The sequence below is a fragment of the Malus domestica genome, chromosome 04, assembly GCF_042453785.1.
Source record: "Malus domestica chromosome 04, GDT2T_hap1".
NCBI lineage: Eukaryota > Viridiplantae > Streptophyta > Magnoliopsida > Rosales > Rosaceae > Malus > Malus domestica.
Window position 1 is genome coordinate 9165381 of NC_091664.1, and position 72089 is coordinate 9237469.

General features: G+C 37.3%; 3 protein-coding genes and 1 pseudogene across 5 annotated transcripts in view; 3 read left to right on the forward strand and 1 right to left on the reverse strand.

Annotated features, from left to right (window-relative positions):
• Positions 1 to 3181, forward strand: part of LOC103422064 (DNA-directed RNA polymerase IV subunit 1) — a 12020-nt gene extending 8839 nt beyond the window's left edge. For both annotated transcript variants that reach the window (XM_029101026.2, XM_029101027.2), the window contains exons 14-19: positions 1 to 91; positions 175 to 348; positions 454 to 591; positions 1087 to 1349; positions 2028 to 2139; positions 2444 to 3181. The exon at positions 1 to 91 is cut by the window's left edge and continues 169 nt beyond it. In XM_029101026.2, coding sequence (XP_028956859.1) covers positions 1 to 91; positions 175 to 348; positions 454 to 591; positions 1087 to 1349; positions 2028 to 2139; positions 2444 to 2614 — 949 coding nt within the window. In that variant the 3' untranslated portion in view covers positions 2615 to 3181. The remainder of the gene's footprint in view (positions 92 to 174; positions 349 to 453; positions 592 to 1086; positions 1350 to 2027; positions 2140 to 2443) is intronic.
• Positions 3182 to 12626: 9445 nt separating this feature from the next.
• On the reverse strand, positions 12627 to 19101 carry LOC114824484 (serine/arginine-rich splicing factor SC35-like; annotated as a pseudogene).
• A 12344-nt stretch (positions 19102 to 31445) lies between these two features.
• On the forward strand, positions 31446 to 37688 carry LOC103411965 (SPX domain-containing membrane protein At4g22990). The gene is made up of 11 exons (XM_029101029.2): positions 31446 to 31836; positions 32802 to 32861; positions 33074 to 33194; positions 33816 to 34127; positions 34364 to 34468; positions 34602 to 35059; positions 35407 to 35708; positions 36397 to 36581; positions 36705 to 36895; positions 37011 to 37144; positions 37281 to 37688. The coding sequence occupies exons 2-11, from the start codon at positions 32809 to 32811 to the stop codon at positions 37517 to 37519; spliced, it is 2100 nt and encodes a 699-aa protein (XP_028956862.1). The 5' UTR covers positions 31446 to 31836; positions 32802 to 32808; the 3' UTR covers positions 37520 to 37688.
• Positions 37689 to 48599: 10911 nt separating this feature from the next.
• Positions 48600 to 53959, forward strand: LOC103422065 (protein HOTHEAD). 2 transcript variants are annotated; one of them, XM_070820476.1, is made up of 6 exons: positions 48600 to 49279; positions 49967 to 50306; positions 50706 to 51007; positions 51703 to 52091; positions 52744 to 53309; positions 53719 to 53959. In XM_070820476.1, the coding sequence occupies exons 1-6, from the start codon at positions 49198 to 49200 to the stop codon at positions 53771 to 53773; spliced, it is 1734 nt and encodes a 577-aa protein (XP_070676577.1). In that variant the 5' UTR covers positions 48600 to 49197; the 3' UTR covers positions 53774 to 53959. The 2 variants fall into 2 exon arrangements, with proteins under 2 accessions (XP_070676577.1, XP_070676579.1); XM_070820478.1 differs by having other exon boundaries at positions 48904 to 49480.
• The last annotated feature ends 18130 nt before the right edge of the window (positions 53960 to 72089 follow it).

The following is a 72089-nucleotide window of genomic DNA, read 5'->3' on the forward strand; positions in this document are numbered from 1 at the left end:
TGTGATTGATTGGTCACGAAGTCATCCCGATAATGTTCATGAGTATTGCCTTGCCTATGGAATTGATGTTGGGTGGAACTATTTCCTCAATGTGAGATTCCTCTGTTTTTTTATTCCTTCACAAAATGAGATATGTTTCATATGCTAACTAATTCAATGCATTTTTAATTGCAGAGTTTAGAGAGCACATGCAATGACATTGGAAAGAACATACTCCCTGAACATTTGATCCTTGTAGCAGATTGCCTCACATGCACAGGAGAATTTGTGGGCTTAAATGCCAAGGGCATTGCCCAACAACAAGAACACGCATCTGTATCATCTCCATTCATGCAAGCGTGTTTCTCTGTAAGTGCCGTACTTAGTTTTTGGTTTATTTACTTTATCGCATTTTACCTTTAAATAAGGTTATTTTAGTCATAATTCACGTAATCATTCTAAAACTTCGTGTAGACTCCCGGGGCTTGCTTTGTAAAAGCAGCCAAGGCTGGAGCCATGGATGAACTTCCGGGGAGTTTGGAAGCCTTGGCATGGGGAAAGCTTCCTCCTTCTGGGACTGGCAGGCAATTTGAGGTTTTATTTTCTCAAAAGGTAGAGTTTAGACTGTTCTTGCTAATTTTATGCTATAATTAGTTGCAGAAAATTAAGTTAATCTACCAACTAAGGTGTTTTGAGGGATACAAGAGTAAGCTTTTGGTAAAAAGAGATTTAGTATTCCTCGCCTCGATTCAAGAAAAGCAGAGGATTATAGGGTTCCAATTTAAGGCATTTGCTACACAGTACAACCTATGCCTTGAGCTTCGCTTTGCTGAAATTATACTGGTTTTGAACGATGAGATTGTCTATAAATCTAATCAGAATCCTTAATGGTTTTTTAAAGTAACATGTAGCTTTATTATCAAGTCCCTTCGCATTTTAGTGATGACTTATAATTCTTATTGAATCTGTAAACTTATCAAAATCCTCCAGAGTTTGAACTATGGTATCTCAATTTTTTTTTTCTTTTTTTTTTTTCAAATATGTTTGGCATTTTATCACTTTCTTCAGTGGACACTTACAGGTCTCATCCTCTTCTTTTATCATCAGGGGCTCAACTTGTCTAAGCCACTTGATGTTTATGACATGCTTCGATGCCAAATTGGTTCCATTTGCATTAAGGAGAATGAAGTGAAAATGCCTGAAGTTTCGAACAATTCACTCGACAAATGTGGTTCTCCATATCTGCTCCAAAATGCAAAACACGTTGGGCTTGAGAAGTTTGAGAGTATATCCAAATCAGTCATTAAAAAGTATCTCAAGTTCAATGATATCCTCAAGTGGTCTCAGACGTGGAGGCACATACTGCGCAAGTAAGTTAACCCCCTAGGATGTTCCTGTCCATTTTGTCTCTTGCCTTGCATGATGCCACTTTGACTTATCTTCCGTCAAGGTTAATCACATCTTGAGCTTTTGTATGGTTGTCATTTTGCACTTTCTAATTAGTATTATCAAAATCCATCCCTTTCTTTGTTTGGTAGATAGAACTCAGAGAAAATATACTCAATCTGACTTCTATATCACTACCACACCTGTTGGTAGAGCTTGCACAGTTACACCTCCACTTGTACCAAATTGTACTTTTCTAGAGTAATGTTCTTCAAAAAAAGACACTTGTAAATTGTAGCATTACGTAATATCCTTGAAGTTCCATTTTGGCTACCTTTGTACATCGTATTTGATTATTCTTCAAAATTTTATTTTTTAGTACCCTTTTTTTGTACAAAGTTCAAACTGAATTGAAGGAGTTCTTGCATAATTATTCTATATTGAAAATGCTTGTTTTGTTTGAAAGTTGTAACGAGACATTAAGCACTCCATTGTGAAGACATTTGGGAATGCTGATATTCTCTTGCAAACAGTCTTTTTCCAACTTACAATGTTTAGGAGCATCCTCATACTAACACTGAATTACATTGAATCCAGCAGTTTCCAACGAAAACAGAAATAAAAAATTGTTTCTCACATGTACATAACTCGTGTAAATGCAGGTATCCAATCAATGAGACGTTAAATGATGAGGACAAGTCAAAATTGATGACGGCTTTATATTTTCATCCTCATAGAATGGATAAGATTGGACCTGGAGTTCAAGACATAAAGGTACATTATCTTGAAAGAATCTCTCGTAAATTGGTAAATGTTGCAAGGTACTTGGTAAAAGTATTTTTATAGCTGCTTTGCGCTTTCAACTTGATTTAGATGTACGTTCGTGTGTTCAGCCATCTTATGGATATTAACAACTTGATAATACAAAAATTGCTTGCTCAATGCATTTAGCTGTTGCTGGTTTAAGCGTAAAGATGCAGAGCATTGACATTTTCCAGGCAATGCATCTTGAAGTGCCAATGAACAAATACTTGAAAGAATGCAATTTCATGATGATTTTCTTTCCTATCTTTTATAGATCGGCGCTCACCCTAAACATGAGGAGGCACACTGCTTTATGGTGGTACGAACAGATGGAACTGTTGAAGATTTTTCGTACCACAAGTGTGTGATGGGTGCTCTTGAGATTGTAGCACCTCAGAGGGTTAAGAGCTACCAGGCAAAATGGTTTGGCCGCGGACCTGAGTAAACTGGTTCTTATCATGTGTATTCCCCGGTGTCCAAGCATGTACAGTAGGTGTAGACTGAAGAAATAATTTCCATCCAAAGTTAGCTTGTTGGGCAGCGCCGGTGGATAAAGTTAGTATTCATGAATTTTGCTCATCTAACCATAAAAAGGGCAGCGACTCATTTCAACGAGACTGTTTTGAAGTTCTCATACCTTTATCAAAGCTGTAATCCTTGTTCATACATAGGCTCTCGGGTACGAAATGAGCCATCATCGGCCCAGAGTAACTAGTAAGGAAACAGAATATTTTGAGCTTGAAGAGGGCTTGGCGAAGTCGGCCATTTTTCTTTCGTTTTTGCTTTTGTTTTCAATGAAAGTGTCTAAGCTTAGTCTGTGTGGCTCCAATGCTCTATGCTTCCTTTTGCTACTTCTACTGGAACTTGTTTGCCTTACATTTAGAAACAGGCAGAAGAGATCTAGTGGAAGTAGCAAGGGGAAGCTGGCATTGGATTGGGCCCCCCTTTATTCTTCTTGTAATATTTTGACAACTGAATCAATCGTATTTATTAATATTTGTTTTTGGAGACATTTTCGACATTCACTTAAGGCTAGCCGACATTCACTTCTCCCAGACCCTGCGTAAAGCGGGAGCCTTGTGCACTGGGTACGACCTTTTTAGACATTTTCGAATTACTGCATAATTTTGCCTCAGTTAAGGTGCCATGTCATGCATGCCGCATTTTCGTACCACATTTTGATACCGCATGATGTGGCATATGTTGTACGTAGTTATCATTAAGTGAGAAAATTATAAACTGGTGCGCAACATGTGATACATAATTGTGATACGAGCCACAACTAACATTATTGAGGCGCTTAGGCCACAACTAACATTATTGAGGCGCTTAGGGTCCCTAAATTTCAGGACTGGCCCTGCAGATCTGCTTTGTAGTTAAGAGTGCTATTATCATATCCGGCTCATTCGTGTAGATCCCCACCGTTATCCGCATCCGCGGATATTTTTGCCATTCCCACATGGAGCCATCAAATATTCCAAGTTGAATGTCAAACAATTAGACGACGACACATGATGAGCAAAGCTTCGGCACATGAGTCCATGACATGAACAGGTGTTGTGGGTGGCATGATTTGTGTGCAGTGTATGATTTGCCAACTGCTACCTGCGGGATCCATCATCCATATGGGTTCCTCATCAACTTGTCGACCAGAGGAAACCAAACAAATAATACCATTCACAAAGCATCAACATGTATCGAAATTTGTGAGCGGTAAATTGTCTCAGTGGTTACGTTATTTCTCTTCAATTCACTGCGCTTTCAGTTTAAATTCAACTATTTTCTGTTAATGTAAAAGAAAAACATGTATCAAAATCTCGTCTATTAAATTTCAAACATAAAAATTCTAAGAAAACAAAACCGAATGCCACTAGACCAAAATGTTATCTGCCAGCAAACGAGTAGCTATTCAATTGTTTGCTTTCCAACTCATTAAGAAAATTATTTCCAAATCAGCTACCACGAGCACCTTGAGCTGGAAGGCAATCCTTGTGTAAGAACATGTACAAGCCACCTTGCCCCATCAAGCAGACCCACATGCGGACCTTGTTCAAAATTTTCTTTTTTGAACTTGAATGCTCGAAACTCATCCACTAAGAGCTCGTTTGAAAGTGTTTTTAAAATGATTGAATTCATTTACAGTACAAGTATTTTTGGGTTCACCAGTTATGTGTATTTTACATAAAGCATTTTAAGTACTTTTTCAAAATTTACCTGCATTTTTACTAAAAATTTGTTCCGAAAAAACTTTCACTAAGAACGCTTTCAATCATCAAGCACTTCTAACACGCTCTAAAATATGGGACCCATCATAACCCAAAAATGAAAGAAAGGTTGAGCTATAGGTTCGCCGTGCCGCCTACAAGGTTATCGGCTGCTTACGGTCGCTTTCCTTGTAATTACGTAGGTGCATTTTTTGGACCGGACAGCGACGTCTCCGCATAGTGGATCAAAAATTTATGACATGACAGCGATGGCCCAGCTACAATGATAAGAACGATACCTCTCAAGTTTATTGTGATTATCTCTGGGATTAAACTTTATATATGAAGGACATACCTTTAGGCAGTATTTGAAAAGTTCTAGTCGTCTAGAACCATTGATCATGTAACAGGACAAGGATTGTCTGCCCTCCTAGTTGTGGTGCCCTTCCATGCCCTCCTATTTTGTGCGATCACGGTTAAGCCACGTCAATATTTTATATTAATTTTTTAATGAGATAATAAGACAAAAAACAATAAAAATATAAAATATTAACGTTGCTTAACCGTGGCCACATAAAATAAGAGGGCATGGAAGGGTACCACAACTAGGAGGGCAGACAATCCTTGTCCCATGTAATATGGTTGAAATATTGACGTGAGTACAAATTATAATAAAAATAATAAAAATATTATTTTTGTGTGCATTTCGTATTCTAAATTACAACTTTTATTGAATGATATCACTCGTCATTGCACTAATATCTTTTGTGATAAAATACAACTCAAGATGTGTATGTAGTTAAGTTAGTTGATAATATTTTTTTTTTTTTGGCTAAAGTTAGTTGATACTATCAATGTGATTAATAGTGAGCCGTTGACTCTTCATAACCTTTAACACAACTCTCACACAAAAGATGTAAAAGTTGAACTTATGGAATGGATTCCACGCACACATATATGATGCAATGCATCAAGGCGCACGATAAATTGAGATGGGTTGTATGATGTTGTAGTAACCTTCTCATTCATATCTTCTTGTTTTACCTCTCGATTCTTATTTTTGTCTTGCAATGTTGCATGATATTCGGAACTATATAATTTTAGGTCATAATCTGAAAATTAACTATGCAAAAAGTCAACCAAATTAAAAACTGTTTAACATTTTGATTAATGTTGTTAAAATCTCTAGACCAGGACAGACCACAAGCCTATTTGAGGACTCAGAGATGGGGTCTTAGCCCATATTTTGGTATTTACAAATTATCTTCTTTTTTTTTCTTTTTTTTTATACTGATTACCTAGATTTTGATTTAGTGAAGAAAACTATCATTACCAACTCAATCAACCATCATTGCCACAATTCCTTTTATTTTTTTGTTATATTTTTATAAAACAAGAAAATGGCAACGCATCCTTCGTATCTTTAAGATCTTTAATTTAATACTTAGTTGAAGCCATCTAATAATCCATTAATCTGAGTAAATTAATGGGTTAGCTTTTACGTCATACCTTTTTTCAGATGGCCACATTTCTGAAGTCCTTATTTTTTTTCTCTATTATGTCTCTTTGTTAATATTCTGATTCTTGTTCCCTCCTTTGTGTCTCTATTGTGTCCATCCGTCGATTGCAATTGTATGAATTGCAGGAACTCTGACTCTTCACCTCCGCCATAATATTCTTCCTTGCTCGGATAGGGTTTGAGAGATGATAACCGAGAAGGAGATTGGCTCCGATTAAGAATACGCTTGTAAATTTTAGTTTTTTATTTTAATTTTTAAATAATCAAAGAAAAAGGTTAATGTTGCAGTTCTATTTAGAATATGAATGTAATTGTGTAAATCCTAGAGAATATGGGAAATTATTATATATTCCTATTAGGATTAGATTACCTATTAAATGTTGTAATCATAGAGGGAAAGGTATTTACCCTTCCAACTACTATAAATAAAGGCACAATGGGGTGAATCAAATACACCTCACAATTAAATCAATCTCTCTTCTCTCTAAAGTGGCCGGCCTCCCTCTCTCTCTCTAAACCTTAGATCGCTCAATTAAATAGGCCTACAACACGTTATCAGCACGCTCTTGCCAGAAGCTGAGGAACTGAAGCATCATAGGAGGAGGCTATCATCCACCACATTCAAAGGCTTATTCGTTTTCTGCTGCTCAGGTACGCTTAAAATAAAGGAAGATATTTGAAACGACCCATGAAGCATGAAAACATTCCCATGATGCATGAACCCCCTATATTTATATTTTCCTTCCGATATATATATTGTATATGTTCATATATTTGTCACTATATATATTTGTTTCATGCATCGCACAATTGAATTGTTATGTGGAATTTGTGAGTCAATGTATAAAATTAAATTAGAAGCATATTAGGTTTTTCCTAAAACCTAAAGGGAATTGAAAAAAGAAAAGAAAAAGGGGGAATGGGATTTGGTGCATCGCACCATCCCTGTGCCAAAAAGGAAAACAGGCTTCGGCCTGATTTTGGTTTCTTTGCTGGGCCTGCAGCCCATGGCCTTTCTCGGCCTACATCAAAAACCTGCCAGCCCTCGGCTGGGCACCTTATGCACACAAGGCACACAAAGCCAGCCCTCGGGTTGGGCCTCTTGCGCCACAAAATCAAGGCCCCAGCTTCGCTGGGCTCCCTGCGTGACCAACTCACAAGCCTTGGGCTTGCCCCCGTGACCCCTTGGACCAAAACACCTAAACCAGCTACGGCTGGGGGTTTTGTCCCTCCCGTGGCCTGCAGCCATACCCTAGGCCCTATTAGGCCCTGCCGTTTTTACTCAAGGCACCCCGTGCCTTCCCTTACCCACGGCACCTATGCCCAAATTATTTTAGGGCATTTTTCCACCCACAAGCTATTATTTTAGCATTTTAAATAATTTAACCAGTATGATAATATTATTTGCTTCTACAATCAACCCTGTATTGCCCGATTGATTGAATTAATTAAAAGTGACTTGCAGTCCACTAATCTGATAATGAATCCAAAATTATTGACCTAAATATCACTTTTGGACATTAACGATTCAATAATTTATTTTTATACTTTGAATCGTCACATACTTTCGTAGTACCGAAGCTCTCACACTTAAGTTCCCGAAGCCAACTCAAATCCACTACACTTAGTTAGTATATTGCATTCTGTGTTTCTTGCAGGAACCTCTCATTATGAACTAATCATTCATAAAACTAATTTGAACCTGTAGTTTCAAAATTAGTGCCTTTGAAACCTGAAGTTTTCATTCAAAACATACCACATGAAACCTAAAGTTTTCATGCATAAATTAAACTAATACATGTCTATAGAACTAGTATGTTCTACGATATATGTCTATGGCTTACCACACGTTTTCCCCTTTGTTTTAGGGACATGTCGAACTTGAACAAGCTCGATTTCTCCGCTCTCGAAGTCTCTGGAAGAAACTATCTAAAGTGGGTTCAAGACGTGAAGCTCCATCTCACTGCAAAGGGTATTAGAGCCACCATTAAGACACCTATTCCCCGACAAACCTGTTGACGAAGCTCAGAAGGCTACTGCAATGATCTTCATTCGAAGACACATCCATGATGCATTGCAGACTGAGTACCTCACTGAGGAAGACCCACGCACCCTCTGGCTTGCTCTGGCTAACCGTTTCGATCACCAGAAAGACATATACTTGCCTGAAGCAAGACACGACTGGCAGCATCTTTGCTTCCAAGATTTTAAGTCCGTGAATGAATACAACTCTGAAGTTTGTAGAATTCGTTCTTTGTTGAAATTCTGCAAAGGGGAACTAACCGAATCATATCTCATTGAGAAGACCTATTTGACCTTCCATGCCACCAATATTGTCCTACAGCAACAATATAGGGCACATAAATTCACCAAGTTTTCGGATTTGATCTCTGTTTTACTTCTTGCTGAAAAGCAGAACCAGCTTTTGATGAGGAATCATCAAGCTCGACCCACTGGCTCAAACGCTGCGCCTGAAGCGTATGCGACCAATTTTAGCAGCCATAAATGATGAAAGAACCGTCGTGGCCCTGGAAATGGGCGGCAAGCCCAACCACGGGCCCAAGGTCAATAGAGTGCCACACCTAAAGGAAGAATTGCGACCCAGCAACGTCCACCACTCACACCTAAGGTCTCAAACTTCAAGAACAAGGGCAAAGCTCCCGTTCAGGCCGCTTTTATTGAACTGGATATGTGCTATCGCTGTGGATCAAATGATCATTGGTCACGCGTATACCGAGCTTCCCCTGAGGCTATTGCCAAGTATCATTCCCGTTGTGAGTCTAACTTTGCACATGTGGATCATCTGGACGATGCAACCACATCAATGGAGATATCAGACTTCCATGAAGCATCAGCACCTATGGAAGACTAAATTAGACATGTTTTAGGGCATTAGCCCCTAGTGGCTGAACCCACTAAGAGTGGCCGGCCCCTACCCCCTATTTTGCTAGGTTTATGGTTTAATTTTGAACAATTTTTCTATGTATTTGGAATCATTTGTTTGGTTTTGGTTTGTTTTGAATTATGGATTGTTATTGGAATGGATATTATTTTCTCAAATTGCTTAATTGAATGAATGTACTTATATTTATGCATGTGACCAATTCAATCAATTTATTTCTAGGTATGTCTAGTGGGGAAGTTAGTTGTCTGGCAGATAGTGCAACTACGCACACCATTTTGTGTGAACGACGTTATTTTACTAACTTCATACCCAAGAAAGCTCATTTGACAACTCTCTCAGGCTCATCTAACTTGTTTGAAGGATACGGAAAGGCACATATCATGTTGTCTAATGGTACAATCTTGACCATTAAGGAGGCACTCTATTCTCCACGTTCCGGAAGAACGTTGCTGAGTTTTAAAGATATTCGAGATAATAAATATCATCTTGAAACCACTGAAGATCATGGTTCTGAATTTCTTTATATCACTTCATACAAATATGGCTAGAAGCATATTCACGAGAAGTTGGAACGTATGTCGAGTGGGTTGTACATCACAACCATTCGCAACATAGAGGCCCACAGTGTGGCCGGCTCTATGCCTGAATTCCAGGACACTTTGTTGCTTTGGCATGACCGTTTGGGACATCCTGGACGTGACATGATGCGCCATATCCTCAAATCTTCACACGGGCATAAGTTACATCCACACGTTGCAGTCTCGCCATGCATAACGTGTTCTTTAGGGAAGTTGAATACTCAACCCTCCCATACAAAGATTAATCAAGACCCTCCTAAATTTCTTCAAAGGATTCAAGGGGACATTTTTGGACCTATCCAACCAACCTGCGGACCATTTAGATACTTTATGGTGTTGGTTGATGCATCGACAAGATGGTCACATGTTTGCTTGTTGTCCACACGCAATGCCGAGTTTGCTAAACTCCTAGCTCAAATCATTAAGCTAAGGGCTCACCACCCTGATTATCCGATTAAGTCGATTCGACTGGATAATGCTGGAGAGTTTACGTCACAGACTTTTGACGATTATTGCATGTCAGTAAGGATTAATGTAGAACATCATGTGCCCCATGTTCACACCCAAAACGGCCTGGCAGAAGCTTTCATAAAGCGCCTTCAATTGATAGCTCGGCCTTTGGTTATGAAAACCAAATTACCGGTATCTGCCTAGGGCTATGCAATATTACACGCAGCTATGTTGGTCCGCCTGAGGCCCATCGCTACCCAACCACATTCACCGTTACAGTTGGTCACTGAATACGAGCCTGACATCTCGCATTTACGGGTGTTTGGGTGCGCCATTTATGTGCCAATAACACCGCCGCTACGTACCAAAATGGGTCCTCAGAGAAAAATGGGAATCTATGTCGGTTATGATTCGCCATCAATTGTTCGATACTTAGAACCCTTGACAGGAGATCTCTTTACCGCACGTTTTGCAGATTGTCACTTTGATGAGACAGTCTTCCCGTCGTTAGGGGGAGATAAGCATGCTAACGTTCTTGTAGAACGCCGCGAATTGTCGTGGTATGCTCCCACTATGTCTCATTTAGATCCCACACTGCTCAGTCTGAAACTGAGGTGCGACGAATTATAGATCTTCAGAGCATTGCTCAAAGCATGCCGGATGCTTTTAATGATCTAGCAAAGGTGACAAGATCATATATACCCGCTGTAAACACACCTGCAAGGATAGATGTACCCCGTGTACATCAACAGCCCGTCTGGGAAGGTCGAGCTGTCCCCGAAGGTGGGGAGGCCGCACCCTTCACACGGCATGGTACATTGGCGGCTAGCTAATCATCTGTTCCGACCCTGAAGCGTGGCAGACCCCCTGGTTCAAAGGATTCACAACCCTGGAAGAGGAAAATGGCACCAACTAGTGACCCTAGCTTGAATCCGACCATCACTGACTCATTCGTTCCAACGCATGAGGTTATTCTAGATTACGGTGATGCTTCAGATGAAACATGATGGCCTCTCGAGAATCGTGAGATTTCGGTCCATTTCACAGTATTGGATAAGGTTTAGAATAGGAATGAGATGATCGTCGATGACGTATTCTCGTACTCAGTAGCTACTGACATTATGCTTAGCGATGACATTGAACCACGTTCCGTCGATGAATGCCGACGTAGAACCGATTGGTCAAACTGGAAACAAGCAATCCAGGTCGAACTTGATTCGCTCGCGAAATGTAAAGTGTTTGGACCTGTCGTCCCTACACCACCATGTGTGAAGCCTGTTGGCTACAATTAGGTTTTCGTGAGGAAGCGTAATGAGAAGAATGAAATAGTGCGATACAAAGCACGCCTCGTAGTGCAAGGCTTCTCTCAACGCCCTGGAATTGATTACGACGAGACATATTCCCCAGTAATAGACGTTATAACGTTCCGTTACCTTATCAGTTTGGTAGTTTCCGAAAAACTGAATATGCAGCTTATGGACGTGGTAACCGCGTATCTCTATGGGGATCTAGATACGGAAATATACATGAAAGTTCTAGAAGGACTTCCATTGACTGGCTCAAATAGTTCTAGACCACGGAACACTCTCTCAATTAGGTTGAGGAGGTCACTCTATGGATTGAAACAATTCGGGCGGATGTGGTATAACCGTCTGAGTGAATATTTGACAAGTCAGGGCTATGTGAACAACGAACTATGCACATGCGTGTTCATAAAGAAGTCACATTCTGGATTTGCAATTGTTGCAGTTTATGTCGATGACATGAACCTCATTGGTACTCCCGAAGAGCTTGAGGAAATTGCTGCACACTTGAAATCGGAATTTGAGATGAAGGATCTTGGAAAAACTCGATATTGCCTAGGCCTGGAGATCGAGCATTGTTCAGATGGAATCTTAGTACATCAATCGAACTACACCCAAACGGTGTTACGTCGCTTTAATGAGGATAAAGCTAAGCCTTCGAGCACACCCATGAACGTTCGGACTCTAGATGCTAAACGAGATCCCTTCCGTCCAAAGGAGGATGAGGAAGAGATTTTGGAACCCGAAGTTCCTTACCTAAGTGCAATTGGTGCTTTATTGTACTTGGCTCAGTGCACTAGACCCGACATCTCCTTAGCTGTGAATCTATTGGCTAGATACAACAATGCGCCTACACGCAGACATTGGAATGGTGTCAAAGACATTTTCCGCTACCTCAAGGGTACTACGGATTTGGGCTTGTTCTATACCTACAAATCTCCTAGTGTTGCCGCCCCCTATGAATCTAGGATTGATTCTTGCCTTGTTGGTTACGCAGATGCTAGATATCTGTTTGACCCACATAGAGCACATTCTCAAACAGGTTATGTTTTTACCGTTGGAAACACCGCTATTTCTTGGAGGTTTACCAAGCAAACGCTAGTTGCGACTTCGTTTAACCATGCTGAGATTCTCGCCTTACATGAAGCATTGCGTGAATGCTTTTGGCTGAGAGAAGTGATGAGACATATTCGAAGCACTAGTGGTCTTACATCAGTCGTTGACCTTCCTACGACGATCTTTGAAGACAATGCAGCATGTATCGAGCAGTTAAAGAAGGGATACATCAAGGGAGACAACACCAAGCACATAGCGCCAAAGTTCTTTTACTCATACCAGAAGCAGCAGCATCAGAACATTGAAGTCAAGCAAATCTGTTCCCAGGACAACCTGGCCGATCTCTTCACCAAGTCATTGCCCAAGTCTACATTTCAAAAGCTCATCTAAGGAATCGGTATGCATAAATTATCAGAATTAAATCGCTTGTAGTTCTCTTATTTAAGAAGTTATGTCTAACTCAGGGGGGAGTATCTAGAAGCATACTCACATGATCTTAATGTACTCTTTTTCCCTACGATTAAGAGCATTTTTCCCACTGGGTTTTTGCTATCTAACTAGGTTTTAACGAGGCACTCATTCTGGGATGATCATACTCCGTTGAGTTCACTACATTCGTCCAGTTTGACGATTGTTTTAGACATTATGCATATTTTCTTACTTTTCTCCTTAGTCTATGGGTTTTCCCCATTCCTTGGGTTTTACCATAGTGAGGTTTTGTGAGTTTTTACAAATGCATACTTCAAATTAAATTTGAGACTCGTGATGACCCGTTGTGCCGATGACTTCATCAACTATTCTACCTTCTCTGCTGAAGATCTGATGCGATGGATTGTTGAGTATTTACACACTCAAGGGGGAGTGTTGCAATTCTATTTAGAATAGGAATGTGATTGTGTAAATCCTAGAGAATATGGAAAAGTATTATATATTCCTATTAGGATTAGATTACCTATTAAATGTTGTAATCATAAAGGGAAAGGTATTTACCCTTCCAACTACTATAAATAAAGACACAATGGGGTGAATCAAATACACCTCACAATTAAATCAATCTCTCTTCTCTCTAAAGTGGCCGGCCTCCCTCTCTCTCTCTAAACCTTAGATCGCTCAATTAAATAGGCCTACAATAGTTAACTAATTTTTTCTTTCAATAAATAATAGCCACTTAGTACTATTGTTTACTTGTAAATGAGAGGTTTTAGGTTCGATTCTCGCCAAAGATGAATTTGAACCATATTATTGCTAACCCATTATGAGGCCTAGCCCACTCCCCACCCCTTAGCGTAGCATACATGCAATCGTCTTTTAAAAAAAATAATAATAATAGGATAAGTGTCAAGGTGACACAAGGAATTGGATCCGCTCTCGGACCTTAGTGTCTGGAGCCTAAGGATCAACTTATCTGGGCTGCACAAATTAAATCCAACATTCTCTATTAACTCATTATGTTGGCTCACCACACACAAACTAACAGTCTTAATTTTTTTTAGACACTAATCAGTGATTCAGATGGATTGATCCTTAAACTTCAAACACCAAAGTCCGGAGTGGATCCAATTCCGAGACACAATACAGAGCGAAAAATAAGGACAAGAGACCCGTGGCCTTTTCAGATCTGACGACAATACGTAATAGAGTATTATACTATCCATTTGTAAAACAAGAACATGGCTGGCTCTTACTATTTTCTAAAAGTGACAGTAGTTGATGACTACTTAATGATTTTGTCACTGTCCATATACATATCTTATTTTTTGGTTTTTATTTTGCAGCAAATCTTTGATCTTCTAGCGGATCTTAAACAATTTAGTCTTATTATAACCATGTCTTAATTAACAATTAACTACGTGATGCATATTTAATTAACATGGACAAGTACACCGTCAACATTGTCTCCTATACATAGTATTTGTCCCGGCGCGATGATAATCCCTATCCAACTACCTTATTTTGTCATGAACACTACTTAGCTGCTGTATATTCAGCAGCTCCTACTTCTACTTAATCACAGATGGATATGTGTCTAATTTGTGTTTATAATTTCAATTATTTGGATACAGGTCCATCTGTGAATAATGTTCAGGACATTGGCAAGGGGTTGCCATAATCTATTTTGGTCTTGAATTTGATCAACTGAGTTAGGTAATGAGGGTTAAAAGTAATGTGGAATAATGTTGCCTGCCACCCTCCGGTCCCCTCTTGCAAGTGCCAATCTTCATGCATATAGACTAAAACTAGTTTAAAGTATTGTCATGTAAATAATGATTATCTTCTAATGGCCTTATCCCATTTAATTTTATAATTTGTAACTTAGTTAGTTAAAATTATAATTTATCTTTTGCATTTAAAGTCTAATTCTCCTCTTTCAAACGCTTGTGTAAAAATAAAAATAAATAGAACTATTTTATGTTGTCTGTAACTCTAAACTATTATATGATATTTGACACACCCAGACCCGCGTGAGGGTGACATAGCCATGTGCACAGTGCGGAAGCAATAATGATGATAGAGAATACGAATAAATGAAAACCAACTCATAAGAGTACTAGATAAAACAAGTGCTAGAATATGAGTGAATACACAACCAGAGCGTAAGTAGCCTAAGTTCAGTCTAAAAAACAAGTACAAATTAAACGACACCCAAAGATGTCCTACATTTGTGATAGTCTGTCAAAACCTCCAATCAATCCTCGTGAGCCACCAACGAACAAGCTTATCTAAAACCTGGAGGGGCGCAAAACAGAAAGAGTGAGCGGGCAAAAACAAAGCTTTTCAAAACCCCGTAAAACATGTATAACTTTCCCATAAATGAAATATATATATATATATATATATATATATATATATATTAATTCATACTTCACATATGCATAATCAAAGGTATGCCAGGCCAAAAATATAAAACAGAATAAGTAACTCAGGTAAAAATAGATTCATGGAAAATAACATATTAGCCGGAACCCCTGCAAAGGTCTGTACGACTGAATTCATAGCTCATTAGTCAATCTAGCCGGAGTCCCCGCAAGTGACTTATACGGCACTACACTGCACATGAGTTGGAACCACTGTAAAGGTCTGTACGGCAAGACTGGGTGTAATATAGTTATGCTCAATGCTACGGTCTCATGATAGCTGTGTAATAAATTGCTAGTCACCTACGAGTCGAAACCACCTATGATAGTCTGTACGACAAGACTGTTCACCTAAATTGGATCCAATATGAGCATATGGTGCGGGAGGTGACATCATAAACAGGCTTGTACTATATCTTTGATTGAATCACAATCACCCGAGGTGCAAGTTTATGAGCTCTATGCTTCTCAATTAATCACAACCGTTATTCACATTCATAATTCAATAACTCACCTGGGCTTACCTGAGCGTCCACAGCACCACAATTATATATATATATGCAAACATCATATACTAATTCATATGCTGAATATAAATTTATATGCATGGAATTTCAAAACATACTTTCATTTAAACACATTTCCTGGGAAAATATCAAGTATATAAATATATACTGAAAACCAAAAGCCTACTTACTGGTATGTCGAAGAGTCGTAGCCCCCGAGTTGCCCTTGACTGCGCTCATCCTCGGGATAGGTCTCACCTATATGCGAAATTACTGAATAAACGTTAAAGCACATAACCAATACTAGCTAATAACTTCTCATACATTACTCAAATGAGGTATTTAAATATACCATCGTGACCTACATAACTCCACGAACACGTCCAAATTTTTAAAATAATTTTAGAGCCCTCACGCTCCGTCACTCGCCGGCAAGGGCACGGCTCTACGCGTGGCCACGCTCAGGGAATCCTAACGGAATCCTTAACTGCCGTTAGGAATATTATGTTAAAAAGCAACAGAAACCGTTAAATCTACCTGACGGTGTTAGAATATTCCGTCAAGTTTGACGGAATATTCTTCGTCTTCTACCTTCGAACTCCAGCGACTGTTGCCGTCGTCGGAAACTGGAAAAATCTTAAAATCTTTATAACTTCTTCATTTTTGCAACCAAAACTCATGACTTATACCAAATTGAAGCTTACAACGAGTAGGACACATTCTTACCAATTTCAAGCTCCAAAAATCACGGAATCTCGCCGGAGAAGGCACGATAATTCCGGCCAAATTTCAAACTCGCCAAACTCGAGTTCCTGACGCCCAATTTGCTTGGTTTTTCTTCTCCGAGCTTCGTAAGAACGTCCTAAAGCTTCCTACAAGCTTAAAATCCCCTGAAACATCCATAATTACGATCACATGACCAATACTCAAATCGGGGGTGATGGTTTCTAGGGGTTTTGAGGGTTTCATGATCTAAAAATGGCATATATGAACTCAGAGACTTGCAAGGAGTTCGAATCTTACCTTCTTGATGTCGATATGTACGTGTATGGTTGGTTTGGAGATCATTTGTACAATTGTACGGATTTTCAGAAAAATCCGTGAGGGAGGAGAAAAAGAGTACATGGGAGAGGGTGTGAGTGTATGTGTGTGTGTGGTCCACGTGACCAAAATCAAAGAGAATACCATCTAAGTCCTAATTGGTTCCATAATAATAGGACTTAGCACTAATTGGTCCAAAATCTAACCTACCACACCACCACACAAAACATCCAAATGTATATAAGTAATTTCACGCCATTGAAAATAAATATTTCGGGACGGGTCATCACAATATTTTTTCAAAAGATATAGAGTCAATTTTGCATTGAAACTTTCTATATTTAAAAAAATATACATTTATAAACATGCACCCCAAATTTTCTATATACGTCGCAGAGAGAGTCTGATCTTAAGGAATATTCTCCCACCATGGTTCATCGTGAATGTATTACCATCATCTTTGTCTATCTCACTATATATGGATCAATGTATAAAATATCGATGATATCGGAAATATCGATAGTCCAAAAACACGGAAATTTCGATGGAAATATCGGGATATTATCGATATCGATAAAAATTGAATAAAAACCACGAAAATTGTAAGAAAAACTTGGAAATTTTTATTGAAACTTTGCAGGATGTTTATTTAGTCAATTATCTATTAGTTTATCACAAAAAATTGGAAGGAAATGCATTGCATGATAGATATAACTGATTTAAGTTGATTATATAGTGAGCTGGCAAACATTGTGAGTGTAGAAAATATGTAGTAATTAATGAAAGAAGTTTAAACACACCATAATCATTTATATATAATGAATTAGTACAATATTTTACACTTTATACATTGCATGGTAAGATACATGAGTGACTTAGCAAGGTCTAAAATATCGATGATATCGGAAATATCGATAGTCCAAAAACACAGAAATTTAGATGGAAATGTCGGGATATTATGGATATTTTAGATCATGATATGGATTCATCAATCTCCCCTTTAATGCTAATCATACATACCTGTCTAACTATATATACTACTACAAAATTATCTATAACTGGCGGTTCAAAAACCGACAAAAAACGTATATTACTGTCGGATTTTAAGCAAAATCCGACAGAAAATAGATGCAGTGACGGATATAATAAGCGACAGAATTGCATGCGTCAGGAAATGAATTTTCCGATAGAAAATACTCTAAAACCGACAGAAACCGACAGGATTTTTATTTATAATAAATAAATAAATGAATTCCTGTCGGATAAAACCAACAGAAAATATGTTAATAATAATAAAAAAATATTTTGGCATTTTCCTTATCCCCTGCATTCACCATTCGGTACCTCGCCGGAGCTCAATCTTGGAAACCTGTTGTGGGATTTTGAAGAGAGCGAGAGAGAGCGAAAATATCAGAAGAAATGAAGCAAGAGGGGGAAGAAGAAGAAGAAGCAACAGTAAGAGAGAAAATACCAAATACACAATACCCATAATATCAAACAAACAGCTTACATCCGCTCCTCATTGGGGCCGTACAAGGACATGTTCAAAACAGCTTCCGAGCAAAATTCTGGTAATCGTTCATTGGAGCCACAACATGTCCAAAAGGTTAAAGATGCAAGTCCGCATGCAAGGAAATATGTTCGAAGTGCAAAGGAAGCACATGAAAGAAAAACAAAACACATTGATCATGTTCAGAGTAAAAAAAGACTTGGTGTTAGTGAACCAGATGTTTCAGCAACTAAAGATGATACCAGAATTAAAATAGTGCATGCCAGAGATGAATATGATTTACCATTGAAAGACGGCTTTTCTACTGTCGCTCCAGATGCCCACGGTAAAAATTCCAAGGATGTTAAGTCCACAGAGTCAGAGGAACGTGTTACAGATAGTGAAAGTAAAGATAAAGATATCAAAAAAGGAAGCTTTAATTTGGACAATACTCGAACTGGTAAGAGGAAAGACAGATTTGAAAATTCAAATCAAGCAAAGAATGCAAGTGATGGAGGTAGAGCTTCAAATCAAGAGAGAAAATACCAAATACACAATACCCATAATATCAAGCAAACTGAACCATAATCTCTCTTCCATCAACAACTCTCCCTGAAATCAAATTCAATTAATTCATTACAAAACCCTATCTTCTAATTAAGCTCATAAGAGGCCTATGAGAGAGAGAGAGATGAACCATCGAGCTTCTCCACTGCCTTATGCGCCTCGTCCTGATACTTATATCGGACAAAAGCAAATCTGCGAGAATCGCCAATCCTCCGGTCTCGGGGAATGAAGACATCGACGACCTTGCCGTACTTGTCGAAGAGCGGGAAGAGGTCATCCGCGGTGGTTCCTGGTAAACACAAACCAAACAAAGAGAGAGAAATAGAGTTAGGGCTTTCAGTAAAGGGATGGAGAATGAGGAGAAGGGTAAAAGGGGAATTACAGAAAGTGATGTTGAGGACGAGGAGGAAGTAGGTGTCTCTGATGTCCGGAGGTTCGGATCGACCGAAGTGCGACATCTCCGAGAGGGATTGAAGCGGCGAATGTGTGTTAGTCTGCGGCCGGACTAGGGATCGGGAGATCTAGGGTTTGTAATTTGTGGTGGGGGATTTTGGGAGCACAGTGAAAGGGATTTAAGAAATTGGGCGGATGTGGGTATAAAAAGAAATGAACCAAAAGGGGCCGGATGTGGGTATAAAAAAAATTTCATTACTGTCGGTTAAAACCGATAGAATCATTTTTTAAAATATAAACCGACGGACAATTTTCATTCCTGTCGGTTAAAACCGACAGAACAAAAAATGCTAGCAATATTCCCCCCAAAATTCCCTCCCAAAATTTTAAATTCCTCCCAAAATTGTGTTACTATTTAAAAAAAATAAAAAAATAATTGTTTAGTTTAATAAATAAATAAATAAAATGTATTTAAGTAGAATAAGTTTTTAAAAATTAAATAAATAATTGTTTTTTTTGTCGAAAATAAATAATTATTTGGTTTAATAGATAACTATTAACTACATCTTGTAAACTTTTTTTTTTTGGTCATATTCATTGTTAATTTGGATAATCCAATTAAAATATTCCAAAAAAAATTGAACATTTTGCTGTTATTTACTAATTGTTTGTATCTTGTAAACGTTTTTTTATATTTTCCCATGTTCTTTATAAAATAAAAAAACCTTATTTATTATGGAATCTGTTTGGAAATCACCCTACTGTTGCCATACAACAACAACAAAATGAAGTCTTATCTTACTAAAATAAATCAATTATATAAATAATAGAACACCACTCAATTTTTTTTGCGACACTCCTCGTGTCACATCCCGGCCCGGGGCGGACTACTTCCCGGGCCCGCTCCACCACCGTAGCACGATATTGTCCGCTTTGGGCCCCGACCATGCCCTCACGGTTTTGTTTTTGAGAACTCACGAGCAACTTCCCAGTGGGTCACCCATCATGGGAGTACTCTAGCCCCCTTCTCGCTCAACTTCGAAGTTCCGACGGAACCCGAAGCCAGTGAGCTCCCAAAAGGCCTCGTGCTAGGTAGGGATGGGAATATACATTTAAGGATCGCTCCCCTGGGCGATGTGGGATGTTACAATCCACCCCCCCTTAGGGGCCCGACGTCCTCGTCGGCACACTTCCGGCCAGGGATTGGCTCTGATACGAATTGTCACATCCCGGCCCGGGGCAGACTACTTCCCGGGCCCGCTCTACCACCGTAGCACGATATTGTCCGCTTTGGGCCCCGACCATGCCCTCACGGTTTTGTTTCTGGGAACTCACGAGCAACTTCCCAGTGGGTCACCCATCATGGGAGTGCTCTAGCCCCCTTCTCGCTTAACTTCGGAGTTCCGACGAAACCCGAAGTCAGTGAGCTCCCAAAAGGCCTCTTGCTAGGTAGGGATGGGAATATACATTTAAGGATCGCTCCCCTGGGCGATGTGGGATGTTACACCTCGACCCTATAAGAATGCAATGAATAAATTTGATCTTCAATTTAAAATATTTACACTATTGGATACCACAAAATGTTACTTTATACTTAATGGAAGTATAACATTAACTCGTAAGTGTTTATTTAATCTACCGTTTTGATGTGATACACATTGTACGAAACTTTTTTCAATGATCTAATCGTCAAACTTGTTTGTACACACTCCAAGATCACATAAGTAAAAAATCACAAAAAACAAACGTTTAGAGATTAGGTAATGGAACAAAAGTTTTCGACGGTTATAAACGAAAAATCACAATTTAACGGTTATTTTAGCTCCGATTTTGATGATTTTTTTACAGTTACACTCCTCGACCCTATAAGAATGTATTGAACAAATTCGATCTTCAATTTAAAATATTTACACTAGTGGATAATTTTTTATACTTAATTGAAGTATAACATTAACTCTAAGTGTTTGTTAAATCTATCAATTTGATAGGATATGCATTCTACGAAACTAGTTTCAACGATCCAACCGTCAAATATATTTGTATATACTCCGAGATTGCATACCTAAAAAATCACAAAAAACAAACATTCAGATATTAGGTAACAGAACAAAAGTTTTCAACAGTTATAAACGAAAAATCATAATTTAACGGTTATTTTTGCTCCAATTTAGACAATTTTTTACAGCTACACTCATCGATCCTATAAGAATGCATTGAACAAATTCAATCTTCAATTTAAAATATTTACACTAGTGGATAATTTTTTATACTTAATGGAAGTATAACATTAACTCTTAAGTGTTTGTTAAATCTATCAATTTGATAGGATATGCATTCTACGAAACTAGTTTCAACGATCCAACCGTCAAATATGTTTGTATATACTCTGAGATCGCATACCTAAAAAATCACAAAAAACAAACATTCAGAGATTAGGTTACAGAACAAAAGTTTTTGACGGTTATAAATGAAAAGTCATAATTGAACGGTTATTTTAGCTCCGATTTTGATTATTTTTTACAGCTACACTCCTCGACCCTATAAGAATGCATTGAAAAAATTTGATCTTCACAGTATAACATTAACTCTTAGTGTTTGTTAAATCTATCAATTTGATAGGATATGCATTCTACGAAACTAGTTTCAACGATCCAACCGTCAAATATGTTTATATATACTCCGAGATCGTATACCTAAAAAAAAAAAAAAAAAAAAAACATTCAGAGATTAGGTAATAGAACAAAAGTTTTCGACGATTATAAACGAAAAGTCATAATTTAACGGTTAATTTAGCTCCGATTTTGATTATTTTTTACAGCTACACTCCTCGACCCTATAAGAATGCATTGAACAAATTCGATCTTCAATTTAAAATATTTACAGTATAACATTAACTCTTAGTGTTTGTTAAATCTATCAATTTGATAGGATATGCATTCTACGAAACTAGTTTCAACGATCCAACCGTCAAATATGTTTGTATATACTCCGAGATCGTATACATAAAAAATCACAAAAAAAAAACATTCAGAGATTAGGTAACAGAACAAAAGTTTTCGATGGTTATAAACGAAAAATCATAATTTAACGGTTATTTTTACTCCAATTTTGATGATTTTTTACAGCTACACTCCTCAACCCTATAAGAATGTATTGAACAAATTCGATCTTCAATTTAAAATATTTACACTATTTATACTTAATGGAAGTATAACATTAACTCTTAAGTGTTTGTTAAATCTATCAATTTGATAGGATATGCATTCTACGAAACTAGTTTCAACGATCCAACCGTCAAATATGTTTGTATATACTCCAAGATCGCATACCTAAAAAATCACAAAAAAACAAACATTCAGATATTAGGTAATAAAACAATAGTTTTCAACGGTTATATATGAAAAATCACAATTTAATGATTATTTTAGCTCCGATTTTGATGATTTTTTTTATAGCTACACTCCTCGACCCTATAAGAATGCATTGAACAAATTCGATCTTCAATTTAAAATATTTACACTAGTGGATAATTTTTTATACTTAATGGAAGTATACCATTAACTCTTAAGTGTTTGTTAAATCTATCAATTTGATAGGATATGTATTCTACGAAACTAGTTTCAACGATCCAACTATCAAATATGTTTGTATATACTCCGAGATAGCATGTGTAAAAAGTCGCAGAAAAAAAAAACATTCAGAGATTAGGTAACGAGACCGTGAGTGAAAAGAAAAAGATTTAAACCATTTGTTTATTTATGTATTTATTTTTAATCAATATAACATTTTAAAATAATAAAATAGTCAATTTATGTCGGTTATAACCGTCACCATTAACTTAAAAACCGCCAGAATATGTTAAAAATATTAAAAAAGAAAAGAATTCAAAAATACTGAGGGTTATAATAATTTTATGGCGGTTAAATCCGCCAGTAATTTATGTCGGATATATCCGACAGAAAGTAACTTTAATCCGACAGTAAATAAATTATGTGTCGGATATTTTTTATCCGTCAGAATGACTTATTAACCGCCAGAATTGTCCGACACCTAAAACTAATATTGTAGTAGTGATATACATCACTAGAAAGTATCTATGTCAAGAATTAAAGGAGGACACTTGTTTTCAATTAACATATATAAACAAATTAGGTATTGCTTTTAGATCTCATATAAGATTTTGGATAAACATGTCATTGCCCAATAGGTAAACTTGTCATCTACTTTTATTAAAGAGGTATTTGTCAGTTTGCCATCTGAACTTGTACAGAGCTGTCAATTTTCTCCTAGAACTTTAATTTTTAGCCGATTAACCCCTGAACTTATTTCCCCATTGAACTTTAACTTTAGCTTATTACCCCCCCTAAAGTTTTATAAATAGTCATTCCCCCCAAACGTTAGATTTTCAAATTCTTCGTCCAATTTTCACTTATCCAATTTTTCATTCTTTTCGTCCACATCCACTTGTCATGTGTTGTTCTCGTGATCAAAATGAATGAAAAATTGGATGAAATTTTTTAAAATCTAGCGTCAGGAGAAAATTAGCTATTTATAACATTTTAGGGGGGTAATTGGCTAAAATTAAAGTATGAGAGGAAAATTGACTAATTATAAAAGTTTAGAGGGGTAATGGCTAAAATTAAAGTTTAAGAAGAAAATTGACAACTCAATACAAGTTCGGGGGACACATCGACAAAAGTAGGTCTATTAAAAGGTGATATAGTGAAAAGGTAGTGGTTTTCACATTCTCGTTATTACCTGCTACGCTCATTCTCATGTTTTCATGACTTGATGATTTATTCTACTCAAAAGCTACAAGAAAAGGAGTATCAAAGGAGGAAAATGACGTGTCAAAATCATTTCCGTAGGAACATATATAAAAATTAAATAACATCACTCTTACTTTTAGAGAATAAAAGTGTCTTTTGATAACAACAAACAATTCTAAAAACGCCTGGCAGAAAAAAGTACTTTTCAATTTATGCTAAAAACTTTCAATCAAGGAAATGAAAGTACCTTTGAAAGTATGTTAACTCATATAAAGATATAAAGATTTGAAAGTAATGGTAATGCTAATGACTTAACCTTTACAATCACTGGCCTCCTCATTTTCACACTTGCTGATTGTTCCAATGTCATCTCAACCAATAGCAAGTCCCGAATTTCCTTTCATTTTTCCTCTTTTCTCTAAGTTGCCTAAAATGAGAAGAAATGAAAGCTAGGAAATGAACTAAAATTAAAAATATACATTAGAGACGAGGAGATTCAAACTTGAACCCTCTTTTACAAGGCAACAAAAATTTTCAACATAATCTCAGCATACTAAACGTGAGTATATGTTATGGTACTTTATATGAGTATATGTTATATTCGTATAAATAGTCAATAGTTTGATCGATCTATCGTCAAAATGTTTCTTTAGCAACAGTGATAATTGTTGTCTTGTAGTATGTATGAGTTTGTGTGCTTGATCACTCATTATGCCTCTCATTTCTTTATTTTTTAAATGATTTGGCAGATACGTGAGCATTTTTCTTTTACAACGGAAACCAAATTATTTCACAATTATTTGTAGTCCACATATATATATATATATATATATATATATATATATATATGTGTGTGTGTGTGTTAAAAATGAAAAGGAAAACTAGCAAATGAATAGTCTTCCCTTTTTCAAAAAAATTAGTAAAAATTTTAAACTCTCTTTCTTCATCTCATTAGTGATTTAACGTCAAACTTTTTTCACAAATCATCAAATTAACATCCAAACTCAAAAAAATTCATTTTGATTTTTGCAATCGTGTTGCCGCCAAAAGGTGTTAGTATTTTGTATTCAAATTAGGCTTTGATTTTATAAATTGAAAATTGAAAATCAATGAGGAATTATTTAAGCTGATGAATGAAGTGAGAATATGGAGTGTGTTGCTCCTCTTGGATTCAGTTACTCATCAAAGAGGAATGAGCAAGGTGACCGTTGCAAACCCAATCACGCCTACAACATGACTCAACTCATGTGCACAACACGTGTACAACATATGACACAAATGCTACAACAACTGTCATTCATCAAGCCTATGAGCTAGTTCTAATCTTAGCCATTCATACAAACATGAACATAAGAACAAATAAACCCATAAATTCAACATTTAAACAAAGTGCAATCTGCACAAATGCTTATATCTTTGGTACATTTTTAGGGTTTTGAGTGTTAGAAGGTATTCATCTCTCATATATGGCTCTGTAATTTATTTTAATTTGACTTTTAATCTTGACATCGTTTATGTATTCAAGTGTGCTCTCTAGATCGCATAAGTTTCGGCAATAATTCTTTTTTGGTCCACATATTATTTTTTAATCATCATTGTTAATCAAATTAACTAGTTTGTAAAAAGAATAATTCTATTAATCAACCTACAAAGAACACCATTTAAAATTTTGCTCCGAACATTTAAAAACTTAGGACCAACCCTCAGTGGCGAAGCTACATGAGGGCGAGGAGTGGCGGCCGTCACTCCCCTTGCCGGAAATCAAGCTCAGAAGCGGTGTTTCCGCCCCTCCGGTCTCGTCGGAAGTGATGAAATTTCGTGTGGTTTCTGACGTTTTGAGTTTCCTTGCTCTATCGCACCACGGGCTGATCGCGAGCTCTCTTTTTTCCAAGGAAAAAAAAACCTAGGCCAAAGAAGGGAGGAACAAAGATCTACAATTTGTAGCTTCTGCAAATGGAGAGGTTCTGTCTAACGAAGAAGAAGAGAAAGGAAAAAGAGAGACTTTCTCTCTCCCCCATCCCACCCATATGCAATTACAATTTTTTAAACTATTGGCCAATCAATTTGTACCACCTAACTTGCTATTACTTATTTATATTAGAATTTGTTTTGTATTTTAATTATTGTCCAATTAATTTGACCACTCTTTCAATATTTTTTAAGCCACTTGTTTGATACTGTTATTTATCTTAAAATTCACTATAAATTTATATGAGCTTTAAAAAATAATTTGTCAAATATTACGAACTCGTAATTATTTGTTTTTTTTTCTTACCATCAAATTCAACAAAGTAATAAAGAAAATTTGTCAATATTTTTATATTATATGTTTTATAATCAATGTTTTTCGGATATTATATGGTAAATAATAAATAGCCAATTATTTATACGGTATATAATAAATTTATTCAAATTTGCCTAGGTCCTCGCCTAAGTGTAAAGTCATGTTCATCACCTAACTAGAGCTTAGCATCCTTTAAAACTTTGCTAATTATACTAAAAGTAATAGGACAATACAACAAGAAACGGTGTTAAATCATCATTCAAATAATATTGTTGTTTAAACCTTACTTCGACTATTTTGAGTAGTCCAAATCCTCTTTTGAATATTTTGGTTAGAGCAAATTCTCCTATGAATATTATGGGTAGTGCAAATAATCTTCTTGCAAATCCTAGACTTAGACCTCGAATGAATGTTCACATTTTTTAGGGACCCTGAACTTTTTAAATTTCGCCATTCCCTCGAGAATTTCTGGCTTTGCCACTGCCAACCCTGGGTACATAACGGTGAATTTGTTTACATGACGTCCTGACCCTGTTAAGGTTTGAGTGTACATAAAAAGAAAATTAATAATTGGTGGGGTTTTTGCGATACTAGTTTGTGTTTGTGTAATCCAAATATGTTGAAACTAGCCAGAAAAAATGTTGCCACTTTTATTTTTCTGTTTATTTATTATCACTTTCCAGCCAAGGATAAGGATGTGCCTTTTTAAGGATTTATATAAGGGGTTTTAGTTTTTTTTTTTTGTTTTTTTTTGTTTTTTTTGTTTTAATAGATCACTCATTTAGAGGAGAAAAACTTGTGTGGGGCTTAGCTTGCCACTGGACTTCGCTGAGTGGCACTACAATCCACTCAAAACTCGCCACGTGGCAAGTCTTAAATATAATCTTTTATCATTCTTTTATATTTAAAAATTTTATAATTATTTCTTTCCCCCTATTTTTTTTCTTCCCAAATCTCCCCCCCCCCCCCCACCCCACCCCACTTTGTTTTTCCGTAGGTCTTAGGTTTTAGTACTCCATCCCCTTTCTTTCTTTCCTAGTTTCATTTCTTTCTTTTAAAAAAAAGGTTATGCACCCACTCCAATTTTATCATGGAAAGCAACCAAGAATATGTAAGTTTATTTTCTTTCTTTATACAATAGTTGCTTTGATCATGTGACATGAATAACCCACATATATAGCTGTATTAGGGTTATTTTCTTTTCTTTTAATTGGGGGTTTTTGGGTTCGGGTGAGGGTGTTTGGTTTTTTATATTTATAATATGAATTAGGGTATATGCTATGTTTACTACCTTCTTTATTATGAGTCTTTAATTAATATGTTAGTCTAATCTTTGATTTTTTTTTTTCAATTGATATGTTGCTGAGGCAAAGGAGTTTAAAGAAGATCTGAAAATTGGAATGGTGGTGCATTCAGACGTTGAAGCTTTTCAGGTATGCAATGCTTATGCTTTGAGGAAGGGGTTCAGTCTTCATAAAAGGCACATTCGAAGAGATAAATCAAATAATGTTACGCAACGAGATTTTTTGTTTTCCAAGGGTTTCCACTATTTAAAGACTTATGCAATGACAACATGATTGATAAAATAACTACACAAATAGGTTGCAAGGCTGAAAACATAGAGCTCATGGATTGAAGATGGATGAATTGAAGAGACGATGTGTGTGGAGCCAAAAATATTCACTAGGCAACATGTGGATTTTTGGACAAAAGAGGACAAAAATACCCTTGAAAAATATTGGGATTCCTACGCGCAAGCAGCGGACAATCATCCTCAACCAAGTAAAAAATGCTCCAAAATAGAGGTAAACAATTCAAAGTCTATCTAATCAAATCCCTTTTTGCAAGGTAACCTCCAAAATAATGTTAATTGGTTCATTAATGGATTAATTATCCAATTAATCCATTAAATATCAATTAAATCATCCAAATTAACCACCAAAATATATCCCATTCAACCCTAAAAATAGGCAATGGCCGGCCACCTCCCTTTCTTCCTAACTTTTTTAATTTTTCTCCATTTTATTACCTCATTTATACAAATAATCAATTTTGTAACCACCAATTTATTCTTTAGGGTTTAATTAGCCAATAAATTGACTAATTAAACCAAAATCATAAACACAAAATCCCTTCAAGGCCGGCCACACCTTGAGGGAAAAGAGACAAGCCTAATCCTATAAATAGGCTCCTATTTTCACCAAAACTTTATTCCAACACTTTGGCAAAAATCCCAAAATTCTCTAAACACTCTTTCTCTCTAAATTCTAACTTTGGCATCGGAGGTTCTTCGGCCAAAGCCCCCCCCATTCATCGTGGGCGCGTGAAGCTCTTGGCCTTAACCTAAGGTGTTAATTGTTTTGTAGGTGCAAAATTGTCCAAGATCAAGGAGGAAGAAATTTGCATCTACAATGTGGGATTTTTTTTCTTTTTATTTATATAGTCTGGTTGCTTGACGATTAGTCAAAATAACTTTTAGATTCACCTTGGATATCAAGTTTTTTAACAACTTATGTTTTGATCAAAGTTTAATTCAAATAGTATTATCTATAGTTCTTAATTATATTTGGTAGAGATGTACTTTCTTGAAAATAGAAACTTACTATGATCAAAACAAAGTGAAAGATAACAAATATGAAAAAATTGACTCCATAATCTGGAGTGTGCACTTTTGTATTCATGTCACATGATCAAAGCAACTATTGTATAAAGAAAGAAAAGAAACTTACAGATTCTTGGTTGCTTTCCATGATAAAATTGGAGTGGGTGCATAACTTTTGTTTTTCTTTAATTTTTTTATTATTATTACTTTTTAAATAAAGAAACGAAACTGGGAAAGAAAGAAAGGGGAGGGAGTACTGAAACCTAAGACCTACGGCAAAACAAAGTGATGGGGGGGGGGGGGAGGGAAGAAATAAAAAAGAAAACATAACATATATTAATTAGTTGAAAAAAAAGGGATTATCGTCAACAAAATTTGAATCTAGACCTTGACCTGACAAAAAGAACGATTCTTATCAACTCAACCAACATTCGTTATTTTCTCAATTTTTTGGGTGTTATAGTTGAACTAAAAAATTAAATGATATTAGAAGAAAAATAAGACTTTTGTAATCGAATATATGTCCATTTAATATGCGCCACTGGGGTTCTTGGTTTATGACATGATGTACATATGTGGGGTAAACCGACCAGAGTACTATGTCTGCCTAAGCTTATCTCTCTTTATAGAATGTAGTACTACTTTCGAATATCGCACCATAAGTTTGAATGAGCATGTGCCAATTATATTAGAAGAGAAATGCTAAGTAGATTCTCTTGAAAGTAGGACTCTTTATGAATTATATGTCATTTCATATTTTTGGCACAATATTTTTTAATAGTAATACAAGATTAACGTTAAATTATGAGGTAGTAAAAAGTTCATGAAGAGTCCCAACTTTGAGATAATCTTATTAGCATTTCTCATTTTAGAATAATACTTGAATCCTGAGAATGCACATATATTACTCTGTGAATAATGTATTTTAACTATATAAATTTTATAATCGAAACCATTTAATTTCTTAATTTTTGTTCGAAGATTATTCTACAAAGAAAAAAAATTATTCAAATCAAATATTTCTAGTCATGCAAATATATTTAAAAAATGAAAAGTTCATCCTGAATATGTTATTTGGTGCTCACACTGTCTATTTATTTTATAAAATTTATACACAATTTGTAATCAGTTAAATATGTGCATTCCACTATGAAAATGCAAGTATTATCCAACATATTTTAACGATTTTAAAGTTAATAACATGAAATGTTTTCGGGTTCAAGGGAAATGAATACAAAAATAGCAAGTGACTTGTAACTCAATTGATTAAGACTATCTTCAACTAAAAGGACTAAATATAGTCCCATCTAGAATTATAGCCCTACAACAAATTATTTTTAAATGAACAATGTCAAGTCATACTCATATACCATCCCAACCGAAATGGCTAAATATAGACCCCTCAATAATTTATTAGTTTTAAGTTTAGACTTCAAATTTATTGCTCAATTTAATTAAACTACTGTTTGATGTTTTCAAATATATCCGTTAAATTTGAATCACTTATTGCAAGTGAAGAGCTAAGCCCCATAAGAAAAGGGCTAAGAGGGGCTACATTTAGCTAGCCGATACCCTTTGGCCAAATAATAGCCTAGTGGGCTCCATAGAATTATAACCCAGCCATGGGTTGGAGATGGATTTTTTGGCAAATCAGGTCATTTTTTGGCTTTTGGACCTTTAGCCTCTCTATTAGAGATGTCCTAAGATCCTTCGCCCTTACCCTTGAAATTATGTGTTCGAATTTCCTTCTCCTTAATGTAGACAAGGTTTTAAAATGCGCTAAACACTAGTCGGGCGGCTAGGCGGATTTGTATAAATTTATTTTATATCTTGTAAATAAGAGCCTATTTATACTTAAAAAATATAATTGTATGGATAATAAAAGAATAATAAAATGCAAAAAACGAAAGTAGAAGAATACATAAAGTAAATGTATTCAACAACTTCAATATTTAAAAAACATTAAGCATATAATCATAATGACGAGTATTATTGGATGATAGATTAAATTCTTCTTGTTCATGATCCTTGCATTGAATTGTACATGGACTAAATTATTTAACCTTGTTGTATCTGGTCTGTTCATTTTCTTTGTATGTATCCTCTCCAAAGTGCTCCAATTCCTCTCACAATCGAATGAACTTATAGTCAATGAGAGAATCTTTATAACCATCCTTTGCAAATTAGGCACACAATTTTCACAAGTATACAATCATGAAACTAAAGAAGAAAAAAGCACACAATTAATAAAAAAATAAAAAATCCAAACAGCCGAGCTCCGCCTAGCCGCCTAGCACCAGACCAATTTTTTGAAAAAATTTGCACTAAATCATGGCAGGCTTTCACTAATTAGAGCTTAGGCGGCTATTTAAGCCGATTTTTAGAACATTTTATGTTATCTTGTCGTTTGTTAATAAATGAATAAATACAAAATAAAAATATTTTAATTTATATTTGGTTGGAGACGAAAAGGTTAATATAAACTTTTAAAACGAATCCCGAATGAGTCAGTCTCCAATAATTGGAATAAAGTAAAAAAGAAATGTTACTAGTAAATGATTTGGCCTCTTCTAAATTACCTCAAAAAAGGTAAACTCAATTCCACCCTGCCGCAGTCTACATTTCTCACAATTGGAAGAGGATCCTCTCCTGAGCTCAGGATGGGATCCTCTGACCAATTTATCTAAATCGTTTAAATTTAATCTAACGGTTGAAATTATTATAATCTTTAGAAGATCTTAAAACCGTTGAATTAAATTTAAGCGGAGCTGATCAGGAGGACCCATCCTAAGCTTACGAGAGGATCCTCTTCCCTCACAATTCTCATTTCGTACCCCAAGTGTCATAAAGATCCGATCTTTCTGTGTACACCACCATACACGACTCTCGGTCTCTCTCTCTCTCTCTCTCTCTCTCTCTCTCTCTCTCTCTCTAAGCTTCTTGTTCCGAGCTTTCGCCATCTCCTCCGTCGTCTTCGCATATACGTTTCTGATTCGAAACGTTTCCGTTGATTAGTAAATTCGAAAAATATCGATTTGCGCGTGAACAAAGCATAGCGCCGTCGATTTGCTCTTTCGAGGCCGTGTTCGTTGATGGTCATCTAATAAGCTTCTTCATCAAGCAGCGGCGTTCCGAATTCACTTGGGTAATTCAATTTTCTCGCAATTTTTCTTGCTTGAATGCGTGGATACACACACATATGTGTGTGTGTGTGTATGTATATGCAGCTGTGAATCTCTCTGTATTTTTTTGGTTAATGGATTTGTGCTCTGTTTGGTTCCCGAGAAAATGAGATTCGAACTCATGCGTTGTACATCGCTCGATGAATTTTATTCGGAGCATGGGACCTGAGATTGTTGGAGTTGAGTTCGAATTTTCTTTTCCGAATATTTTAATATTTTTGTTCAATTAATTGGTGGAATAGTTTTTCTTTGTGTTCTTCCTCATCAGATTTATTATTCTGCTAGGAGTATTATTACAAATAATTAAATATTAATCATAAATGTGTGTGAATTAATTATGTTTTGTATGTATTTATCAATTGTGATAAGACGATTTTACGTGATAGGCGTATGAGCTTATCTTTTAGGTACGGCAAGTTGACTGATGGCTTTGTTTATGTGGAGTGTGGACTTGGTCAAATTGGGCGGTTTATGATTATACAGTGAGCGTTAGGATGGTGAAATCTGGATTACTAATCAATTCAAATTACTTAAAAATCTCTAATTATGTTATTCGAAGGCGTAAACCGACTACTGATTTCTGTGATTTGTGGCATGGCCGATCTTTATTCCACTGAAAAAAACCTTTTCTTGACTCATCTGGTAAATCTTGTTTTTGAATCATGTATATAATCGATTGGCCTGAAAATGTACAATCTAAATCAACATTGCTCAGGCTCGGAGAAGAATGCTAATTGTAGAAGCAGCTTCTCTGGCATACGAGAATAACTATAATTGTTAGCGTTTTGGTGTTTCTTGTTTCTTGCACAATGGAACAGCTTGTGGAATTATTGAACTCGGAGAAATTGCATTCGTTCTCCTTTCTACTTTGTGGTAGTTTTCACTTCATCTTCCTCTTTTGCTAATGCAAGTGTCTTTTAATTTGTAGTGAGAAAATGGTTGCCTTTGGGAAAAAGCTGAAGGAAAGACAAGTACAAGAATGGCAGGGGTATGTTTGATCTATCTCACTTATTCAAGTATGCATCATCAATATTTGGTGCATTGTGATGGACATCTTGAACCTTTTCTCTTGTGGAAGGGTAAAAGAATTAAAGAACGGCTCTGAAGATGAGATTCTTTGATGACAAATGTGTTGTGTGTTCCATTGATAAATTTATTTTTATTGAAATGATTGTGTGCTCACACCTTATTTTCATTCAGGTATTACATCAACTATAAACTTATGAAGAAAAAAGTGAAACACTATTCTCAACAAATTAAAGTTGGAGCAATAGACCGGAGGCACGTCCTAAAGGACTTTTCAAGAATGCTGGATAATCAGGTATGCAGGTCATTAATGCTCGTTCACAAATACCATATGAGAATGTTAGAAGAGAAAGTTGTGCATCTTGGCATATAGATGCATTTCCTAAGCTGTCAAGGAACTGTTAATTTTTGGGCGGTTTGTAGGGAAGTCTGATTAATTCATTTATTAAAGATAAATATGCTTAGTGCCTTTCACTTTTCCTCTTTAGTAGTCTCTTTGGGGAAGTTGTGGGAAAATTTTTAGAGCCTCATGTAGGCATATCATAAGTGAATTGATATAAGTTGCTGTGGCTTTTGTGTATATACATTTCGACCAATATATGCACCCAAGAACTCAAATTCCCATTTATAGTCAATTTCTGCATCACTTTGCTTTTGTATATTTGTGTTTGTGTGTATTGCCCACCTGCATACTCTATATGCATTCACATATACTGATGCCCATTCTTTTAGGTGTGTATATATACATATATACCTGCATAAGTGTGTGTAGTATATATATCAGAAGGAAGTTTGTAGCATATTATGGTTCTTTTGAATCTTTATTCTGGTTTCTCTGACTTTTGCTGTTATTCATGACTCATGAGAGGTGGATAACGAATGTATTTCTCTTTCTTGTTTGTTATTTCAATATCAGATTGAGACTATCGTCCTTTTCCTTTTGGAACAACAAGGACTACTTGCAAGCAGGATAGCCAAGCTTGGAGAACAGCATGAAGCTCTTCAGCAGCAACGTGATCTATCCAAAATATCTGAACTACGAGAAGCTTATAGACAAGTGGGGAGTGATCTTCTAAAGCTTCTGTTTTTTGTTGAGGTGAATGCCATAGGTCTGCGTAAGATACTGAAGAAGTTCGATAAACGCTTTGGGTATAGATTTACTGACTACTACGTCAAAACTCGTGCGAATCATCCTTACTCACAGCTGCAGCAAGTGTTTAAGCATGTGGTAATATGTTTGATCTGAGGTCTTTCCACCCTTTCTCCTTCCAAACATTTAAAACATTTCCGTTAATGTATAGTATTAATTGCAGTTATAAAATATTGGGGCAAGCATGACAGAAAACATAAAGTAGCCATTATATAACTCTGCATTTTAGTCATTATATAACTTGGCTTATTATTAGAAACTGCAGCCTTGTAATTTCAGTGTAAATGATCTATCTTGGGCAAATAATTTTCCAGGGCATAGGGGCTGTTGTAGGAGCTATATCTCGCAATCTTCATGAACTTCAGGACCGACAAGGAAGCTACTTATCAATATATGATCAGCCTGCTCTTCCCCTCCAGGTTTATTTAGTAATTTGATGCCTCAATTTTGTCGTTTCCTTATTTTCTTCCATGAACTGTGATGTTACTCTTCGAGCAGGAAGCAGTCAAATGTTGGTAGTATATAGTAATGCTTACTAGGGTTCATGTGCAGGATCCTGTCATTGACTCTGTAAAAGCAGCTGTGGACAGGTTAACCAATTCAACAAACTTTCTTAACTTTTTGGGACAACATGCACTTATTCTGCAAGAAGATGTGCTGCCTGCTCCAGTTGAGGAAGAAGTTGATGATCAGAGATACCACTTTATGTCACTTGTCTTAAACTTAGTGAACACGTTCCTTTACATGGTCAATACATATATTATTGTTCCTACAGCAGATGACTACTCGATGAGCCTTGGTGCTGCAGCAACAGTTTGTGGTGTTGTGATTGGAGCAATGGCTGTTGCACAGGTGTTTTCTTCAGTGTATTTTAGTGCATGGTCAAATCGATCATACTTCAAGCCTCTTGTATTTAGCAGTATTGTTCTTTTTGCGGGAAACACCCTGTATGCTCTGGCTTATGATCTTAGTTCGATATGGGTACTGTTGATTGGTCGTCTTTTCTGTGGGTAAGTAATTCTTCTACTTGTTCCTCTGGTTCTTCTTTTGGATATGGCAATAATATTTATTAGAAGTAGTGGTTTAGGGAGTTTTGGAACTTCTTGGCTTTGATTAAAACCTGTACAGCTATACTTGCAACTCCTTGTTTCCAAATGTATAACTTAACACTAGCTGCCTCAGTAACAAATGACAGTTGTACCAAACCGTGCTCTAAAACATTTTTGTACTGTAGGTCTGCTCTTTTGACACTGCTTTTAGTTCTTTAACTTTTCTCCTTTGGCTTCTCTGGAACTTGGAGGAATGTTGATGTCTTTCATCAAATCAATTGACAAATTTGAGCTATCTTTTGTTTCAGGCTGGGTTCTGCAAGAGCTGTTAACAGGCGTTATATTAGTGATTGTGTACCTCTGAAAATCCGCATGCAGGCATCAGCAGCTTTTGTTAGTGCTAGTGCCCTTGGAATGGCATGTGGTCCTGCTCTTGCTGGCTTACTTCAAACTAATTTCAAGATTTACAAGCTTACATTCAATCAAGACACTTTGCCTGGTTGGGTTATGGCTATAGCTTGGCTACTATACTTGATATGGGTGTGCATCTCATTCAAAGAACCTGCTCGTGAAGATGAAGTGAATCCTGTACAAGAGGGATCTAATAGCGGTATGTTTACTCATATCAGCAGCGGTTTATCTTTTGAATAATTTATGTTTTGTGTCCTCCTCATAAATCTTAAGCTTCTAATGGCACCATGGATTTAATCTAATTGGACCAAATAGTTCTCAATTTATTGCTGTGTGCATTTTTTGGCTGTATTGAGAAATTTAATTACATCCTTAAACACATCATCAAATTCAAATGTCAGTCTCATGCTAATTTATCTTGATTGCAACAAATCAAAACCAAACTACCTATTTGACATTACTGATTTCAACAAGCTTGACATGTTCAGATTAAAGAAGAAAAAAACGTTAGTAACATGTTAGTTAAGCTTGGTATCAACATGGTTTATGGCATTGATGTAGACATTGTGCTGTGTACATGCATGATGTCTGCCAATGAGTGGATCCTTAAATCCATTAATGGGAATAGACCTCTCTCAATGAGTGGGCAGTTCTTGAACTCAAGTTTGTTGATTTCAGTATCCAGATCAATGTTGGTTATTAAGACATTGAATAATAATTCTACCGTGATATAAGTGTGTGTATAATGGGTGCGTAGCCCACGTAGCCATGATTCTGAATGTGCTGTATAAGAGTGGGATTGAGCCATTTCCTGCTGCATCTCGCCAATGCAAAGCATATGGTTGCAGTTCTAGGAGCTAACAGTTATCTATTCTGGAATTTGACAGGAACAGCAGTAAATGATGCACTCGAGAAAGGTCTTCAACAACCATTACTCATTAGTGCTGAAGACAAGAATGAAGATGAAGATGGTGACCAAGATATTGATGAAAGTGAAGAAGCTCCTGAGGAATCTCGTCAACCAGCCACTTCAATTCGATCCGCATATCGACTACTTACACCCTCTGTAAAGGTATTTCATTGATTTTGAAATTCATATATGATTTTTTGACAGATAATCCAATAAATGTGCCTTTGATGTCCGTGTTAACATTACTTTTACTTAACCCTTCCAACTTCTTTATGGTTTCATCAGGTTCAACTGTTGATATATTTCATGCTCAAGTATGCTGTGGAGATTTTAATTTCAGAATCTAGTGTTGTTACCACATACTACTTTAGCTGGAATACCAGCAAAGTCGCAATTTTTCTGGCATGTCTTGGATTAACCGTTCTTCCAGTAAATATTCTTGTTGGGAGCTACATCAGCAACATGTTTGAAGACAGGTAATCCTTTAGGTTCTCTCTTTACGTGCGTGCTGTTTTATAGGTGGTCGTTGATAATATCCATATTTATTTTCACTGCTAACTGATGGATTTGATCTTGTTGACATAATTGCAGGCAAATTTTACTAGTATCCGAAATAGTGGTTTGCATAGGCATAGTTATGAGCTTCCATATGTTTAATCCGTACTCGGTGATACAATACGTCAGCTCAGGGCTCATCATGTTTGTTTCAGCTGAAGTACTTGAAGGTGAGATATTTTTATTCAGTTCAATTACTTTTTGGTTTAATAGGAATCGAAGTATATGTTAGTTTCCTAAGTAGCAGGAGACGCACGGACAATTTCTGCCTCATTCTCAACATATCTTCAACCGCCATTTGTGCAGGTGTCAACTTGTCACTTCTCTCTAGGGTCATGTCATCGAGGCTTTCCCGCGGAACATACAATGGTGGATTACTTTCAACAGAAGCTGGGACGCTCGCTCGAGTAGTAGCAGATGCCACCATAACTCTAGCCGGATACTTGGGGGAGAGTAAGCTCTTGAACGTCACCTTGCTTCCTTCCCTCGTGATCTGCATTACTTCCATTATTGCCACCTGCTACACGTACAACTCTCTCTATTGATTCATATCTATACCTAATGTATCAGAAAATGCCCGTCTCTTCCCAATTCAAGTCCCCTCAATTCTTTTCTATCGAATCACTGTTATTTTTAGCCGCAGGTTTGTATATTCGTAGCAAACTAGGTCATTGTTTTTGTCTTCAATTTATATGAATTTTCTTCTCCCGTCAAGCCTAGCCATTCTGGGAAAGAACAGGGTCACTTGTGATACACCGCTGTTTGCCGTTGGATCCTTGAGTGTTTGATATTTGCCCGTGCATTCAACAGTTCATTCTTTTAGTTGCACCAATCGATCTAACGGCTTTTGTTCCGTTGTGCATGTTAACTTAGGATAGTGCTATTCACACACTTATATTTACCTCTCACATCCCCTTGTTAATTTTTTATCATTGATCTTCAATTCATTTGTCATTCGACGACCAAAATTGAGAGGGATGTGTGGGAACCAAAAATGGGTGTGTGTCGACTCGACGGCCAAAATTTCAGAGAGGTGTATGAGAAGTAAAAATGAGTGTGTGGACAGTGCTGCTCTTAAATTAATGTGCAAACTTGATAGGCAGTAGTCTAGTAAAAGCGTCTAATTATGTACCTCCGCTTGCAATATTGTTTGAAAATGTAACCGGGGTGAAAAAATTTCGAGCCATGATTTCTAATTAGTTTAGCAAGGCCCATAGATATGAAGAGCAAAATGATTTCTAATTAGTTTAAATAAGGCCCAAAGAGATGATGAGCAAAATGTGAAATGAATTCTGCCTTGTGCGTGAATAGTAACTGCCCTGGTCCTTGTGCTTGCAAAGGCAAAACGGATGGAGTTACCCTAAACAGTAAATCTTGAACATTCTCCATAAAAATATATAAAAAGGGTTTCTTCTTTGTCGTCGGTCAATACAAAGTGAACACAACTAATTAATCACCGAAAAAGATGGTATATGTGTTGTAGGTCCCAAAAAATAATTTAGGGTTGGATACAAACAATTCGTGGGTGTAGGTGGGAATCTGGTAATCAAAGTGTTCCAAGATTGTGAAGATAATCCGATGTAGATCATGCAATTATGGTTTCTAAGATCATATTAATGTTTGAAAAACTAAACGTTGTCTTCTTAGGCCAACTTTCATATTTCTTCGACGAACATAAATGCGTGGACGCAAATGATTAATTTGAAACGTGAGTGATCAAATTGATGGGTAATCCAAACGTCTGTTCATGATAATAACCATGAATAAAACATATAGTTAATTATACAAAAGTTTTTTTATTGTGTAAGGACCACCTGAAACTTACAAGCAGATAATACCACATGATCTTTTAATTTTTATTTTTTACCACCTAAACTCTCTTAATTGTTGGAATCCACCACTTATGTTACTTGCCATCTTTTGCCGTGTAAACATGCCACTTGTAGGGATATTTTAGTGAGTTAACTTTATAGGGCTGGCTAGAATCAAATTGGCTCCAAAATAATACTGTCTGAGTCAATATGGTGCCAAAATAGGAGGTTTGTATCGCCTCCGTTCGACAATTCCCTCCATAAGAGTTTGAAAAAATTAATATTTGAATAAATTAAGGTGAACCACACACCCTTGCTGACCTACAAAAAAATATCTTGAAAACTCACTATAAATGAAAGACTATATTTTTCTATAATTTTCAGTTTTTCTCCCTTTCTCTTCATGACCTGACTCCAACATTGCTACAAAAAATGCCTTTGGCCTTCGTACAAATTGATTCCAGCGAGCCCTAGGAAGTGAATTGACAAAAATATCCCTCCACGTGAAGGGCAGATGGCATGTTTTGATGGAAAATGGTTGGAAAGTAGCGTATGTGATAGATTTCAAGAATTAAAAGAGTTCAGGTGGTAAAAATAAAAAAAATCAAAATTGAGGTATCGATATTGGCGCACATGCTTGCAAGTTTAGATAATACATGTACAAAATCCCAAATAAAAAATCTACCGAGATTATATAATGAGTAAATTGTAGTTATGGTCCCTTAACTTTAACTTAATTGAAGCAATGATCCCTCAACTAAAAATCCATTACCATTGGTCCCTCAACTCATCAAAATGTGCAGCTATGGTCCCTCAACTAAAAATCCATTACCGTTGGTCCCTCAACTTTAATTCAACTAGAGAAATGGTCCCTCAACTTTAACCCAATTGTAGCAATGGTCATTTCAACATAACTCGTTTTGACAAACAATTTGACGTAGTTGACGAAAAGGACCATAATTACACACTTTGATGAGTTGAGGGACCCTAATTATCTAAATGATTATTCCAACATAACTTATTTTGACAAAATTTTGACAAAATTGATGAAAATGACTATAGCTACACATTTTAATAAGTTGAGGGACCAATGGTAATGAATTTTTAGTTGAGGGACCATTTCTCCAAATTGATTAAAGTTGAGGGACCATTACTACAATTTACTCTTATATAATTACTCCTCCCTTGGAGATATACAGGGCTTTGAGTAATGAAGGCATAAGGTCCATATCCTTCCAAAAATGTTAGTAAGTGGTTAGCAATCCATAACTCTCACCAGTCACTAGACCTTCCAAAGTTCTGCACGATTATTGAGTCTGATTCGTGCGTAACATGTTGGCACCATAATAACTAAGCTCGATAGACTTTTGTGTTTACTGGTGATAAGAACAAGAATGGGTCGATTGGATTAGTGTTTACTCGCAAAACACGATTTTTGCACGACAATAATTGTACTAAATTCAGATAGATTTTTGTTTTATGTACTATGTTTTTTTGTTGCTGACAAGAAAAATAGAACATCTGGACACATTTGTTGTGGTCTATTTTATTTAACAAGGTTAAAGGGGGGCCGACGGCAGAAGGAGAAAGATTGAGAGAGATGTGTTTGTAGAATTGCAGGGGAATGTGTGTTGTTATCCCTCCTACATTGTGCCTTTATTTATAGTAGTAGAATGAGAGAAGATATTCCTTCTTCCCCAAGTAATACAAGTTGTAATAGGAAAGGATAACTAGAATCAAATCTAATCTAGGATTTACACAATCACACTTAAACTAGGAATGTTTACAACACTCCCCTTTGAGCGTGTAAATACTCAAGGTAGATTTAGCATCATGCAGAAGTTGAGAAAGTCAACTCATCGGCACTGATTCTAAGGAACAACTCTCATTCTCAATAAGGTAGGAACTTGCATAAGTAGTAAGTCTCACTAAAAAACCCTAAGGCTATGGCAAAAACCCGAGGAGTGACAAAATCCCTAGTCTAAGGAAAAATGTATGAGAAATGCAAAGTCAAAAAAAATGTCTACGGGACGTCATCAGGGATATGACCAGCCCAAAGTGGGTGCCTCATTAAAACCTAGTTAGGTAGCAAAAACCTAGTAGGAAAAATTCTCCTAATCATAAGGAAAAAGAGTACATTAAGATCAAGCAAGTATCTTCAAGATACTCCCCCTGAGTTTGACACAGTTCCAAAGAGAAATAGCAAAGTTACAACTCATAAAGTTTACACATACCAATTCCATGAACAAGCTTCTGAAATGTCGTCTTCGGCAATGATTTGGTAAAGAGGTCGACTAGATTGTCTTGTGAATGGATTTGCGTGACTTCAATCTTTTGATGATCTTGTTGTTGATGTGAAAAGAAAAACTTTGGGCGTTATGTGCTTGGTGTTGTCTCCTTTGATGTAACCCTTCTTGAGTTGTTCGATGTATGCTGTGTTGTCTTCAAAGATTGTCGTCGGAACATCAACGGCGAGATAAAGATCGCATGAGCTTCGAATATGGCCCACAACTACTCTCAACCAAAAGCATTCCTGAGTTGCTTCATGTAAGGCGAGAATTTTAGCATGGTTAGACGAAGTGGCAACTAAGATTTGTTTAGTTGACCTCCAAGAGATTGTTGTGCCTCTAACGATAAAGACATAACCCGTTTGAGAACGCGCCTTGTGAAGATCAAATAAGTATCCAGCACTATTCGAGGATTCGTTGGGATAGAACAAGCTCAAATATGTAGTATCCTTAAGGTAACAGAAGATGTCTTTCATGCTAGTCCAGTGTCTGTGTGTTGGTGCATTACTGTATCTTGCCAAAAGATTAACATCGAAGGAGATGTCGGGTCTAGTGAATTAAGCTAAGTATAATAAAGCGCCTATCGCACTTAGATAAGGAGCTTGAGGCTCCAAAATCCTCCTTTGGACGGAAGGGATCTCGTTTTGCATCTAGCGATCGAACAACCATATGAGTACTTGAAGGTTCGCTTTATCCTTATTAAAGCGGTGCAACACCTTCTGGGTGTAGTTCGATTGATGTACTAGGATTTCATCTGAACAATGTTCTATCTTGAGACCGAGACAGTATCGAGTCTTACGTAGATCTTTCACCTCAAATTCTGACTTCAGGTGCGTGGCAGTTCTCGCGAGCTCTTCAGGAGTTCTGATGGGATTCATGTCATCGACTTATACTGCAATAATCGTAAATCTGGAATGTGACTTCTTAATGAACGCACAAGGTCATAGTTCGTTATTCACATATCCCTAACTAGTCAAATACTCACTTAGATGGTTATACCACATTCTTCCAAATTGTTTCAAACTGTAGAGTGAATGCCTCAGCCTAATTGAAAGTGTGTTCCAGGGTTTGTAAATATTGAACCAGTCAATGTAAGTCATTCGGGAACTTTCATATAGATTTCCGTATTAAGATCCCCATAGAGATACGCGGTTACTACGTTTATCAGCTGCATATCCAGTTTTTTGGAAATTACCAAACTAATAAGGTAGCGAAAAGTAATCATATCCATAACGGGTGAATAAGTTTTGTCATAGTCAATCCTAGGGCGTTATGAGAAGCCTTGTGCAACAAGACGAGCTTTGTAATGCATAATTTCGTTCTTCTCATTACGTTTTAAACGAAAACCTACTTGTAGCCAACAGGCTTCACATGTGGAGGAGTAAGAGTTACAGGTCCAAACACCTTACTTTTTGCAAGCGAATCGAGTTCAACTTGGTTCCAGTTTGACCAATCAGTTCTACGTCGACATTCATCAATGGAACGTGGTTCAAGGTCATCGCTCAACATGATCTCAGTAGTTACTGCATATACTAATGCATTGTCGACAATCATCTTATTTCTACGCCACACATCATCTGAGCTAGCATAATGGACCGAAATTTCACGATTCTCGGGATGAGGATTCGTCTCTTCAAGGACGCTTCCATAATCTAGAATTTCCTCATGAGTTGGATAAAATGAGTAAGCGATAGTCGGATTCACGGTAGGCTCTTCAAGACCTTGTGCCATGGATTTCCTCTTTCGGGGGTGTGAATCCTTTGAACCCAATGGTCTGCCATGCTTTTGTGTAGGGGCAGATGATTGGCTAGCTGCTAATGTACATGGATCACCAAGATTGGCGTCCCGGGCCTCTAGGAAGAAAGTCCGTCATACATTTGGTACATCCATCTTTGCAGGCGTATTCCCAGCTGGAATATATGATCTTTTTACGCATGCTAAATTGGTGAAAGCATCTGGCATGCTCTGAGCTATGCTCTGGAGATCTAATATGCGATGCACTTCAGTTTCAGACTGAGCAGTGTGGGGATCTAAATGAGACAAAGTGGGAGTCATCCATGATAATTCGCATCATTCTTCAGGAACGTTGATGTTCTTATCTCCCCCTAACGACGGGAAGACTGTCTTATAGAAGTGACAATCCACAAAACGAGTTGTAAACATATCGCTTATCAAAGGTTCAAAGTAACGAATAATCGAAGGAGAATCATATACGACATAGATTCCCATCCTTCGCTGAGGCCCCATTTTTGTACGTAAGGGCGGCGAGATCGGCACATATACCGCACAACCAAATACGCGCATAAACGATATGTTGTGTTTGTATCCGGTAACCAATTGAAGGGCACTAAATGGTTGTGTCGCAACAGGCTTCAGGCGGACCAACTTTGCTGCGTGCAATATTGTATGGCCCCAAGCAACGATCAGGAACTTGGTATGTATGACAAACGATCAAGCAATCATTTGTAAGCACTTAATGAAAGCCTCTCCCAGGCCATTTTAGGTGTGAACATGGGGTACAGGATGTTCAACTTCAACCCCAACCGACATGTAATAGTCATCAAAAGTTTTGGATGTGAATTCTCCAGCATTATCCAATCAAATAGATTTGATTAGATAATCAGGGTGGTGGGCCTTAAGCTTGATAACCTGAGCCAATAGTTTGGAGAATGCAACGTTCCTTATGGACAACAAGCAAATGTGTGACCAACATGTGGAAGCGTTAACCAAAACCATAAAGTATCTAAATGGTCTGCAGGGAGGGTGAATCGGTCCACAAATGTCCCATTGAATCTGTTGTAGAAAAATGGAAGGATTTGAACGAATCATGTCATAAGAAAGCTCAGCAATAAGCTTTTCCATTGAACATGTTTGACATGCGATTCCTTGGATCAAACCTAAACTTCAGGTTAGTGGATACCTGTGTGATGATTTGAGGATACGGCACATCGTTATTTGTCCAGGATGTCCCAAATGATTATGCGAAAGTGTAATTTCGTGTGTGGTCCCAGTAGTAGGGCCAGCCACATAGTGGCATTCGATGTGGCGTATGGTCGAAGTATATAGACCACTCGGGATACGCTCCGTGTTCTCTAGAATACGCTTCTGGCCAAATTCGTATGAAGTTATGCACAAAAATTCGACTCCGTTTTCTATGTGGGTTTCAGCGTGGTAATTGTTATATCTAATGTCCTTGAAACTCAACAACGTTCTTCCGGAACGTGGAGAATAAAGTGCCTCAGCAATGGTCAAGATAGTACCATTGGACAACATTATACGTGCCTTACCGTATCCTTCTATCAGGTTGGATGGGCCTGAGAGGGTTGTCAGATGTGCATTCTTAGGTATGAAGTTAGTGAAATAAATGCGTTCACGTAAAACTGTGTGCGTGATTGCACTATTTGCCAGACAACTAACTTTCCCTCTAGTCATACCTAGAATGAAAAATTAATTTGAATCGGTCACATGCATAAAAGTTCATAAAAACAAACATAAATTCAAAATAATTTCATTTATTCAAGGATTAAAATTTAATATCCAAAAACAAATCACCAACTAATAATCCAAACATAAAGGAAAAATGTTCAAAAATCAACCAAAAACAAAATAGGGGTTCAGCCATATAGTGGAATTTGGGCCCAATTGTCTTATTTCAACTAAAAGATATGTCTATGTCTAAGATTCTAATCTTCCATAGGGGTGGTATCCATCTAAAAGTCAGAAACCTCTATCTTTGTAGTCTCTGGTTCGTCCACTTGCACAAAGTTTGATTCAAACTTCTTATGATGAGAATGATATTCATCTACAACCTTCTTGGGAGCTCAGAAAACAAGGGACCAATGGTCATTTAAACCACAACGATAACACATATTTGCGTCCCTTGTTTCAGGTGCTTTGCCTGTATTCTTGAAGTTCGGGGCCTTGGGAGCGAGGTTTGGGTTCTTCTGGGCTTTGTTTCCTTCCTTGGATAGGCCTTGACTCTGTTGATCTTGGTGGGATGACTTCTGGCCGCCCCTACCACACCTCTTTTGGCGTTTTGGGCATTGGTTAGTGATATAGTGTGCTTCAGGCACAACAGTCGCCCTAGTAGGTCGAGCTTGGTGATTCTTCATTAACAGTTGGTTCTGCTTTTCAGCGAAAAGTAGAACAGAGATCAAATTCGAGAACTTAGTGAGCCTCTAAGCTCTATATTGTTGCTATATGACAATATGAAAAGCAGAGATGGTTAAATAGGTCTTCTCCAGGAAATCCTCTTCAGTCAAAGTTTCGTTACAAAACTTGAGAAGTGATCGGATTCGACAAACTTCAGAATTATATTCATTCACAGACTTAAAGTCTTGGAAGCACAAGTGCTGCCAGTCGTGTATTGCTTCAGGCAAGAATATGTCATTTTGGTGATCAAAACGATCAGCCAAAGCGACCCAGCGTACACGTGGATCCTCCTCAGCAAGATATTCAGTTTGCAAAGCATCATGGATATGTCTTCGGATGAAGATCATAGCAGTGGCTTTTTCAGCTTCGTCAATAGGGTTGTCTATCTTTTCTTCAATAGTGGGACGCAAACATCTTGGACCCACTTGAGGTAATTCCTTCCAAAGACCTCAAAAGCGGTGAAGTCGAGTTTGTTCACATTCGACATGTTCCTATAACAAAATAGATGGACAAGATGTGGTTAGTATAATGGAGAAAAATCAATCCATTCACATATGAGTAGAACATACAGGTTCTAATAGACATGTATTGGTTTAATTTTGCATGAAAAAACTTTGGGTTTTCATGGGTGATGTTTTTAAATGGAAAATTCGAGTTTCAAAATAATTATGAACTTTAGGTTCATAAATTCCTGCAGGCAAACACAAATATATACACAGAAAAATGCAACAAGAATATGCAAAAAAATAGGATCTTTAGGTCTATAATTATAATTGAATTTAATTATTTAGACTTCGGGCCAAATTAAAGTGTGGGTGAAAAAAATATAAAACCCAAATTATTTAAAAATATTAAATAATCGAAGCTCGGGGCCTAAAATATAGGCCAAAGCCCACGGGTGGGTTGAGCAATTTTGATCCATGTCCTAGGCCCAAAAATTGGGTTGAGGGTCTCGAGTGTAAGGTGCAAGCCTACAGGGAGGACGGGACAAGGGGGTTGGGTTGCTGTTGGCAAGCCCAGAGGATTTAAAAAAATTATTTTCATACGGGCCGTTTCAGGCGAGCCCAAAACATGTGTTTTGTTTTCATTTTTTTTTCTTTGTAGGCCGGGGAAAATTTGGGCCAAAAGAAATGTTAAGGGCTGCAAGATGCAGGCCCAAAACTGATTGAGGTTTGAGGGTTAGGCCGAGAAGGGGCCCAAAGGGCTGTTGTCATACATCCCAGCCATGCTGGGTGTGTGCATCGGAGAAGAATGCCGGGGTTTTACTCAACGGTGCTGAGTCGGGCAGTGTTTCAAGGTTGGGCAAGCCATGGTTCGTCGAAAAACCAGGTGTTTATCGACAGAGAAGAGATCTTGACGTGGAAGGAGAGAGAATCGAATGAAATCAATTGAATTCGAACGAAAAACCCATGAAATTCTTCTGGAATTTCTAGAAATTATTGGTGACAACGATGGGTTTTGTCCAATTTGCACGACTGCCGGTCGTGTTTCGTTGGAAAAGTCAACGAGGATGACCTGGGCTTTAGGTCGTGGGTCAGGACAAGGTGCTTCAAACGCACCGTTCTGGTTTAAGCTTGCGGCTAGGATTCAATGTTTAGGCTGGGCCATCGTAGGCTGCTGGCCTAGTGGCTTGCGGCTTGCATGGTGCAAGTTCATGGGTTTGAAGAACCCTAGGTTTACCCATTTTTTTCAATTTTTTTCAATTCAATTTAATTATATGCATATTCAAATTAGTAATATTTTAATTCAATTTATATATAATTCAATTGGATGCATATGCAATTCAATAATTTGATGCAATTCATAACCAATATCAAATTCACATAATTTAACAATTATGATTATGAGGCATACACAATTTATGTAGAATCTAAAATTCGTAAAACGTAAAGTTGGGTCATGCATCATGGTGAATGTTCATACTATTAGGGTTGCAAAAATATCGAGATAAAAACCATTATTTTGAAAGAACCTGATTGTGTGATGATATGGATGAGCTGGTTTGATACATAAAAAATTTTCAATGTTAGATTCCTAAGCGCAGTGGTAGGAGCATGCTGATAACGTGTTGTGGTCTATTTTATCTGACAAGGTTAAAGGGGGGCCGGCGACAGAAGGAGAGAGATTGAGAGATATGTGTTTGTAGAATTGTAGGGGAATGTGTGTTGTTATCCCTTCTCCATTGTGCCTTTATTTATAGTAGTAAAAGGAGAGAAGATATTCCTTCTTCCCCAAGTAATACAAGTTGTAATACAAAAGGATAACTAGAATCAAATCTAATCTAGGATTTACACAATCACACTTAAATTAGGAATGTTTACAACAACATTGAAATTGTTAATGAGTTTTGGTTTATATGTTGAATATAGTACGTTAGTAGGTTGTGTTTGAGGTTAGCATATATAGTTTCACACGACACAAATATAACACAACATAAACACAATAAAACGCAACAGCTTGCTATATGTAGCGCTGGCTACAACAATTCTTCATACAATGCACCAAAGCAAAGTCTGGATTCCTTAACAATTCTAATCAAGAACCGTGGAATGAAGGTAATGAATGATATTTGATTGAACACATATATTACCACACTAGTGTACAATTGTGGGGAACTTTTAAATGAGACAATGAGATGCAACTACTTGTGCTGAAGTAGTTCAACTTCTTTAAAACTCCCACGATCGGCAGCTATTGAGCCCACGATTTTTTTGACAAACATCACAAAACGCTCTCGTGTCTATATTGAAAGTATATATGGAAAGTATGTATAAAAGTTTGAGTGAAAATTAAACATTATATGCTTAGCCCATTAAGTTACAAACATCTTAATGATATTATCTACACTAAGGGGAGTGACTTAGCCTTATAATGGGCTAGCAATAATATAGTTCAAATTCGTTTTTGACGAGAATCGAATCTAAAACCTCACTTACAAGTGAAAATGAATACCACTAGACCGTAATACTAAGTAGAACAAACATTTTATTTTAAAAATATAAATTATAACGTTATTTCATAGCGCTCCCATATACAAACACAAAATAACTTTTGACACTGCTGTAACATGTATACAAAGAGGGAGAGAGAGGGTGGTGTTGCTTTTTAACCAATTAGTTCTTTGTCTAAGAATATTTATCTATGTCAATTAAGATACACGTGATATTGGAGGAGGAGGAAATGAACATATGATTTTGGGTGCAGAAGTATATGGTTTTGAGCTGCAACTACTTGCTGAGTGGTCTCAAGTTTAAATAGTCACTGAATAAGAAGATAAAAATAGTCTTTTTTTTTTTTTTTTTTTTTTGCTAAGTTTTAACTTTTTACGGAGAATGGTCTAACTTAATTACTCTCACATCACATGACCAACAATTAAGTTGATAGTGATTATCCACCAGTATACCTATCTAAAGGCCCCAGAGTTTAACAAACGCCAACTGCCCTCCTCCCTCCCTTCTCTCTCTCTCTCTCCCTCTCTCTCTCTCTCTCTCTCTCTCTCTCTCTCTCTCTCTGTGTTCAAACACACACACACACACACACATTACATCTAGCAGATTAAGACCGACAGTTGCTGAAATAAAAGAGGTCCAAAAACCCAAATATTTAGCAATTTTTATATAGTTCATGCATGCATTCTTTTTAGGTCTATAAATTAGCCGAGCTAATTGCTTGCTTGCCAGCTTGCTAGCTTCTATATATTTGATCACATCTTATGCATTTCTTGAATCTTTTTTGGTCCAGTGCTTCATTTTCTGTACACATGACTGGCTTTGTGAGCTTTGTTTTCAGTACTTCCAGCCGCTGATATCGTTGCCTTGAAACTTATATAAGGAAGGCAGGCACTAGGGTTTGTAAAGGAAGGAAGGAATTAGGGTTTGCAAAGCAATTAACCCGGCCATAACATCTACACACAAAACCTCTGTGTACTTGTTTGAAAGTACGTGGGATATATATATCTTGATATTATAAAAAATGGGTTTTGTGTGGTGGAGATTGTTTGTTGCTGCAGTTGTTGTAATTCTTTTCTTTCATGGTTTTTCTAGCGCTGAAAGAGGTAACACTTGATCTTCTCGCTCCTTCTTCCTTTTCTTTTTTGTTTTTTGTGAATATGTTGAAATTAATTAAGAAATTTGTTTGCATGAAATGAGAGCAGTGAGATATATCTGCGTTTGTGATGACTGTGATAAGAAAGATCCATAAGACTCATTCTGCTACTGCTTGCATAATGCAAACTTGTGGTAGACATAAGTTAGAGGTTAGTTGATTACAATAGTGTGTCCACCTCTTTGTACTCGAGTATGAATCTACCTCCCGCAAAAAATTGAAGTAGTTTAAAACGTCATATTGTACTGTGAATCTGAAAAATTATAAGATCATGAGCCACCTATAGCAGCAATCCAAAGGCAGCATAAGCTAAATTAATTTTTAGTTTCATTAGCCCTAGATGTACCAACTTCCAACTATATATTATACTGACCTTTATATTATTAGTGTCTTTTACACTTTGTAGTGAATGAGTGGGGACCTGATCCATCTACCATGCATACAGTGAGAAGAAATAAAGGCATAAACCTAAAAATGTTGCCTGCATTTATTTGCTTAGAAAAGTGTAGTTTGATATATGTGTATTATGTGACACGTATGAAGCTCCACTAATCTAATAATGACAAAGTTAGCCCTATTTCCATTAATTTACATAAGATGTGTAATCTATATACTTATATTCTTCTCTAATTTACAGCCCCAAACTTCACCTTCATGCATAGCGCAACAACAGCTCCCGACATATCATACTATGACTACATTATAGTGGGTGGTGGCACTGCTGGCTGCCCCTTGGCCGCCAGTCTTTCCCAAAATTACAGCGTTTTGCTACTTGAACGCGGCGGCTCTCCCTATGGCAACCCCAACATTACAAATTTGTCTACCTTTGGCAGTGCACTCTCTGATCTCTCCCCTGCCTCCCCTTCCCAGCGCTTCATCTCTGAGGATGGTGTCATTAACGCCCGCGCCCGTGTGCTAGGTGGCGGGAGCTGTCTCAATGCCGGTTTTTACACTCGCGCTCCCCCTGACTACATTAGGTATATATTTGTTTATAATATCTACATAGGTGTAATTAATGTTTACTTGTTGTCACACATTGTTAATTGTCGAATATCAATCTATACCTTGTTTAAAAAATATATATATGAGGATTTATATACAAGCTTCTTATTTGCAGTAAAAAGTAAACTAATTGAACACAATATATTTTGTGATAAAAAAAGAATTGGTTAGTTCAAGTGACAAAGAATGGTAGAATAATGAATTAGGATTAGGACATGTCAAAGGTTCAATTTCCTTGTTAGTATTATGACACGAATTTTCAACATTGACATGATATATATATCATCACGTGACTTATACGTAGTTATGTTCATTCAACATATATAATCACTAATGAGTAAAAGTATGATTAAGAATTATGCTTCTGCAATTAGGGAAGCTGCATGGGACGGGAGATTAGTTAACGAATCATACCAATGGGTAGAGCACCTTGTGGCGTTTCGGCCGCCAATTCAGGCATGGCAATCGGCGGTGCGCAATGGTTTGATGGAAGCTGGGGTGATGCCTTACAATGGGTTCACTTATGACCATATCTACGGGACGAAGGTTGGAGGAACCATTTTTGATCTGGAGGGACATAGACACACTGCTGCTGATTTATTAGAGTACGCTAACCCCACTGGACTTACTGTGCTCTTGCATGCTGCTGTGCATAAGATCTTGTTTAGAACCAAAGGTTTGTGATGTTCGAATCTTCTAAACTCATCTTTTATTCATGAACAAATCATATTCTAACCCTTATGAGATTGATGGTGATGGTGGCTCTTTACAAGTAATTATGAGTTTCCCTCTTTGTTTATAAAGTAAAGTTATATATACTTTGTAGACACGATTCGTTAAAAAATTACATAAAAATTAAGTTTTTGCATGTTCACGTATTAAAATATAAATTAACGTGATAAAAAAAAAGTTTTTTTGTTGAAAAGAAATGATTGATGTATTCACACATAGATTACGATGTAACCTAATTCCATGTTTCTAATTTCAGGAATTTTATCATCCAACGAATATATTATTTCTTCGTATCTCTCTTATCATATGATAGAGAGATATAAATAAAGAGATATATCCGTAATTGCATCCAAAATTTTCTTCCACCTTAGCTTACATATCAACTTAATTATGATTACGACATGACATTGATATGGCTCTAGAACATTTTTTTTATATATAGTTTTAATTAATGATAAGGACAAAATAAAGGGTAAAGTGAATAGTATCAGGATTGACTTTTTAGTGTAAAAATGTGGTTTTTCGTTAAAGTAAACAGTACCGGGTGCTTTTCGTTAAAATTATCTAATATAAAAGGATTATTTCCAAAAGACCCTATGATCATTTTAATATATTTTTTGTCCTGTGATATTTAAACAGGAAAATCAAGGCCACTGGCCCATGGGGTGACGTTCAGAGACTCCTCAGGGACCAAGCACAGAGCCTATCTAAAAAACGGGTCCAAAAACGAGATCATTATATCATCTGGTGCGCTCGGAAGCCCACAGCTTCTGATGCTGAGTGGAGTGGGCCCAGCAGAACAACTTAAGGCCCACAACATCACAGTGGTGGTGGACCAGCCCATGGTTGGGCAAGGCATGTCTGACAACCCCATGAATGCAATTTTTGTGCCCTCCCCAATCCCTGTGGAGGTCTCACTGATTCAGGTGGTAGGGATCACCCACTTTGGAAGCTACATTGAAGCTGCCAGTGGTGAAAACTTTGCTGGCGGTTCTACTACCAAAGACTTTGGAATGTTCTCTCCCAAGGTATCCCTTTAATTGAGGCCAATAAATGGTTCTAAAAAAGAATTTGATCACCACACCCAATTATATTTAATTCAAACTTTACTCCCCCTTTTTTTTTTTTGTCAAACGATAGGTTTTATTAGATTAGCCACCGATATGGTTTGAACCCACTTCGTTATGCAAGGGCTCAACACATTTTTACCATTGTGGTAAAGGGCCACTTGCAACTTAATTTACTCCTAAAAAGACATCAAATTACTAAAATGACTAAAAGATATGTAGTTTGTTCCATCGTTATAGTTCATTTTAGTCTCTATTCTATTAGAGGAAGTTATGAATTCATATTTCGTAGATAAAAGTTTGATCTGTTGTTGAGTCGACTGTGAGATGGGGAGTCCCTCATCTAGACGCTAGTCAACCATGGTCGGCTCTCTTGTTTTTAGTTTTTCTATGACTTGATTATCGTTTCAACAGAAATTATCTACAACTTTGATCTCATTTATAGACATGTTTTGTTTAGTTATCTAGGGTATATGATGGTCGTTTAGAGCTTCGTTTTAGGGTTTAAATATCCAATTTGGGATTAAACCCTCATGTTTAAGCTTAGTGATAGTACAACTAATAATAAAATTTATACTTGTAATTGTGGATTAATTTTGTTCATATTTTGCAGATTGGTCAGCTCTCCACAGTGCCACCAAAGCAAAGGACCCCAGAAGCCCTAGCCGAAGCTGTAAGATACATGGACAGTCTTGAAGACGCAGCCTTCAAAGGAGGGTTCATTCTTGAGAAAGTCATGGGTCCAATTTCCACAGGCCACATGGAGCTCCGGACCCGAAACCCGAACGACAACCCGGCGGTCACATTCAACTACTTCAAAGAGCCCCAAGACTTGGAGAGATGTGTCCAAGGCATTGAAACCATTGAGAAAATAATAGAATCAAAGGCCTTCTCTAAGTTCAGATACGAGGGTATGTCAATAGCAGCTCTGCTGAACGCTACTGCAAGTAGCCCTGTAAATTTGTTGCCTAAACATGCCAATGCGTCAAGGTCTTTGGATCAGTTTTGCAAGGACACTGTCATGACCATATGGCATTACCATGGAGGATGCCAAGTTGGTAGGGTTGTTGACCATGATTACAAGGTTCTTGGTGTCGATGCTCTTCGAGTTATTGACGGTTCGACGTTTAATTATTCCCCCGGAACCAATCCTCAAGCCACTGTTATGATGCTTGGAAGGTACGTATGTAATGTTAAGTTAATACGTCATTCTGATGCAAGTTATACATTAGGGAATGGGAAATTAAATTATGGACCTCAAGTGTAAGGAATGAATGCTCTTATTAACTGCGATACAGGCTTTGGACAGTTTTAATTAAGGGAGTTTTAACGAAAAGCCCACGGTACTGTTCATTTTAATGAAAAACCACATTTTTACACTAAAAAGTCAAACCTGGTACTATTCACTTTACTCTTTATTTTGTCCTTATCATTAAAACTCAAAGTTTTCAAGTCATTTTCATTATTTTTCCTTTTAATTAATCCATAGTTGACTCGTAATTAGGTTACTCAAAATTTAATATTAGTTATATGTCATGGATATGTCACGTTGATGTTTAATGGTCTGTTATGATTTGTGATGGTGCAGGTACATGGGAAAAACAATATTGGATGAGAGGCTTGCTAGTGATGTATCAAATTAAGTAATTTATTATGTCTGATTGTATGAGTGCAAAGATTTGATCTTCTACTATGTATAACTACCCTGCTAAAATGATTGCAGAGATGGATGAGAGGAGTATGTATTAGGTTATATATTTCTTTAAACATACAATGAAACATTTCCTCCCCAAAATAATACTATTAGAATGATTCTCTTTTTTCAAAAAGGGTATTGTAGGATAATATCTATTAGTGCATATCGATCATAATTGGCAGCTTTCTAGCCTAAATTTTTGTGTACGATGAGTCTTAGATGTTAGGATTGGTTCTACTCAAGCTATCGAAGATCAAACCCAACTGATGATCATTGTTCTACGGTAACTAAGTCACAATCTCAAGTTTAGGATGGTAAGACTTAGAGACCTACATATACTCTTAAGTAGTTTAGATGCATACAAATGTATTTTTTTTTCTGCGTGTGTATGTTTGAAGTGTCATTTTGAGTCTTACTTGAATTAAGTTAATCAATATTAGATTTCCTTTTACGACGTAGATTTTAGTCGTGGGTTAACATAAGTGGTTGGTCTTTGTTTATTTCATTTAGAGCAGTTCCACTCTTAAAAAAATACGTCAGCACCCAACCCATTTAATCCACTCAGTGAACAGTGATAAACACCAATGAGCAGTAATAGGCCAAATGCATCTCCACCCTTAAAACTAAATAGCCTAGTTAATTTTATTAAAATATTATTAATTTTTATTATAAAATAATAATTTGACGTTTATTTTCTAACTCGGTTTCTCTCTCTGTTTCTCTTTCTCCGTTTCTTTCTCTCTCTCTCTCTCTCTCACTCGGCTCAGTCTCTCAGTCTCTTTCTCCCTTGTCCGACTGTTGCATCTGCATTGCACATGCTTTTACCTCAAGGTCAAGGTAAGAAACTGCACCTTCCTATTTGAATTGGGATTAGGGGGTTGGGATTTCGAATTCAAAATCAAAGGTAAAGTTAAGGATTGTGATTTTGAATTCGAAATGGGATTAGGGATTCTAAATTGGCATTAATCAGTATATGTTATCAGTTTCAATTGGCATAGGTTTTGGCAATTTTTCAGTCGTTCATTCATCCCTTAATTATGGGATATGCTTGTACATCATGCATGCTTTCCCAAATGCTTTCGATTCGGTTTTCAAATGGCCCTTTCATTAGAAACACAATCACATAACCAGCTCCCGTCCTTCTCCCTCCGTGGCTCCTTCCCTCCCGACACCCTCTCCCACCTCGACCAGCTTTGCTCCTCAGCCTCCACAACAACTCCCTTTTTGGCGCAAAAAAAAAATAAAAAAATAAATAAATAAAGGTGGTTGATGTCATGTAAGTCGGGCCATGGCTTTGTCGATTCTGGACTGGCCTGGAAACTAGCTTGGGCTGGGTGATAGCCTATCTGCTGGGCTGGAGTGGATTGGCTGGGTGCCGGCCTAAAGAGTCCCCAGTGGAACTGCTCTTAAGGCTTTCAAAATAAAGCCCATTAGACTTGACATTATGTGATAGGGTTTTGTAAAGATTCATTATAGATATGTTGACTTGTATTGCCGTAGAAGATACACACAAATAAACAAACATACAAGATGGGAAATATTGAGAAACTCACATATCATGTCGTAGAAGATATGGTCCTTGTTTGAGATCTTTCTAGTGTTTCGTCACAATTCCATATATATAGATTGTGTGTGGAAGATCATGTGGAGAAGAATCGTGAAGCGAGATTTCCGTTATGGTGAAAGATGACACATTAGTGTAACTTGTCACACCCCAATCTGGAGATACACCCAAAATTGACACGTGACAATAAAACATTATTTGTACAAAATATATTACATAGAATCATTGAGACTTAATCATACATACAATATACATCAAAACTCAGCGAAATATTTTACAATAAAAGGTAATCATCCCTACTCTCATGACCATTGTTCACACCAGTCACACAACTTAAAATCCTCTTCTCTAACTACTACCTATTACTTCACTAAACAACCCTAGGTTGTGGAAATGGTGCACCAAGCAAAGCAAAACTCGGATAAACTGTGAAGCTTGTATGAGTGACAATAATAAGAAACATTTGAAAGTAAAATCAAATTATCAGAATATAAAAGTACTGATTGCGCTCACATAGGACTTTTCTCTGAATAATTGATCACTCTATCACTTTGATCATTATCATTGATTCATTATCATTCCATCATTCTTCTTCGCATTGTGACTCACCACTCACCTTTCATCATTTTTTGAACAATCACAAAGATCCAATCGCCACTTACTTTATAATTTAATCACCGTACGCCTCATTACATACGTATATGAATGATTCTTCAATTCCGTATTTCACCAAACGTCTTTCGAGATAATAATTATTCATCACGTAAGAATGACACACCATCATAAGTACATTCACGTGTAGGAATGAGATCGGTATCTCTTTCATCATTGCATCTCTTTTTGTATCAAGTAGGAATGACTCACATCTAAATCCGTTCACTTTAGATACACTATCATGTAAATTGTTTTCAATCGTCTCTTTTTAGATTGAGCCACATATGTCTTTAGTCTCTTTTTTCATATGTGTAAAACCATTCTAGGGTTATAGAGAGACACAGTTTTGCCAAAGCCTACAATAGGTAACCAAATCAAAAGTGGAAGTGGTCCCCCAATATGGACCAACCAAGCAGAACACTCATGAGTGCAATGGTAAATAGTGATCACCCATTGAAGATTAACCAAGCATTATCACTTCTAAAGTACAAATGACCATACATAAGTAATAAGGATCACACATAGCGGATTAATCAAACACAATCCTTGGGTTGCCCAATGTGCATTAACCAAGCACAACCCTTATATAATATAGTCCCCTAATGCGGATTAGCCAAGAAGGACCATCCACGTACCACACACATATGGTGCAAACTCAACACCATATCACCCCATAGGTCTGGGTTAGCGATCCTCTATAAGCGCTCGCATTTCATAATTATTTGAAACATAGCATAAGTATACAGTAGCACACATTTTCTATAAAATCATTTGTAAATCTATGTTATATCCACATAGTATATAACAAGAGAGTTTCCATTGTAATAACCAAGGTTCTAAAAAGTGCTAGGCACTAGTCGGGCAACAAGGAGGGGAGCCTAGGCGATTTTTTTAGTTTCAACTGAATTTATTATATGACATATATATAAATGCCTACTTATACTTAAAGAACATAATTGTATTAGGATACATAAGTTTCAAAATATAATGACCTATATAAAGTATTAGAACATATTGAAAACATGAGGAACAAACATATAATGAGTGTTCATCCAAGTATTCAACAAGTCTCTTCTAATTTATTGGAAAAATAAAATGCAAAATGAAAGTTATCTATTTTCTGTCTAAGTGAGAGTTGCAACCTAGGTGGGTGCCTATGTAGGGGATTAATCGGGCTGGTGGCCAGCTGCCTAGTGCCTAGGGGGGCCTAAGTGGCAGTAACATATCATATAATATTAAAGTCACTCACCTAGAGTATGCGCTATAGCACCCCTAATACATGATCGAAGTGCTCAAATACGATTAACGCCTATAAACAAACACTAGTCTCGTCTTAGAACTCCATAGACAAATAATACATAATTCTAGGAAAACTGAGGTGCATATCATCCGAGATGGAACGTCATAGACCCACTAAGTCTTAACAGATCTCTAATCATTCTACTAGCATGCTTAAGCAGTTTCATGTCAATCCAACGATCGAATCTGCGCTAATCACAAAAGTCAAGTGCACGATCAATTATGAAACTATGCTCAAATGATGAAATCTTGCCAAACGAACAATGAAAATGAAATCAGGGCATAAAATTTCGCTAACGAAAACAAGCTACGTCATCGAGTAATGCGTCATCGCACATGGCAGCACATATATTGCCAGAATCAAGCCAACTCCAAAATATACCAAAACATAAATCTCAGCATAAGGATGAGATGTTTTACCTCCACCAGAGTCAAGATATGGACGAAAAATAGTGAAATTTGCCGTAAAAGGTCTAAGTGGCAGAAAAACTTATGAAGTCGTCGCTACCCTAACACCCAATCCAAAAATAAGGTTTTGTTGCCCAAATTGAGTTAAGTGTACTAGTGGTGGTGTGCGACGTTGGGTGGTCGGAAATGGAAGATTGTTGGTGAGGAAGTTGAATCAAAATGGCAAGCTTCAAACCACCTTCTGTTATGGTTAAACGAGGATAACTTTGGGTGGAAAGTGGTCATGGTGAGGATAGAATTCGTTTCCAGGTGGTGACAAAGATCGTTACAGCAAAAAATTGTAGGAAACAGTGTCGAAAAACTCACCTAGTAACTGGTTAGATCGTGGGTTGATAAGGGTAAACGGGTCAACCCCTAGGCTAGGTTTCTAAATGAGGAAATGCTGCTCAAACTTTCTGGGACCTTCCATAAATATGAGGTGTCGAATGAAAAAAAGTGACCCTAACTTTAGTGGCTCGTAATTTTCCTTTAAAGTTATGTTTCGCCAACGTTTTCTTCTACGCATTCGTGTGATTGAGCTCTATCTAACTAACTCAAGAGTTGACCAAAACAGTTAAATAAAATTCGAAATGACCAAAATACCTCTAATTTCACTTTTTCTCAATACCGGAGAATTTAACTAACTTCAATCAAATTTCTAAAATACTTCAATAACGAAATATACCACTAAAATTCAAGCCAAGATATCACATAATTCATTAGGTGTCTTCGAGGGTGTCCTTGTTTGCTAGCCTAAGATTGCGTTATGGTGCTTGCGTAAGTTTATTGGGTGAGTCTTGTAAAGTTACTTTTCTCATATTGGATTTGATTAATTGGTTGTGTGCCTGATGATGTTTCTGCATGGAGTTTTACCTCATCAAATCCTTGTGTTTTGTGATTTATTTTTATGCAATTTATTTATCTGCACAACAGGATTGATATTTGCTTTGAATCTTGCAGTCTGATTGTTATTTGCATTCGCTCATTGACATGCCCCGATCCCAATATCCCTAATACCAGGATAGGTATGTGCTGGCCAACACCCGAGGGTGACGAAGCCATTTTTAATCATGCATACAAAGAAAAATAGGTAATTAGAAAGGAATGTATCAACACGGAAACATGTTTAGAGCATACAACTAATAAAAATAATGTGAAAGAATTACAATAAAAATGTATGAATAACGGAGTGGGTTCTACATTGGGAAAACTCGATGATACCTATCCGAAAATGCCCTGACGCCAGGATCGAATGCCTCGATTCTAACTCCTGAAGGGGGTGCAAAACAAAAGAGTGAGTGGACAAAAGTTTATATATAATACTACATATAGAAGCCCAATTTCTTTCTGAACATATTAACCCCCTGTTTTGAAAACATATAAAATACTACATATAGTAAGTTTTCTGAAAACTCTAGCATGCCATGAAATCGTTCATAAAACAAGTACGCGTAAAACAGAGCTTAATAATGGTGATGTCGTCGCCCGAAGGCAAATCCATAAATCTCATCCATATTGTACTCTCTAGGGATATCATAGTTGCCCGAAGCAATGCCTATCCATCACCCAAAGGTGAAGTTGTACGACACTGAGTTACGCCAGTGAAGAAATATGGCAGGCCCCATTACCCGAATGTGAAGTTGTACGACTTTGTGTTACGCCAGAGAAGAAAATATATACATCACACACCAATACTAGCCATGGCTAGTGAAGCTGTCCGACACTGGTTTCGCCAGTGAAGTTGGGGGGTATAACATAAATATCCTCAACTGTATCCTATGGCCATAAACGTACGTACCCATGTTGTGTGGATGCGTTGTATGATAACCCACTAGATATTTACCGAAAATATATCTCAAAAACTCATGCCAAAACATCAAAGTTTAAAAGCTCAAAACCTCGTCGAATAAATTCATGCAAATCCATATTCGTAAAATCCACCAAATTTCATACGTATAAAACCAATAGTTCATAACCTCATAAAAATGTAAATTCAATAATCATAAATATTTCATAAAAGCAATCTAAATAAATCATAAATTCTCCGTAATCATAAATATGGAAATCCATAAAGCATAATATAAAACGTGTTCAAATCTTGAAATAGGAAATGCATGCTAGACTGATAGTTGTAAAATATCCAATTTAAGAAAGGGTCCATTCACAGATATTCCATTGTCTGGGAACTGCTTGAACATTTAATGAAACTCTACTAAAACGTTAGAATTTGAGAAAACGGACGGCGGATTCTGATTCGGCACGTCGAAAAACCTAAGGAGGGACATCGGGTTCCCCTATGCGCCGCCACAGGACGACGACCCGGGAGGCCATTTGCCAAGTTGGGTCGTCAAAAAAGTTGTTGGCACTGCTATGGTCGCCGTCGTAGACGGTGGTAGAACATTGACAACCCCCACAAGCGCCGACCATGAGATCTGGGTTTCATGTTCGGGTCAGGTCGGATCTGATTCGGATATGGGCTTAGGTTGCTAGGTTAGGTCTAGGTAGTGTTAATGGGCCAGGTTATTGGATTGGGTTTGGGCCTGGGGTATTGAGTTGGGCTTGGGTGAGGGTTAGGGTTAGGGTTAGGTTTAGTGGTTTTGGGTCATGGATTTGGGCCGGATATCATATTGGGTTTAGGCCGAGTTAGTTGGGTTGTGGGTCGGGTTGACCTGATTGGGCTCGCGGGTCACCGGAATTCTGGGATTTTGGCCGAGAAACTTCCCCGGCTCCAATTTAGGGTCAAATCTCAATAATTTTCAACAATTCGAAAGTCAAAATAAAGGTAGGGAGGTAAAGAGTGAGATTATACCTTCGTGGTCCCTCGCTGTGGCTGGAGTTGGGTGGAAAATAGCTCGAAGGTTGTCGGATTTCTAGCAAAAACTAGAGAAATCACCCATCTGCAATAACTTTCCTCCAGCAAGGTTATAAATGATTCCAGATCATCGTTAAAATAGAATTTGAGGAGTTCTAAGGCTTACCAAGGTCAGGACTACAAGGAATTCATTAGGAAATCCTTTGAATAGTGGCAGTGTCACTGTGAAAAGAGAGGGAAACCGTTCTGAGCTCGAGGTTCATGAGTCTAACTTCAATCGATGGGGAAGGTTAGTGAAGGTGGTGGCATGGTGATCGTTGGAGCTGCAAAGGGTGGGGCTTAGAGAGAATGAAAGAATGGTGAGATAGAGAAGGTTGCAGAGAATAGAGGTGAGTGAGAGTTCGAGAATGTCTGAGAGCTTGAGGGAGGGAAGGACACAGGGACAAAGTGGGGTGTGGGCCCCATGAGTCACCAGAAAATAATAATAAAATAATACAAATATCCCACCCCAAAATCTAGAATAGTGAATTAACCATTTTACCCATCGACTTCAAAATTTCGTAAAAAGTTCATCGTAACTCCAAATCTAATTCTGCTTGCGCCTACATGCTCATAGCGACAAGTGCTACAAAGATACGCCAAGAAAATGAATCTTACGTAACACGACAAGGTGGTCAACAAAAGTCAATGTTTTTTCCTCGAAGGTCATTTTCGTAAATTCACGCTATAAAATTATAAAAACCGTAGTAATTGGGGACGGGTTGTTACACTCATTGCACATATTGTTCATAACCTATTCTGCTGCATGCTCAATCAACGTGATCAAGAATTAAATTTTGTGAAAATTGGATTAAGCCTATTCACCCCTACCCAGACTTTGTGTTACCGCATATTGCATTTTCAATATCCTTTCAAAATGGACTAGTTTTCAAACTTCTAAAAAGATGGTTGATTTTGCAAATCCTAAAACGTAACCTAATTCTAGCTCTACATTGGTTCAGGGAGATGATTTTAACCGTCGGAGAATTCGACTCGATACTACATGCCCAAATTGTGAGGATGCGGTGAAAACACAAGAGCATTTATTTTTCCATTTCCCATACCCTTGAGTGTTTTGGTTTGGGAGTCCAATCCAACTAGACTCTACTTTGGTTCAAGGAGATGATTTTTTGAAAAAATGGAAGTGGTTATCCAATCGGTATGAGACCGTTGAAGAAAATGGGAAAATAATGAGATGGGTGGTGTGTGGATTATGGAGACTTTGGAAATGCAGGAATTGTTTGGTTTTTAAGAAGAATATTGTTCAACCAATTGAAGCTGTTAGGATGTTACAACAACAATGGAGGGAGTCAGAAGATAGCCAAGGGGAACAAGGTGCACGATTGGTGGTGGGGCATTGGCAAGCTAGGGTGGAGAGGGTATTGTCATCGTGTTGGTAGCGGCCTCCGTTTCATACAATTAAAATTAATTGTGATGGAGCTTGGGTTAGAGAAACAGGACAAGGAGGATCTGGTTGGGTGGCACGATATTTTGCTGGAATTTTTTAAGCGGCAGGAGGTATGGGTAACATTCTTTATGAATCCAATCTTATGGCGGAGGTGAAGGCAATACGAGCAGGATTGGTGCCATGCATGGATAAAGGGTTTGATGTTGTCCAGGTGGAATAAGATTCAAAGGAACTTGTGGATATGATCAGCGGAATCACTGAACCAAGCATTGTGATTGAAGGTCTTCTATTTGATATTAACTGTATACAAATGCAAATGAGGTGAATAGATTTTATTTTTGCTCCCCAAGTCTGTAATTGGACAACAAATCTAGTGGCGTCTTTTGTCTTACTTATGGGAGGATTTCAAATATGAGATTCGTTTGAACTAGAGTGGTTGTTCAACACTTTGGCTTTTGATGTAAACGTTTCTATTCAGGTTTAATAAAATCTTACTTTCGACATTAAAAATAATAAATAATTGTTGGAACTTGAGATTGTGAGGGACTTACAGTCCCACATCGCCCAAACCTTTATTGCAAGTCACCTTTATAAGTGAGTGAACTCACTTATAGTTTGAAAAGAATTGGGCCAAAGCCATGGACCTTGGGCCTTACACTTGGAGGGTTTGGGTGTAAATATTAAATGTCAAAAGTGATAAAAGAATTGGGCCAAAGGTTGATTTTTTGGATTCAGTTTTTCTGAAAGGATAAAACTGATTGAACAGTTATGTCCGTTTTAAAATTGATAAGAATGAACAGTTACATTTGTTCAAGGTAGTCCATTATATATATGGCAATAAGATCATAAACTTAATAATCAAATTTCCACCGCTTCCTTTTCCATATTACATAGAGAAACGCACAACCAATTCGCCAAGAATCCAAGTTCAAGTGCAAGAACTTGGATTAGATAGTTGTATCCTGCAAGATAGACGTCTATTGAACTACTGCACGGGTGTATGGGCGAATTTCTGTCTTAGGTGATTGCATTTGCACGCCTCTATCTTCAAAGAACAAGTTAGGGATTTGTGATTTTATATGCAATTTACTTAAGTGTTTATATTTTGATATTTATTGTATCTGTTGTTGAATTTTTCATTCGAAATAAACTGTGCAAATTATATATATTGTATAAGTGACATTTGATTGGTTTCTAACAATAATAAATAATAAATAAAATAAATTAAAATAAATTTAAAAAAAAACCCTAATCCTAGCTCACTCACATAACCTTCCTACCTAGATAACCCGGTTCACCCAAATTTGAGGGAATGAGTTCGTGTTTGGTTACTGATTTAGTAGCATTTATCGGATAGAATATATTTTATGGCCGTATCTGATATGTTCAAATCGCATATGATAAAAAGGGGCAAGAACCATTCAAATTGTATGTAGATAACACAATAAAAAATTTCTTTATCAATCAGATAATACAAGTTATTAGAAATTATTCTCTTGCTGCAACAAGAAATTTCCGTTAATGGGTTGGCATTATTTCTTTCAATAGATTTTAAAATAAAAACCTATAAAAATCAGAAAAGAAAATCAAGTATACCAAAAGAATATGACATGGATTGGAGAAAAAAAAGAATATGACATGGGATATATCTCGCTGACCCGGTTTTTCTGCCCTCTAACAAACAAAAAAGAAGGCATCTCTCGCCTTTTTTTCTTCCTCAACCCTCCCCATCTCTCCATCTCCAAAAACATGAAAATAATGGAGAGAGAGAGAGAGAGAGAGAAAGAGAGAGAGAGGAAACAGAATCTAGCTAGAAAACATTAGTAACAAGAGCTTTTCAGATAAAAGGAAGCGCAGTACTGCATGGGAATGCGTAGAAAGCAGGCACACAGGAGGATATCCATCGCATATGCTATTTTTTGTGAGCTCTTATTCCATTTTCTGAGCCTGAAGGTTACAAGAGCATGCAGCTGTATATAAAGCAGTTAGTGCCTCGGCTCGGTCGTCAGAAACCAGTGTGGTGGTTAACCTTATTTAACTGGTGAGTAGATCGACGACATGATATATACGCGTAGATTGCGAAAACAATGAGCGAATTAGTTGTAGGGCTTCTCTCCAGTGGCAGGAAATATAAATGGTCATGGGGCATGGATTTTCTGTTCTCTCGTGAGCTATAACCTGCCAAAGGAGAGTTGCCCTTCGACTGCTTCTGCTTAGTTAATGTGATCATCTGAAGGCACAAAGACGGTGTTCCATACATACGAAATGTATGATCTGAAAACAGAACGTATGTGAATTGAATTGTGTTTAATTAGTTGACTTATTATATCTGAATTCTTGCATTTTATATTTTTTTTTTCGGGTGTAATATCCACACACCCCATTTTACTTCTCACATACCTTTTTAATTTTTGGCCGTCGGATCGGATGAATTGAAGAAGATCAACAGACATAAATTTATATATATATATATATATATATATATATATATATTTAGGTGAACTGCTTCACGTAAACAGAGAAATAAAATGGTATGTGTGGATAACACACCTTTTTTCTTTTGGTTGGTTGGAAAGCTCTCCATTGGAAGATGTGTAAATAAAAATAAAATTATATATATATATATATATATATATATATATATATTTAGGTGAACTGCTTCACGTAAACAGAGAAAAATAAATGAGATCATAAATTTGCATCTCTTCCATTATAGTAAAATTAAATATAAATCTCATAAAACAAAATGTAAATTAAAAGAATTAATTAAGTCCCTAGTTTATGCATTTTTTTTTTATTTGATTTTGAATTTTGAATCATTCCTTTGTAATTATAAAGGACATGCAATCACCCTAATGCATATTTGTCAAAGTTACAAGCATACATATGATACACTTATCTATCTATGACGAAGAGACTAATTGTTAGAAATAAAAGTGAAAAATTATGGATTTGACTACAATACTTACATGCATTTAATATAATCATTATCTCAACGATCAAATGATGATTGTGTTAAATATATATATTCATATAAATTATATATGACCACTGATTGTATAAACTACATGCAAGTATTGTAGCCAATCTCAAAAATTATATATTTATGACTAAGATATAAACTATTATTTACCTATTATTGATATCATTATCTGCCTATAACAAATTATATATAAACACACTTTTGTACCTATTGCAATGAAAAAAAAAGAAAGAAGAAGAATTGGGCATTTACTAAATAGGTTGCAACGGGTAGAAATACAAGACGAAGACTTGATATGTATGTTGATACAAGATAAGGCCCGCCATCATTTGAATCAAGTTAGAAAAGAGATAAATACGAATAAGATAACCCCCTACATATCTATTGTCGAGGTAAATACCATCAGTGGCGAAGCTACATAGGGGCGAGGAGTGGCATCCACCACTCCCCTCGCCGGAAATCAAGCCCAAGAGCGGTGGTTCCGCCCCTCTGGTCCCATCGGAAGTGATGAAATTCATCTGTGTTTGCTGGGTTTGTTCTCATTTTTGTTTTCTATAAAAACCAAGCCAGGGAGACTACTCGTCCCCCGTAGCCTTCACTATCCCAAACCCCCCCCGGGGGTTCCTTCCCACTTTCAATGTCAAACCAATCAGAGAGGAGCAACTCTCCAAATCCCAGCAACAACCAGCAACCAGCAACATCCCGTTAGCTTTCCTTGATTCCAAAGTTCAAGCCACCTCCCAACCCCCAGCTTCCAGGCCCCATCCTTTGGTTTGGTTGGCCACTTCTCTCCAAATTTTTAGATGAAATCTTTAATTTCTAAATTTATATTATATATCTAACCCTAATTGATTATTTAATACGAAATTTTGTTTAATTTATATAGAATCATAGAATAATTGATCAACATGACTATTAATTATTGATTATTGATAAGAACTTCTATAATTATTGATGAACGAAATTGTTATTTAGGGTATAAATTTAATTCTTGATTATAGATTAATTGATTAATTGAATTTTTGTTTATTGAATAAATTATATGATATTGATATTGATTAGTTGAAATTGTTGGTTTAATTAGTTATTAGTCAGATAGTATATTCTACTCTAAGATTAAGAATCTAAGACTTTTTTTCTTCGCATTATACAATTACGTAATGGAACGATACTATAATGAGCATAATATGCAAAGTTTTCATGATATGAAACGTCTTCGGCAACAATTGTAATTTGTTTGTATTGATAAATTATGGAGAACATTACCATAAAAGGATTTGATTGTTACGATTTTTTTAACCTTGCACTCTTTAAGTTCGCCCCTCCCCCCAACAAATTCTGGCTACGCCACTGAATACCATAGTAGTTGTGAAATCCCGTCCCTGGATTTCACTATTTAAAATTACGTATTTCGTATATGTATTCGTAGTTTCAACGCTTATATATTTTTGAGGCGTATAAATTTTTCTATAAGTAAAATGATGAAAATGCCCTTAATGAACTAAAAGAATTTTCGCGGACGTATTTGATCCTTTCATAATTTTTCAGATTTCTTTACATATTTGGATAATACATGTCGATACGGACGCATGACCGCAAACGGATTGCAATCTGGAGCATTGAGGAAGTGATACGTGGACGGTTGAGATGAAAAGAAAAGAAGAGAAATGAGAGAGGAAGGAACTGCTTCCAATTTGGCCTGGAAGCTTCTGATTTTGTTTCTTTTCTAATCTCCCAGAGTAGGGGAATGGGGGGAGGGGGGAGGCCTTCTGATGGGTGTTCTCTATTAGATCGACCACTCTGCTCTCTAGCATAGAGTACTTCAACTGCTAGTATATCAATCCACAAGTCTGTTTATCGATTTTTATAAACACCCAGTCTTGTGAATTCTTCTGGGTTAGTGTCCACCCATGTCAATCTTCATGGTAAGCCTTCAATCTTCACATGTTGCAAAATATTTAGTTTTCATTATAAATAAATCAGTTTTCGTGGAATTATAATAGGATGTGTGGTTGGCCAATTAATATTTTTTCTTGTAATGATATGTTTGACTGCTATTTTTGTTGAAACTCATTCAGTATTATAATTTCTCATTTATGTATTGGAAAGGATGAATGCTCATATGTGCTTTTGACGAATTGGCATGTGTGCATATATCTGTATTCATATGCTTTAATTTGTACTATTTACTTGGATGAAAAATATATGCAAGACTTTGGCTATTTCCTGGATTTTAGTTATGTGTTTATGAATACAAGAACTCCGCCTGTGTAAGTTTATCTTACATTGCCGGTCCCAAACCCAGATAAAGAATAAGGGGGAGGGCGTCAGGTAGTCGACAGCCGACACTCCTAGTTTACGTCGAATCCTTATGAAAATGAATCCACTCAAAGTTGTTTGGGAGCATATGCTCCTATCAACTTTACATAGGACACACAAAAGAAGTACTTTGATCCTATTAAACGGGGGAGGTTGAAGAAGCTAGGACAGAAGGGTAGAGTTCAAGAGAGTAGAATGCGTTTAGGAACGTGGAATATAGGAACCCTAACGGGAAAATCTATAGAAGTAGTGGAAGTTATGGTGAGGAGAAGGATAAATATTATGTGCCTACAAGAAACTAAGTGGGTTGGTTTTAAGGCAAAGGATCTAGAAAACTCAGGGTTTAAACTCTGTTATTCGGGCACAAATAGAACGAGAAATGGTGTTGGCATCATCGTGGACAAGACCTTGACACAAGATGTTGTAGATGTCAAGAGGGTAGGAGATATAATCATGGCAATCAAGATTGTAATAGGACAAGAACTCATCAATGTGATTAGTGCGTACGCACCTCAAGTAGGGTTGGATATGAGTTCGAAGGAGAAATTTTGGGGAGAGAAACGAGGATGAGGAAGCTATCTAGGATTTTGCAATGGCATATGATCTCTTCTTAGCCAACACCTTCTTTAAGAAGAGAGAAGAACATGTGATCACCTACAAGAGTAGGTCGTCAAAAACACAAATAGATTTTCTTTTAATGAGGAAAGGGGATCGTATAACTTGTAAGGATTGCAAAGTTATACCGGGAGAGAGCTTGGCTAATCAACATCGCTTGTTGGTGATGGATGTACATATCAAAAGAGTGAGAAAAAAGAACAAGACTTGGAAGTGCCCAAGGACTAGATGGTGGAATCTAAAAGGAGAAAAACAAGCCATTTTCAAAGAGAAAGTAATCACCCAGTGTATATGGGATAGACAAGGGGAAGCTAACCAAAGGTGGGATTCCATGGCTAGTTGTATCCAAAAAGTAGCAAAAGAGGTATTAAGAGAGTCCAAGGGCTTTGCTCCACACCAAAAGGAATCTTGGTGGTGGAATGAGGAGGTACAAACAAAGGTGAAGGCTAAGAAGGAATGTTGTAAAGCCTTATACAAGGATAGGACCGATGAAAATGGTGAAAGGTATAGAAGAGCGAAGCAAGAGGCGAAGAAAGCTATGAGAGAAGCTAAGTTAGTGGCTTATGACGATATGTATAAGCGACTAGATACCAAAGAATGAGAGTTGGATATCTATAAACTAGCTAGAGCAAGGGAAAAGAAGACAAGGGACCTAAACCAAGTAAGGTGCATCAAGGATGAGGATGGAAAGGTTCTTGCTACAGAGAACGCGGTCAAAAAGATGGAAAGGTTATTTTCATAATCTTTTCAATGAAGGACATGAAAGGAGTATTTCTTTAGGAGAGTTGAGTAACTCAGAAGAGTGTAGAAACTACTCCTTTTATCGTCGAATCAGGAAGGAAGAAGTGGTTGTAGCTTTGAAGAAGATGAAGCATGGAAAAACAGTGGGCCCAGATGATATACCGATCGAAGTGTGGAAAGTCTTGGGAGAGACAGGTATAGCATGGCTCACTGACCTTTTCAATAGGATTTTCAAAACGAAGAAGATGCCAAATTAGTGGCGAAAGAGCACTTTGGTGCCTATCTACAAGAATAAGGGCGACGTACAAAATTGCATGAACTATAGGGGTATTAAGCTAATGAGTCATACAATGAAGCTCTAGGAGAGAGTAATTGAGCATAGATTGAGGCAAGAGACACGGGTTTCGAACAACCAATTCGGGTTCATGCCAGGGCGCTCAACCATGGAGGCAATCTATCTCTTACGAAGATTAGAAAGATATAGAGAGGGGAAAAAGGATTTACACATGGTCTTTATAAATTTGGAAAAAACGTATGATAGGGTCCCAAGAGACATTCTCTGGAGGATTTTGGAGAAGAAATGAGTACGAGTAGCATATATCCAAGCTATAAAGGATATGTATGACGGAGTAAAGACTGCCGTAAGAACTCATGAAGGACAAACCGAAAGCTTCCCCATAACTGTAGGATTACATCAAGGCTCATCCTTAAGTCCTTACATTTTTGCATTAGTAATGGATGAGTTAACAGGACATATTCAAGATGATATTCCTTGGTGTATGCTTTTCGCAGACGATATAGTGTTGATAGATGAAACTCAGGAAGGGTAAATGTGAAGTTTAACCTTTGGAGAGAAGTGTTGGAATCTAAAGGTCTTCGCCTAAGCCGATCAAAGACAGAATATATGGAGTGCAAGTTTAGTGCAAATGAAAGTCAAAATGAGTTAGGGGCAAGGATCGGAGATCAGGAAATACCAAAGAGCGACTGTTTTCGCTACCTAGGATCTATCTTGCAAAAGAACGGAGAATTAGATGGAGATCTCAACCATAGAATACAAGCATGATGGATGAAGTGGAAGAGTGCATCCGGCGTGTTGTGTGACCGCCGTATGCCACTGAAGCTCAAGAGAAAAATTTATAGGACGACAATAAGGCCGGCGATGCTGTATGGCACAGAATGTTGGGCGGTGAAGCATTAACACGTACACAAAATGGGTGTAGCGGAGATGATGATGCTTCGTTGGATGTGTAGGCACACGAGAAGTGATAAGATTAGGAATGAGGATATCCGAGGTAAAGTAAGAGTAGCCAAAATTGTAGGAAAGCTGAGAGAAAATCGGTTACGGTGGTTTGGACATATGCAAAGAATGCCTACTGACGCTCCGATTAGAAGATACGACTATGGGATAGAGGTTCAGGGCCGAAAGGGTAGAGGAAGACCTAGGAAAACTTTGGAAGAAACTTTAAGAAAAGACGTAAAATACTTGGATCTAACGGAGGACATGACACATGACCGAGCACAATGGCGTTCTAAGATTCATATAGCCGACCCCACTCAGTGACTTGGATTTTTCAAGTCTCTAACCGAGAAGTTTTCCTCACTTGAGAATTTAAGGGAACACTACCTCAACCTACATGTTTCACTCACAAAGCTTCAACATACAAGCTTCAACAAAAGAAAAATTCAAAGAACTTAGTGAAGAAGGCTTTGGTGTATTTAACACAATACGTTGAAATGAAGCAAAGCTTATTTATTGATATCTCTGATAAGTTACAAATATGTACATATACATGAGTCAAAATAAACAAACAAGAGGGGGTCTTCACAAAGGTTGCTTAGGAGAAGTCTCAGCAGTCGGTAGAGCCCTAGAAAGAGAAGGCACCGGAGGGTGATCATTTGGAGTCTCAGTACTGGACAAAACCCTAGAAGGAAGAGGCATCAAAGGCTGATCATTTGGAGCTTCATTACGCGATACAGCCCCAGAAGACGAAAGCAATAAATGCCTTTGGAACAAACCCATAAACCTCTGATGATCAAGTAAAATCTGACCATCAGATTCCTTCATCTGATCAAGCTTCCTCTTCATGTTTGTAGCGTAGTCATGTGCGAGCCTGTGCAACTGTTTATTCTCATGCTTGAGCCCTCTAATCTCTTGCTTGAGACTCATCACTTCAGCCGCCAATGATTCAACTTGGCGGGTTCGAGCAAATAGGCGTTGGGCCATATTCGACACAGAACCTGCACACTGAACACTGAGAGCCAAAGAATCCTTAACAGCCAACTTATCAGACCGTTTGGAAAGAAGTCTGTTATCTTTGGGAGTGAGAATGTTCCTGGCCACCACCGCATCGGTCATATCATTCTTCATCATGAAATCCCCAACGGTAAGAGGACCAGTAAGGGATAAGAAGGATGGGCACCATATGTTGTCTAGAGAAGGTGCGGCTGCCTCATCACCAAGGTTCAAGTCAAAACGATGGTCGGAAGGGCCAAACATTTTCAAAGATGTTGAAGAGAAAAGAGGTCGGACAAATCAAGATCTTAGAAGTGCAAGAATGGAGCTTCTACTGGTGGAGATTTAAGTGTGCTTTGGAACTTAATGTCAGCCTCTATAAAAATATACACTCGACGGAGCTTCAAAAATCGAAGAGGCGCTTGCTCAGAAATCGAAGAGGCGTTTGCTTTCTCAAAAGCTGGGCTGCTCAGAGACCACGAGGGCCGATCTCAAAGATCGAAGAAGCGTTTGCTTTCTCAAAAGCTGGGATGCTCAAAGACCACGAGGGCCGATCTTAAAAATCAAAGAAGCGCTTGCTTTCTCAAAAGCTGGGCTGCTCAGAGACCACGATGGCTGATCTCAGAAATCGAAGAGGCACTTGCTTTCTCAGCCTTGTCAGCACCTGTCACATGCACACTCAGCTTTGCGGAAATTACGGGCAATCTGTCGAAGATTTCTGATGAAGTAGAAAGCACGTGAATCTTAATGTTCAATCATCCACTTTCCACACGCAACATCAGCTCATGGGTACCACAGATAACTTTGCCAAAGATCTCTGACAAAGTTTAGACACGTGAAGCTTGCAGCTCCCACTACATCGCTATGACCAAGAAGGGTAAAAGAATAGCAAAGAAACAGCACTAACAAAGTTCAGACATATAAATTTTGAAGGTTTAGCTACCATAGTATTACCCACAAGGGTAAAGGAACATACCACTGCTGGATAATTGGAAAGTCCTTGTGTGTCAACCTCTATGCTCCGTGGCAAGGTAGACTAGCAAAAATGCCCAACCTTTACTCACATCCGAGAAAACAGTCCCAACAAGATTGCTTGCTCCAAAATCGAAGAGGCACCGCCCTCCGAATCTTGAGAGCCAGACTCCCAAC

Bases quoted from the DNA above. Each gene is read 5' to 3' on its own strand.
- LOC103411965 (XM_029101029.2), top strand. From the start codon at position 32,809: ATGGTTGCCTTTGGGAAAAAGCTGAAGGAAAGACAAGTACAAGAATGG. The intron at 33,195-33,815 runs GTATGCAGGTCA...TTTCAATATCAG, and splicing joins CAAGAATGCTGGATAATCAG to ATTGAGACTATCGTCCTTTT. The intron at 36,896-37,010 runs GTAATCCTTTAG...ACATAATTGCAG, and splicing joins AGCAACATGTTTGAAGACAG to GCAAATTTTACTAGTATCCG.
- LOC103422065 (XM_070820476.1), top strand. From the start codon at position 49,198: ATGGGTTTTGTGTGGTGGAGATTGTTTGTTGCTGCAGTTGTTGTAATT. The intron at 51,008-51,702 runs GTTTGTGATGTT...ATATTTAAACAG, and splicing joins GATCTTGTTTAGAACCAAAG to GAAAATCAAGGCCACTGGCC. The intron at 52,092-52,743 runs GTATCCCTTTAA...CATATTTTGCAG, and splicing joins TTGGAATGTTCTCTCCCAAG to ATTGGTCAGCTCTCCACAGT.